Raw genomic sequence first — 71,010 nt, forward strand, 5'->3', positions numbered from 1 at the left:
ATCAGGGGTGGAGATTTCCAGATCTATAAAACCATCTTCTTTTGTAAGGAGCCTGATAGTTTTCGTCCAAGCCTTCAAAGAAAGCAGTGTCAAGATGCTGTCAGTGAATAGGAACATGAATCTATTAGGTCTGTATTATGCAAATCCACACTTGAGCAGTGTGCTAGATAAGATAAACGGCAGAGAAGAGCCAGCTTTGAAGATTATCAGCCAGTTTTTTGTGTGCGACGCCTCTCCAAGACTCGGTGCTGGATCCAGTGCTGGGGGGACGGCACCAGGGCCGGCTTGAGGGGCAACTATTGAGGCAGGGTGCAGGTTAGCCGCTTGCAAACATGTTAAATTCCCCAAGCTTGCTGACAATGAATTATCAACATAGAAACCACGGCGCAGATAAGCCCAGGGACATCAGTATTGTATACAAATACACAGCCCGACCCTCGTGGCTCACGTGAGGTGGCAGGAGGACTGTATGGGACCTCTTCCCTGGAGCATCCCCTCCATGGATGCATGGAGCTGGCCTGCATGGAGCTGGGCAAGACCAGACCATCATGGGGAACAGAGCCCCAGTATTGCTCCATGGAGGTCCACCTGCCCACCAAGGTCCATCTGCTCGGCCCACACTCCTGAACTTGAAGGTTCTGCCAAAAGCTATTGGGTGGCCCATAGAATGGCTTGGTCTAGATCTGGAATATATACATATATATATTCCACACATATATGTTTATATATATTTCTTTCTCTCTTTTCATTTGGATGGTGAGCACTTTCAACCATGTTATTTCAATAGTTTTCAACCAGAAATCAGTTCGGGCCAAAAACTAGAGGCATTCCTATTTACAGTATAAACCACAACCATTTGCATCCTGGCACAAACATCTGGGAAGTGTCCAGACGAGACATTACAAACGTGTTAACTACCCCGAGTTAACTGGTAATCAATTCGAGGTGAAAAAACCTGAGCGCAGACCTTTCCTCTGAGACTGCTGTTTATAACGGGGCTTTCATTTAAATCCTGACCTATAAGCATAATTAAAACATGTCACATTCTTGACTTTCAAGCAAGCTTCTGGAAGGAGGCCAGGGCAGAGCACAGACTCGGGATTTACTGGGGTTTAAGCCGCTGGCCGATGTGCCACCTCTTTCATTAGCTGCTGTTGACTGTGAAAACGCTTGCCCGGGATGAAGTGCACAGAAGGGGGAATTATACACAAGGCTCTTGAAGACTGCGCTAATAAACACATGAAAGGATTTGAGGGAAATGTATGAAAATGCTGTTATACCGAAACCCTCTCTAAAGCAACCAGTGCAGGAGAATGCATGTTATTCAGGGGCGCAATTTTTCATGATTAACCTCCGTGCTGTGCAGTTAGGCTGCTGCTGCCTTTTGCTTTGCAGCCCGTTGCTCCAGCGGCTCCATCATCGCTGCATCGGGCCATCTTACGGTCCATTGATGGGGCTGTGGGAAGCGAGAGCCATGGCCCATTGAAACCATTTCAAGGAATTGAGGTTTTTGCTGTTTTCCCAGCAAATTCCAGGCATGGGCAGTAGATGGTGCTCTTATTCTCTTTTTGGAGCAGGACTTGCTACCAGTGCACACGCTGCGTTACCAATCCCAAGTGGCCAGGGATCGTAAATCAAGCTCCTTTGGATCATGGGATTTGGCCTTTGGAAAATCTTCAGATTAAATGAAAAGTCTCTCTCTTCTACAATAGCTGCATTTTGATCTTTCAGATTAGAGTGCGAGGATCACATTTTCAAGTTTTTTTTTTTTCCTTCATAACCACGACATGCATTTTTTTTCTCTTTCCTTTTTAATAATTCCAAGTGAAATGCTGTACCTGGATAATTTCAGAAGCTGGCAAGACGTATTTTTAGATTACTAAATTAATGAGGAACACCAGAATTGTGCCCGCATCCCGTGGATGCCCATGTCCCACTGACCTGCTTTTTCCAGTGAAGAGCACCTGGATGTTGTGAAAATCTCCTCCAGTTTCCTTGCTCCAAAGGGAACGATGTCAGGCACCAAGCACGGCTACGGGGACCCTGTAAGTGCCGCCTTTTAGGCCTGTCCCGAAGCTATAAATCTACAAGGTGCAGCATCTAATTCCTGGCCACCTCCCTACTGCAGGAGTAATCTTAAAAACAGCTCATTCACTAACCATGCAAATGGGTAAAACCCAGTGGCTTTTTCAATATTGTGGTGTTCTGAAATGCTACTGTTCACAGGCAGGTCTAAATGTGGGCAATATCAATTTTTACTGCAGAGCGAATGTGCCTTCATATAGATGATAACCTCAGTGCTGCATCCCCTGTTCACCAAGGGCCTGGTCTCACCTACACCAAAAGTCAGCAAAAATCTTGGGTGAGCAGGAGTAGATCTCCAAAAAGTTACGGGAAAAATCACTGCTACTGTAAACTCAGTTACTCCAGTAAATCTGTATCAAGAAATTCAGTCTGTTCTGGGAATTTAGGTTATGGATGAAGAACTGAACTCTGAAAAGATAGCTGCATACCATATTCAATAGTTGCATTTATGAGTAAACAGTTAATCTGGTTATTACAGCGAAATGTCTTGCAGATTATTGACAAAGGCACAGAAGCTACTTTCGGCACTGGTGACAGTGCACACTTAGGAGTGGCCATTCCCTTAAGAAATAACCCAAGACAGTGAACTATCCGTGTGCCGTTGCATGCGTCACTTAGTGGTGCCATCAATTTGTTAGGAGAACATAAGCAGTAGGAGCCAGAGGGTCTCGCAAACGGAAATATAAAACTTTTTAATTTCAACAATTTAATTTCAACAACCATGGGCTTGTTCGGTTCCTGGTGGGTTCATGGCACTATTCCCACTTAGCTCCTGCTCTGGGAGGGAAATAATTCCCACATGAGGATTCTTTCCACCAGCTCTGGGCATTTGAGGAGTCTAAATTATGCACAGGTGCTGCTGCCGCAATGGGTGGGAAGAGCAGGAGCTCCTGTGGAGCGAGCTCCAGGGGCCGGCCAGATCCACCAAATTGGTGCCAGGATGGTGCAGGCTGCTCCTCGGCACAGGGTTTGCCCCAGTGCTGCAGAGACGAAAAGTCGAGGTTAGATACAAAGCACAAATAAATAAATAAATAAATAAAGTGGTTAGATGTCATCCCAAGCAGTATCCTTTTTAACCGCACATTCATTTCCACCGCTTTCCCTGGTTTCCCCACCTGCAGTTCAGAGCTGTTGAAGTTGCAATCCAGCTATCTTAGGAAGTGTTTTTTTTCTACTTCCCTGGCCATCTTTAGTGAGGTCCAAAGGCAGATGAGCAAACACAGTGGCCCAGGGCGTGCTCCAAGCCTGCCCTCGCCGGATGCCCCATGCTTTCCTGATCCCAGTTTCATCAACACAATGTTCTTATGCCCTTCTGTAGTGGTGACCAGCCGGGTGGGCAACCTGCTTCCCAGGCCCTGCTCCCTTAGGTCCAGAGTGGGTGCTCCCTTTTGGCCCAAGGGAGATCCGTGAGCACTGGGCTGGTGTCTCTCAGCACAGAGGTGGTGGGCAGGGAGCAATAAAAGAAAAAAAAATAAGGAGGAAAAATCTTAAAGTCATTTGTCACCAGATTTCTCCGCTTTGCACCGTCACCACCTTTGGAAAGTCCTCCAGCATTGCAAACGCTGCTTGTTTTGCTTTCCCCACTCCCAATTCGCCCAGGCTACTTTTCTGTTTGGTTTGTGGACGCTAGAGGCTCCCTCCTTCCTTCTGCTTTGCGAAAAAACTTTAGTTCCTGGCTTTTTTTTTTTTTTCTAACTTCCCGCAGGAAAAAAAATGTGGACTTAATTATCTATGTAAAATGTCAGATGCAGGAAAGGGGCTGTGCTTACTTGCTTGCATATCCCATCCGAAGCGAAGTGACTGATTTTTTTTTTTCTCTCTCCCCCCCACCTCCTCTTTTTTTTTTTTTTTTTTTCCTCTTTCCTAAGGGGTGGAAAGGAACTCGCGAAATAAAAGTGCAGAGTCGAGCCGGTGGCTCCCAGAGCGGCCGGGGCGGGCGCGGCGGGAGCCCCCAGCGCGGAGCGGAGCGCGGATCCCACCTGCCCCCCGAGAGCCACCGCCGCCCCCGACACCTTCCCCCCGCGCGCACACACTCCTGAATATAGATAGTTTTATATATATCGATATCGTTTTTTTTTTTTTTTTCCTGCCTCTCCCCGACTTTTCCTCCAGGACTTTTCCACCGCCTTGGGACACCCGCAAACTTCTCCCTTTCCCCCCCGCCCCCCACAGCCGTGCTGGTGGTTTGGGGGTTTGTTTGGTTGCTTTTTGTTTTGATTTTTTTTTAGTGTGTGCGCTTGCTTTCTTTTTTCTTTTTTTTTTTGGCTTTCTTCTCCCTTCGGAAGACCCGCCTGCGTCTGGCCGGGAGAGGCCGGGAGCGGCGCGGGCAGCACCTCCCGGCACAGCCGCGCGTGGGAGCCCCGCGGCTCTGCGCGGCCCTGCGCGGCCCTGCGCGGCTCTGCGCGGCTCTGCGCTCGCCGCCGACCATGCAGAGCTACAAGTACGACAAGGCGATCGCGCCGGAGAGCAAGAATGGGGGCAGCCCGGCGCTGAACAACAACCCGGCCAAGGGCAGCAGCAGGAAGGCGCTGCTCGTCTGCCTCGATTGCCTCTGCCTCGTCATGGGTGAGCGCCCGCGGGCCTTGCGCGGGGCTTGCGCGGGGGCTGCGCGCGGCGGCGGCGCCGAGACAAAGCGGCGCGGAGCCGAGCGCGGGGGGCTGCGCGGCCGCGGGGCAAGCGCGACCGACCCACCGCCCTTTGTACTTTCATCCCCCTTTTACTCCTCCTTTAATTTCTTTGCTTTTTTAATTCTTATTTTTTTATTGTTTATTGAATTTCCGCCCCAAACGGCGGTGCCCGGCCCCGTGTTGCGGAGCGGAAGGGCAGGGCGGAGCGGGGCCCCCCTCTCCGGGCCGCGGCGGGGTACGGAGCGCTCCCCCCGGCCCCGGACGCCCGGGCCCCCTTCCTGCTTCGTGGCCATTGCCCGGGCTCACCTTGGCGAGCCCCAGGTCCAGCTCCAGAGGGGGGTAGTGCTCTACCCGCCAGCAAACCCGGAGCACGGCGGGCAGCTCGATTTTTATTCATTTCTTTTTTTCTTTTTCTTTTTCTTTTTTTTTTTTTTTTTTTTAAGGGGGGAAAGAGTTGGGTATTTGAGAAACGAGCTCTTGCCACTACTGCTTTTTTTGCTTGGCTGAAGTTTTTCGCTCTCTCTTCCTTCTCCTCCCTTCTTGCACCAAGTACAGGCACCTCGCTGCATTAATTTCTTCCTTAATAAAAAAAAAAATCGCTTTGAAGTGTTTTCAGGCATTTTGTAGTCCCTGGCAGATTCCTAAGTTGCTAGCCCGCTTGGCTTTGGGAAATGGTGTGGTATGCAAAGAAACTGTCAACAGGCTGCCTCCAAAAAGCCTTTGCATGCCAAAACATTGACCGTTCAATTATGGATGCAATGGCGAATATTTAATTGACAGATGCAGGCAGGAGAAACCAGCTCACTCCAACAAAGAGATTAATAACGCAGCAGCACGTGAGTTTAATACTCCAGACACCACAGTCTTTAAAACAATTGTTTCTGCTTAGAGCACATTTTTTAAAGACTGTCAGTTTGATTTAATTTTTATGCAGTTTATTGATCATCTGGTGTATATTACGAGGCACTAATATATTAAGAAGTGAGGCATGGTTTTCTCTTCATAGTCCCACAAGAGTAGGGGCCAGTGCAGAAAGTTTCATCTTCTTGTATCTGGAAAAAATAAAAATACTTGATAGCCAATATATGAAGCTGATATAAGTAGAAACATAACTAGCCTGACTTACCTCCCTTATTTAACCAGAAGGTTACATTCCTAGTGAAATGGCTCCTAGGAATTAGAACTTTTAAACCTTTATTTACAAAAGTTTTCTTGGCTTTAGGCATTCCTGGCACGAGTAAGTGCTATTTGAATGGATAAAGTGTTTTTTTTTTTTTTCCTCTCTAACTAAGGGTCCTAAATGAAAAAGCAATTAGTGGCCATATGTTATACTACTTGTGATAGTTTTTGTTTACCAAAAACTTATCAAACATCACTGGGATGTATTGTTGCTGGTGAATAATGCAATCAAGTAAATGCCATGATTGTGGCTTTGTTTCTGATGATTGCAGGTGGAAATCAGAAAGTAAACAAGAGTTGGATGTTGTTTTTTTATTATGAGGAAAGTGTAAAAGTATGAACATGAATTAAACAGCTGAAGGAAAGAGGTTAGATCTGGCAGATCATATGAAGAGTGAGCTGGTGGTATATAGCAAGGAAGTGTATATTCGCTGATGAGGTGTGTTCATGGAAGGGCTCTCCAAGCATATCCAGAGCAGTCACGTCGAACCCATTGGTGGGTAGCTCTGCATCAGCTGTCATGAAAATTGGCTGGCCCACGGATGGATTGGGTCTGCCCTTAACTGTGCCTTTTGCTGGGGAAGATTGGAGTTTCTAAGCACTTGATTGTTCTTTTTCTTCCTTCCTGAGCTAGTTACAAAACAAAAATCTTGGAAGTGAGGGTAGAAAAGAAGGTGCTCCAGCTGAAGTAGGAGAGTGTTGGACAGATGAAGGGAGATGAATATTTACGCGTTCAACAAAAGAAGTGAGTCTTGTGTTGGAATCAAATGCCTGAATTGGATCAAATGACTCCTTAAGGTGAATGTCCTCAGTAGAGGTTTCTGGTTGGTGCACGTGGGCTTTGCCAATAGCCTTCAGTGCAGCTGAGCTGCGTCATGCCTCTCGTGTCCCAACACTCCGTCATGCCCAAACACTCCGGGAGTAGTGGGAGGACACAAGGCCAACGGGAGGGCAGAAGGCCGCAAGCACTTCCCTTCTGAAGACCACTTTAGGGAAATGCTAAAACCTGTCGTGTGACTTGCAGAAGTCGATGCTGCAGCATCGACTTCTGCTTTTGGTGGTGCTGCCCTTCTGTTCATATCTCAGTTGGGAAAAGAAAAATGCAAAGAATATGACTGACATTTCTTTTAGAAATGACACATGCCACCTTCCTGTGAGGCAGTTGGTATCTCTAAAACCTTCCTTGTTTGCATACAAATCCAAACAGATTACTCAGAAGACAATTATTGTAAGCATAGAGGAAGATGAGAACAAGTAAAGCAGTGCTATGGGGAGCTTCGTCCAGTTTTAGTTTGGAGTGAGTAGTCAAAGGATCCACTGGGTCTTTCATCATGAAGCACAAGGCTTATCGAGTAAATGTATGAGAGGAAGATTCGGATCTTTGTGACTTGGGGATCACAGGGAACTAATTACTGAGCTGTTGGTGCAAACCAAGTCTCTTCACTTGCCATCAGAGCTTGCAGGCAGCATAGGTTGAATGAAGACCTGCTCAAGGGTCCCCCTCACTTCTGCTGCTCTTCTGCATGTGTCATTCCTGGGGTCAGGGAGCTAAATCTGTCCAAACGCCCGAAGTCCTCATGAAAGAGGAGCACCCCTTGTATGAGAGTATCTGCAACACCCACACTGCCAAAGTCCACGTTGGTAACATGAGCAGCATGAGTTTGCTCGCCGATCATGTGAACTTCCTGCAAATTTTGTGTTTCACTTGCGAAAGAGAAGCAGGATAGAGCAGAGTGTGCATCTCAACTGGGTCATCGAGGGGGAAAAGTAACTTTCTCCATCTGCTTCCTCCCCTTTGGAGGGCTCTGTTTGGAGAACTAGGAGATACTTCCTGAAATTGTTAGGGCTGCCGGCAAGCCGCTCGGCATGGAGGTGTGCGCGCTGCCCCGTGTCTGCCTTCCCATGCGTGGGCGGCTGGCCACCAGCACATCCAAAAAGCTGATGGGGGAGACCAGCTGGCCAGGGAGTTTCTCCCTGGCCACTCAACACCCCTCCACCTTCATCTCATCATCTCCTACTCCATGGAGTAGGCTGTATCCATGAAGGCTATAGGGGTAAATTTGCTCCTCTGGGGCCTGCTGTTTTGGCTTGGCGGGGGCTCCCTGCACTAGGAAAACTGTAAGCAGCCACCTGTGTGTTGTTGACAGGTGCTAAGTTGAGCATTTAATCTCCAAAACGAGGAAGGCTGTGTCAGCAGGGCTTATAGGGCAGATTAGGGTCTCCAGTAGCTTCTGTTTTTGCAGCTTATGCAGGTAGGACGGCTTTCCTAAGTCCTGGTTGTGCTATAAAATAGAGGGATTTTGTATGGCATACCTGGTTTCAGAGCTTGTGGAAATTAGGTTTATGCAGGCATGTGTTTAAGGCTGATTGGATGAAAATTGTGCTTAATGCACTGCATTCTACCTCTAATTTCTTTCCCTTCCATCAATCCCATATAATCTGTGTAAGTTTTACTGTCTTTAGGAGACTTGGAAGCAATACATTGATAGTTCTTTTAAGACCTTAATGTCTCTTTAGTTATCTCACACATTTGGCATAGCTTCTTCTGTAGTGAGCTTGATGCTAAAATGAACGTGAAAAGTAAATTAAATATTTATGCTAGCAAGACCTTGAAATGTTTATGTAAGCAGGGATATAATCTTGTAATTTAGGCAAACAATTTAGATTAGTTTAACTTTCCTCTTATGTGTAAAGAAAATAAGTTTGGGCTTCCGCTTTTGGAAGCAGAAAGTTCTTGAGATCTGCATGAGACCCTGTCACTCTGTTCTGAAAATTGCTGTGAACAGGACTGGGGTTGTCACTTAATTGTAAGGAGTGGGAGGAATTAAAGACTAGGGATGAGGTTAGAGTTATTTGGATGCTGCAAAGTAGAATTGGATGAGCTCAGCAACTTTGCTTTGTTTTGGTTGTTCTTTTTTCTTGTTGTTTTAAGAGTATCCTGCTGTGTAGGCCTCATCCGACATGTAGGTAGCATCGCTCCTTACACTCCTTGAGAAAGTGCTGACCCAGTCGATTTTTATGTTCGTCAAGGGACAATCATGAAGGCTCTAAACTGACTAAATGCCTCAGTGTCGTGTTCTCCTCCTAGGCAGATGCAGGTCTCTATTGATGAGTTAATGCATGCTGGGTGGGTGGAGAGGCATCATCACAGTGCGGGTGTTGCTAGATCAGGTTTGGTTGTTCATATTTATGCATTGCTTATTTTAATACCTGGAGGATATTTTCCTGGCGGTGTATTGCCTGGGCAGTAGCAGAGTCTGTCGCTGGCTTCTTCATGGTGAGTTTGGAAGAGCTTGCAGAGGTGACGTCCTGGCATCAGGTCGCGTGTCTTGGCAGGTTGTCTCCAGCCTTGCCTTCAGAGCTTTTTCAAGCCTGGAAGTGCTTCATATTAAATCAGCGATTGGCATCCAAGTGTGACATCCTTAGTTCTGCCCTCTTGAAGGACAAAAGCGGCTGCAGGTGATTGACAAAAGCCCTTGAGATGGATGTGTTGTGGTGCTCTTTGCCTATCAAGAAGCAGGGATTGGTGACAATTATACTCGAGGTGTTACCTGCTGTGAACTGCATGTCAAGGAGGTGCTGTGCCTAGGGCAGACCCAGGCATAGGGAAATATGGTGCTTGCTTCACTGTGGAGCAAGGCAGCATGAGGATCCAGCTGGAGAAACGTGGCTCCATGGCCAGGTGGGTTTGAATTCGGCATACCTGCTGCTGACACAAGATGTGATCTAGGCGATGACATTTATTATTATTTTCCTTAATCACACATGTTTATAGTGAGTGCAGACGTTGGCGTAAACATCGCTCCCAGATCAAACAGATTATTTTTATACCCTCCGAATCTCCATTTAATATGCATGCCTTTCGGAGGCTATTTCGGGCTCGCGTTGTTTGTCTGGATACAGGCTCACGGTGTGCTCGCCCGCCGCAGGCCGCCCGGGAATGGTTTGTGTGCTGAGCTTTGGGCACCACTCGGCGTGGGCATCGCCCTTGTCAGCCCGGGCTCCTCTCTAGTGTCTGCATCGGAGCTCCAGGAGGTGTTTATGCATCTTCACCTCCTGCCGAAACTCCTTGGGCTCTCCATTTGTTGGGGTTGGCTTGTGGTGACTTTGGGAAAAAAAATAAGGAAAAATAAAAGGGAATAAAAAAGGAAAAATAAAGGAGAAATCTAAAAAACAGCCCAAACGATGCTCTGTAGCTTTCCCTAGCCGAGTGCTCGGGCCTCTGCGTTTCATTCGTACAATGCTCCTGCTTCATGGGTTTTAATCCAGAGGGGACCGTTGTGGTCATCCAGGCTGCCTTCCAGCGCAACAACAGGCTGCCTGTTGAAGGCAGCAGCCCCCCCAGCCCTTATATCTTAACGTAAACACAGCCCTGGCCGAGATGCGCGTCGCCCGGGCCGCGTGCTGGGAACGGAGAGCGGGGACCCCCGCCCCGGATGCTGCGCGGCGCAGGATGATGTGCGGTGCTTCGCTAGGAGCTTTTTTCCCTTCCTTAGGGGCCCTGCAGCTGTGGGTTTTGTTTTTTCTTTTTTTTTTTTTTTTTTTTTTTTTTTAATCAGCTTTCATGTTTCATCAAAAAGCGTAAAAGGGAGGGGAAACATTTTGCAGTGGTTACAGAGCAGAGCTCGAAAGTGAGACTTGAGTGAGTGATAAAGCCTGAAAGGAAAAAGAAAAAGAGGTAAGTTTAAAATAATCCAACGCTTGCTGTAATAATCACGCGAAAGCATCTTGCTGTGTAACTGCGGCTGTGGCCTTGCCTGGGGGGCCTGATCAGTGTTGGCAGCTCCCAGGTGAGGCCCCGTACAGGTAGAGGGGTTCATGGCATCTTCCTTCAACTTTTAATGCACACTATTTGCAAAGCAGCCTTAAATAGTAAATTTGTTACCCAGGCAATGTGTTGGAAAAGCTTGGAGATGAGGTTTGGCCTGGAGGGTTGGCAAGTATCAGAAATGCCTGTAAACTGTCAGTTTGTTAGGTCTTTGGGCACTCTGGAGACAGAAGGTTGGAAATGGCCTCTCCAAACAGAGCATGTAACTGAACTCCAAAGCTCGTGACGCATTTGCTTCTGGAAATGCACGTGCTCTTTATCATCACATGTACTCATATTCCAGTGGTGTCTCTAGCTCATGTCCTTATATGAAGTTGTCTTGCTGGAGCACACGGTGCTTTCAATCATGGTGGCTGACCTGGGGCTGCTAGCCAAAATTAAAATGTGGCTTCGGTTGGTCTGCCATGCTGGGTACCCTCTGAATCATCAGCGGATGTTCAGAATCTTCTATAATTACTTCTTCATATTATTTACTCCCTCATAATTTACTTCCTCATAATGTTCCCTCCTTTGGTCCCAAACACATGGTGGCTAGGGTGTCCTTAGCACTGAAAACCTGAGGAGATGCCTTCACTGTTTCTAATAGCAGCAGGTTTAGGGTGCTGGAGTCTGGATTGGCAGTGCACTAGCTCAGATTAGGCCAAACCAGGTACCAAGACCTTGTCCTAAACATCTAAGGTAGCTACAGCATGAGGAAGACTCTTGTCCCCTTTGGGGAGATTCTGTTGCTGCACAACCTTGCAACTAACTCCACTGAAGTTCACTGTCTGTTTTGGGTTCTGAGCTTGGCTTTAAGGTTAAGCAGAGGCCTGAGTAAACTCATGCAAACTGAAGGGATTAGATGCATGGCTCCGAGCACGCAGTGTTTGCAGGTGGGAGGCTGCACCTTGGGGACATTTCTGCTTTGCCGGCTGGTGGAACCGAGCGCGATGCGGTTATTCCTTCCACGGGGCTGAGCAGCAAAAGTGAAAGTTGCTGGTTAGTGGTTTTGGGCAGACATCCCTCTTGAAACAACTGATGCTGCCTGTGAGAGTTGCCTTCTCCCAGCACTGTCATGGTTGTAGGCAGTGAGGAGGAAGTGACAAATTGCATGGCGCTCCTTGTAATTAGCTCTCAAATGGTTTTACTGTAAATGAGTGAGGACGGCCGTCATTTTTGAAGCTTTTATAGCGTGCCCTTGGGTCTGATCATACATGTGTTGGAGGCAGGCACCACAAGCAGATATTAATTCCATTGCCATTAATTCACCACGTGCTCGCTGAAAACATCCTCACATGCCTTCGGATGTGTTTGTCCAACCACTTAATTTGAAAGCAAATGTGACAAACGGGTTTTGTGCTGCTTGTCTCCTTGACGCGCGGGAGGTTATTTACGACCTCCGTTCTGGCCTGGTTTGATGTGCTTTCCTCCAAGCTCCCTCGGGAGGTTCGGTTCGCGCTGCGGAGAAGGAGCAGCGATCCCGGCTCCGGGTTCTTTCCCACCGGGATTGGCAGCGAAGCCTTGGCCGCTGTCTTTGTGCAGAAGCAGCGGTCATGGCAACGAGCCCCGCACCCCGAGCATTTCGGAGCCGGAGGGTTTGAAGGCTTCCAGGGCTTTTTGTAAAGAAAATACCTTAGCCTGGGCCTTCCGCTTGAAGTGACAGCTTCATAAGGGAGGGTGGAAACTATCTCACGGTGGCAAGGGCTGGTGAGTGGGTTTCGAGGGCTCTTTAGTGAGCGTTGGCTGAATTTGTTGTCTGAATGCTCTGAGGCTCGTGCACTGATTTGAGATGGATGGTTAGGGGATGGCAGGCAATGCAACTCCTCTGAAGTCAAGAGTTTGGGTATCAGTTTGGTCTATCTGCTTCCCTGAGCGGCTCTTTGACCATCTACTAGGTGGACCTTGCTCTTTGGGAGTTGCTTTTCCCTCTGGTGACTTATTTGCGGTCTACCAAGGAACCTAAACGCTAAAAGAAAGGGGAGTCCTGCGCCGAGACTGGAGCCCTGCTGCCCTTGGTGCTGCCAAGACACGTTGTGAGAGGAGGTTTCTGCCTCTGGGAATTTCTAATTGAACTGGACGGGGGGAACCAGAGCGTGAAGGCAGACCCAGCGCCTGAGCGGAGTGTGGGGGCTCAGGCCAGCGCTCCTGCCACCGGGGATGTGCGGGTGCCGGCGGGGGTGCCTCAGATCCCTAATAACGTCACGGAGGCTGGGAATGTAATTGCATCTGCAAATACCACCGGCCCAAACGCCCTTCTCCAGGTGCATCTTTCCTGCACGCATGTCTATCCGTGTCCCTAGGACATGTGTGCACCTGTCCCACACATCAGGACCTCACTAGCTGTTCCTGTGACAGCTCAGCAGCTAAAATGGCCTTATTTACATGTTCCCTTGTTTGCCAGAGAAAGGAAATGGCCTTGGGTTACCCAGTGCATCTGGAACTGGGGCATCTGTTGCAGCAATAAAAGAGCTGATTGATATATGTGTGTTTTTTTTCTGGTTAAAGAGGTGTTGGGAAAGGTGTACTGAACATCTGCTAGACAGTTGTACGCAATGCAAGTGGCTAATTCGCAAAAGAAGGGCTGGGACAGCATTTCAGCCTCCTTGTAATTGCTAAGCTCAGAAAAGTTTCCTTTTGCTGCCTGACCACAAGAGGCTAGGTCTGCAGCAAGGCCTTTTTATTTTTTTTTCCCCTTCTCCTCTTACGAAAGTTTGCCTCTTTGGTGACTTTATCTCATGAAATAAAGTCCATCTTTTTTGTTTGTTTGTTTGTTTTGTTTTCCCCTCTAATCTGACATGGATATTTCTTAGTTTAGCATTCCCACTTTCTTGAGCTGCCTAGTAGCTTTAGCATGCGAGGGGCATCCCCCCGCAGAGCAGTTCAAAACCAAGGTAACAGCAACATTTGGAGCAAAGGGGATGAAATGTGGGGTAGGTTCAGCGTATTTCTTTGTCATTGTGGGAGCCCTATTCAGTGCAGGGCTGAATAGGGGGTGATTAGCATGTGGAAGCATTTCTAAAGCGTTGGTCTGGGAGGGTTTTTTTGTTTTGCCTTTGTTTTTTTTTCCTTAAAGGAGAAGTTTTGTGGCGGGTGTTTTTCAGCAGGAGCTGGCATGAACCTCTGTGAAATGAAAACCCGCGGAAAAGTGTTTTAGGGAAAGCCTTTTGGATGAACTCACTGCAAAGAAGCTTTGCGGCACCGGGAAAGCTGCGGCTGGGTCTTTGCGTGCGGCATTTGGGGACCTCTGCTCCCACTTGCAGAACTCGGTGTGGCCTGGAGAGCGGTGGATTGTCCCCCCTGCCCCCAGATGCCCCTGTGGAAGCACTTGGCAGCATCCTGCCTCTGAGCAGCATCCCGCTGCCCTTGGAGAAGGGGCTTCCCCTGCCTGGATACTGTATGTGTCAGCAATCAGGCTTGGTCCCATCATCCGTTACCCCTACTCTTGTACTTCTGTTGGAAACAAGGGAGAGCTTGTTGTTGTTTTTCTTTTTTAAATAATTATTTTCCCTTTATATTTTTATGTATTATGTGTGTTGTAAGGGCATCCAGAGGTGCCACCACGCTCTCGAGATGCAGCAGGGAGGAGGTGCTACCACCATCCTAACCAGCTCCTTGCTGGTGTTTTTTCTTTTTATTTTTTTCCCCTTTTATTTTTTTTATGGGCTCCAGATGGTTTTAATAGAGCAAAGCTGAACTTCTTATGACCCTTCCCTACAGACACTGTTTGTTGTTTTGTAATTGCGGCCAGGACAAAACCATGTCCCAAAACCTGTGAGTGAGAGCGAGAGCTTCGTGTTTTGGTACCGTCCACCATCCTTGCTGGGCAGCCCCCCTGCCAACCTCTCCTGCTCCTCCTTTCTTTGGCATTCCCCTAAATTATCCAGGGGAGGCTCCTTGGCATGAAAGACTTGAGGCTTTCAACCAGTGCCGGTTAAACGGATTAGCAAGAGTACAAATTGGAGGAAACCAAACCATCCAGAAGTAAAGCACGGGGAAGCAATAAATGTTGGGTTGTGTTTTTCTGTCTGTTTTATTAAAAATTCTCATGATAAGCAAGCAAGCATTTGTGCCTCAACAAGACCTGTGTCCTGACCCATGCATTGAAAGGTTTATTGGGAGGAAATTGGGCTGCAGGAGGTGGTTGCACCAGTAACCTGCTGGCAGCAGAGGTTCCTCTTCCAGGAGTTATTCCGGCAGGGACAGAGCCATTTCTGAAAACTCGGTTTCATTTCTGCCCAGGAACATCAGGCTTGCAGTAAATCTAAAATGTGGATTCCTGGAATTCCCAGCTAGCCAGGAACCGCAGAGACGAGCCCTTATTCCTGCTACCTTTCATTTCTTCTCCAATAATGTTTGCTTCTTTAGCAACACATAGGAAAAAACGTCTTTGTGCATATGCTGAAAAATTCCATGAATGGCAAACCAGTTTCTGAGTTGAAAGCAAATATCTTAGAGGTCCCAACTACTTTGTTCATTACTCATTGTAGGTTTAACATAGCACCTGGTGACACCAATGGCAACCTGTCATTGACCTTGCTTATCTTTGGAGAAGTTGCAGTAGAGCAGGATTGGCTCTTTTGTGGGTTTGAAGACAGAAGGAGATGTTTTTGTGCGCTCAGGAGGGCCAGGGCTCTATCATTCAGACTCAGACTGGCCATGGGGCCGATGTGTTTGACCTGGAATTGCTGTCAATCACTTCTTTCACCGTTGGTGGTGTCCTCATGGTTGCCTTCACTCTGGGTAGTCCTAGAGGAGTGGTGTGATGGGACATGTCTTTAGTGACTTGCATTTGGGGTGGTGGGACACGTGGCCATGGCGGGTTGCATTTGAGTGGACATAAGGGCCGTGGAGGGGTTACGCTGGAGGCACAACTGATCTCACCCATGAGCAGCCTGTTTGCAGGAAACCTGGGTCCAAATAGGCACAGTTTCCTTGCCAGAACCTTATTCATATACCAACTGGAGAGGAAAAAATGGGGAAAAAAATGGGGAAAAAATCCTCTAAAATATGCATATTGTGTGGCACGTAGGTTGTATTAAATCTTGACCATGTGGCCGCCTGTTAATTGGTGTCCTGGATGGAGCGGGCTCTGGCACAGGCCCTGCGCAGGGGGATGCACAGGAGGTGGCTTGGCAGCTCCTGCCAAAATCCCTCTGCCCTCCGAAGGCTTTTGAAGTCGGGCTGCCCTTGGAGCGCTTTGTATAGGAAGCCCTGAAAGGCCTCGAGTCGGTCCTTTGACAGGGCTTTAGAAAGGGGCTAGTTTATTGAATAATCGCGTCTCTGCAAAACTCCCATGCCTGAGAACTGGAGCAGCCAGAGGCGGCTTTCCCAGCGGAGTGGGAAAGGGGCTGGGAGCAGAGGACACCCTCCTGGAGCTCCTGCCTCGGAGACCTGCTCCCCTTGCCATGCGGGGCTGCGAGCAAAGCAGCGCTTTTTCCTTTGCAAAACCTGAAAAGCAAATGCACCACTAGGATTGAAAACAAAAAGAGAAAGACAGAAAAAATAGCAAAAAAAAAAAAAAGAAATTAAAAAAAACAGAAAGTGTCTAAAATAGATTCAAAATAGATTCAGTAGCAAAGTGGTCCGCGGGTCTGGGGTAGCAGGGGAACGGGGCTCGCTCTGGGCACTCGTGATGTGGCTTTCCCGGCAGCACGGGGCTTTGCTCCCATGGTCGGATTTCAGACAGAGAGCTTCTCGCTTCTCCTCCCCGCCTCGATTCCCCTTTCACAAAGGGGGGTTGTTGTGCAGGGGAGAAAAAACAGTTTCCATGAAAACCTGCATTTTTTTTTTTTTCCTCCAAGTAAACATACCGGGCAGATTTCATGGCAATACCATGGTGAGGAGGAATAATGCAACTTGGCACGAAGCCTTGCAAAAAAAAATAAAAAGAAAGAAAAAGAGAAAGAAGGGAAAAAAGTGAGGAGAACAGTGGAGCCTTTGTCAAAATTTACCGCAATAAAGAAAAAAGAGCCTGCTATTCCCTTGGGCTCCCTTAACCTTTTTTCCCCAATTTATTCACACATTGCGTGACAGCAGGGCATGGCATGGTTGAGCGGGGCTTAAAAGGGAAGTTGGGAGTTATCCCTTTTCCTTTTTAAGAGAAAACTCTCTGCATTGCATCCCGTAAGTCTGAGTGAGCCGTGGGTCCTGTTGCCTTTTGCATGCGTATCCAAAGGGTCTTTGGTGTCTCATGGGCCCCGACTCAAGGAAGCCACCACTAAGGACTATTTTGAGCCCTTGCCTTGGCCAAAGCATTTCCTTGAGTGCAATTTGCCCATAATGTGAAGCTATTTCAGTGAAAAGCGAGTTTTTTTCTCTTTCCCTAAAGAGCACCAGTGCAATCTAAGTCATATCATGTATTCCCATCCCTTGACTTGCTTCCAGCATTGAGTTATACTCCCATATATATATAATGTATATGTAACTGTGTGTTATAGCTTGGAAACAATCCCCAATCTTGACTACCGGGAGGGAAAAGTTTCATTTCCAGTTAATCAAGGGAACTGTGTAATACTGTTTTCTCCTGGGGAACTTCCAGAAAAAGAAAGCAGAAAGGGGAGAAAGGTATTATATAGGGCAAGCATATTAAGAGGAAATAAATTATGAATTAAAAGTGATTAGTGAACTTTTAAGGAGGAGGTCAAAAGCACATTTTGGACTACAAACTTTTTAAGCTTTCACTGCTTGTATTCGGTTACCAAGTTATAACCCTGCACTATTTGTGCAGGTGGCGGCTGCTTCGCATCCGAAGTGGTGGCGTGTCACTACAATAGTGACAGTGACAGAAATGGGTCACCCAGCACTGCGAGACTCTGGCTCTGCCTTCTCCTGCCAATGGGCGATTGCTCCAAAAAAAACAGGCTCCATTTTCGCATTTTTAATCTCTTCTGTGGTCGCCCTCTCCCACTTCTGCTGGTGGGCCAGCCTGACTTAAATTGCTTCTACCCCATGAATGCAGAATTTCACATGTGTCTAGATATTGTGGCTTGGATAAGACCTCTTCTTCTTGTTAATGCATTTTTTGGGGTATTAAAAGTACTATAACGCTCCTTTAACACATTGGTTCCTGCCAAACTCCCGGGAGGAAGAACTTAACCTGCTTCTTAGTATTCCCTTCTCATCTTTCTTCCTTTGTGTGTGTTGTTTACTTCTGGAAGTAGGTAACAGGTTCTTTCTAAAGGAGTGGTATTTCTCCCAGCAAAACCGGTGGCAGCCCTCCCATTAATCTGGAACATGTGGAAAAGGGGAAGAAAGGCTCTGGCACGTTACGGCTCCAGATGTATAAAGGAGCATTTCCTGCCCAAGTTTTGAATCCAAAAGAAATGTGCAGTTCATGAGAATAAGTTGACATTTGGTTTAGAATATCTGTGATCAAGATCTTTTCTATAATATTCTCCCAGAACAGCTTGCTCAATCGTTGTTGTCCAGATTACGGTCTCAGATTTCCTGCAGAAGGTTGGTGTGTCCTTGCCACTTTCCTGTATGGTGGCTGTGGCCAGCTGGTGAAGGTAGCCATCAGTCACCCTATGGTGGTCCCTCCGCTGCTTCAGGTTCCTTCCAGAGGCTCTTCTCAAACACATGCACCATTTTGGGTCATAAATAGTATAGGATTTTTCATACAGAGAATGAGTGTTTATTGCTTTCTTCTGGAGTGCCATTGCATTGGCAGGATCTTGTGAAAAGGCAAGAAAGGCATCTTGTCCAGCATTATGATAAAACTCAAATTTTCTTCAGCTTCCATTTTTTTAATAAGAACTCAGAAAATTTGATCATCTGGCTCAAAATGCATCTTTTTCATCCCATCAGGAAGTCAACGGGACTTTCTAGCTGGTGAATCTGAGAATTGAGGAACTGGCTGTAATGCCAATAATAATAGAGCAAAGTGTCACCCTCTTGATGGAGAGGAAGGACACCAGACATAGGCCAAAGTAAAGGTCAGTGTGACTTACGTGGGAAAACCTGCAGTGAGTTAAAAATGAGCTAATACTTTTTGTTTTGGTGGAAATCAACCCATCGGGTCCTAGGACTTTTCTGAATGGGTCAAATCAGTGAAATGCAAAATATATTGAACTTTCTTGTAGATTCTTTGGTGGTCTAAGACAGGTACGTGGTCTCCAGTAAAGTCTAGGGTTTGTTTGTGTGTTTAGATAATTTTCCATCTTGGTGCATTTCTGGGTAGCTGAGAGTAGTAGAGTTGAACGGGAATCTGTTTTGAAAACAAAGACATTAGATGTGTTTCCAAAATACAGGCAGACGCGAAGAGAGGTCTTCTGGCCTGCTGGAACCAAGATGAAGAACAACTAAGACTGAGCAGCTAATAAAATACGGAGCTGAAGATGTTCTGAGTTTCTGATACTAGCCTTGGGGGTCTCTTGTTACAGCAGGGGCATCAGGTGCTGCTGGAAAACACTGGGAAAGAGGCACATCACTGAGGTTCTCCCAACTGCAGAAAATCCCAGCGTAATAGTGTATTCCAGTGAGAAACATGGGAAGGTTTTTCCTCTTTGTGTCATTTTTAGATGCCTACATTCATGTAGTTGTATAGCAACCAGCCTCGGCTGTTCACTCTTGCAGCAGCTGCTGGGCCTGATGGATTTTTTTTTTTTTTTTTTTTGGTCTGCAATGGTGCAGTTATTCTCTACACGTTTTGGAAGCCCCAGTAAAAGCCCACCTTAGCCTAACCTAATTCCTGTGCATTTTAAAATATATACCAAAACTGTATACCAAATAAGTTTATATGTCTGAAGATTACTCACTGATTCCTTCAAATAGAAAGCCCTTGCTGGAACCCAAATATTTACACAGTGCACCTTGAATGAGGAAAAAGATGCCCCACTCCACCCCATCAAATTACTTAATGATCTTTTTCACTTATTAAGATAGACCTCTAAGCTACCGAAACCTTCAGAAGACGCCCAGGGCCTGGACACTGGAAGCCAAACACATCACAGCGTGCTTGCTTGCAAGTGCCATTACTTTGGTGAGAAAGCCAAGCAGCATCCCACTGACCTGCAACGTTGCAATGCGAGAGATTCTCAGAAAGATTTACTTAAAACAAAACACTCCATTAAAATCCTAACATGAAAAAAAGAAAAAAGGCAGTGGTTAATTGAGTGCGAAGGTGAAGCTTGGGCTGGAAGATGAGAGCTGCACGGGTGGCTCACGGCAGGAGCAGTTCTTCCCTCCTGCTCCCTCCATGACTTTACCAAGGGGTGGTCAATCAAAGGTTATCTTGTTTTTTTTTTTTCTCCTTTTTTTTCCTTTCCTTCCCAAACCTGCGCAACCTTTAGCTTCTCAAAGACACCAGGATTCAAAGTGTTGTATCTATTACAGAGCCCTTTCTTCTGCCTTTTGGAATTTTGTGCACGTTTCAAGCTGGTTGCAGAGTATGCTGGGGTTCTTCACTTTTGGGGGGTTGTTTTTGCTTGGTGTGGGGCATGCTTGGCACTTCCCTGCATGCTGCCCACCTTCCCAGGCACCAGTGCCTGTTAATCACTTGATAAAAGCGCAAAATGAGGAAAGGAGCTTTTTTTTTCTTTTGCCTGGTGCTTAGATCCCCAAACTTGATTGCCTTTATTAAATGGAAAGACAAATAAATTGAAAGCTCTCGCTGCAATGCCCTGGCGTAGAACCCCAGCGGCTACAGGTCAGCAAGTCACTTCAGCTTCCTCCTAAAGAGCAGCATCGTTTTTCACTGCACACACAGTGTGCAGCGTCCCGTGGTGCTTGCAGTGGGTTCATGTATTGAGTGTGTGTGTTGGGATATGGTCCGTGGGCTCTGGCGCAGCATCCCAGCATGGAAGTATCTCTGTTAAGGAGGATGCAAATCCTGCAGCCAGGGATACCTGATGCGAGGGACCCATTGAGCCCCACTTTGAGATACCTTTGCCACTAGCAAATATCCTGGTGTTTTGCCACATCCACATCTCTGTGGTGTTTTGCTCAGGGATCCCAAAGGCATCTTTCTCCACGATTAATTTACTGTGTTCCTCCAGACATCCCTCTGGAGCATCTTTGACAAAACCCATTCTCTGCATGCCTTTTGGCACCAGCACAGCCTTTGCTGTGCTGTAGGCCTTGTTGCCAAAAAAACATGTGGGTGGCCATCTAGTCACTTAGACAACCTGTGGACCAAGAAGTCATCCCTAGGAAGGAAGGGCATCTTGAGCTCAGTCTACGGTTTGGGGTGGACCTGGACCTTCCATCGTGCGGGTAATTGCAGCTGGAAGAGGAGCCTCTCGCCCAGGCCTCAGAGTCAGGGGTATGTTATGTCTCCTAAGTAATATCCGCTCAGCTATGGAGAGTATGTTTATGTTTCTCATGTTTAAAAAAGGGAGAGGGAGGAAGAAGAAGGGGGGAAAAAAGGGAATCTGAGGTTACTGTTTTGCTGGAAAAATGTCAAGACTCGATTGGCAATATCCCACTAAACCACAAGTTTGTAGGAGAGAAGACAAAACCATTGGATTTTCTAAGCAATGCCTATGTGCACTTTAAGAAAAAAAACACCATCTAGGTCAGTTGCACTCTTATTATAGCTGTGGCAATCATACATATAATTGAAACGCGGAAATACTACCCCATGCTGCTCAATGAGTGAAGGGAAAACACATCTTTATTATTCCTGCGTTCGCATAATATATAGGAACACTATTGTCTTTTTTATTTATTTTTATTTTTTCTCAAGCCCATTTTAGCTTTCAGATGTGTTTTATTGTCTGTGGGAACATGTGTTTTACAGACCTGTCATGTGAAAGCTATTAACAAGAGGAACTGGAGAAATAACAATAAGCCACGTAACCGTGGCGTGTCTGCTCCCCAAGTTCAACCGTTACGCTGCCGCCTCAAGTGGATGTGAAATTGGATCGCGCCGAGCAGCCCTAGCTTTTCTACTGCAATTTTTCACTGGAAAGCTAAGGATTTTTTAAGTGGCCTATTAATATCATATTGCTGGCATGAGAGGCACTTTTCAGGGCCAAACTGGCTTTGTATCAAAACGGTTAAATGGTGGAATGAAGATCGACTGGATTCACATGAGATGTCTGATTTTATTTGCAAGAATCTGAGCGGAGCAGGCAGCTCTGAAACCTCTGTTCGGTGTGTTGGGAACTAAACTGCCCCTCTGAACGGGCTCAGAATTAGCCCCTTGCCAGGGTCCTTACGGAGATATTGCCAATGGATTAGATACCAAGCGAGGGGAGGGTTCAACCCTGCGTGGGGCAGATCTGCTCCTGTCAAGGGGGAGTGGACAACAGGGCCTGTCTTAGGCCAACAGCCCTATCAATCCTGGATTAGAAAATCCTATTAAAAGTGCATCGAAAGAAGCCAAAATGGCTTGCATGAAGTAAAATGCAAGTTTGCATGCTGAAGGGGGATGTTGTTTTGATGACACTCAGTGTTGTAACTCTCTGGAGGATGATGCCTTTGCTAATTGCCTATAGAGCCCAACGCTGCCTGTGTGACTTTAAAGGAGAAAAGCTCTGATCTGCCAGTGCTCTGAATGTGTAAACAAAAACACCAATGCTCAAGCCAGTTAGTGGTCTACAAATACTCCCTAACACTTTGGGTAAGATCTGGGTGTGAGACCTGTTGTTTTGGCCAGATGACAGCGTGAGCCACTGTTTTGCTCACCTAAATGAGATTCCTTGTATCTTCCAGCCAACGCGGCTTATGTTTTTTGTGTTGTGTTTGGTGAGCTTGTTTGTCCTTTCCTTGTGCGAGTGGGAGGAGAGTTTCCTCTACATCGTGGCTTGGGTTGAGTTTCAGAGGGTTTGGGGGTGTTGCTTTGGAGGAACGTGCTGCTCGTTTTGGCCGTGGCAGCAAAGATGGATGAGGAAACTGAGGCACATGCATGTGTCTAGTGCAAGGGAACAACATGCAGAAGAATATCTCAGTGCTGCTCCTCTACGTTGAAGGCGATGCTGTGTTTCTCCAAAAGATAACAGGGAGCACCCCTTCCATAGTGGATCCCAACTGTTGGCCACTTGTTTTTGAGCATCTCTGCTCAGTGTGAGGTGCAAAGCTTCTTTTCTCCCTTCATTTTCCCCCTGGAAATGAATATTTCTGCACAAGGTTTGCACGCAGTGTACCCAGCTCATGCTCCAGAAGTGCCGTATTTGTTTTCGTGGCTTTTTGCAGAGGGACTGCTTTTGATGCCCGGTCCTGTAAGTCAATATATGCAGCGCACGAGGCTTAACTCAAACCAGGCAGCACAGACATGTGATAACCATAACAGAAGAGATACATTTTCCCCTGCAAGAGAAGCTTGGAAAAACAAATTCCAAAGCTATTCTCTTTGGAAAAATATCAATATGAAAAGAAAAGCATGAAGAATGGTGCTGTCTTGTTTGCGAGGGTCTTTGCAAGGGTTAGCTTTTTTTTTTTCTTTTTTTCTTTTTTCTGCTGGAGAGAGTTTGTATTTGTTTGTGCCTGATCAGTTTTGTTCTTATCTTCTCTTTTTTTGTAGCTGGGCTGCCCTTTCTGATCATCGAAACAAGCACAATCCAACCCTACCAGCGGGGCTTTTACTGTGATGATGACAGTATCAAGTACCCTCAGAAAAAGATTGAGACGATCAACGATGCGGTGCTGTGTGCTGCGGGCATCCTCATTACCATCCTCGCCGTAAGTACTGCCTCCGAAAATACCTTGCTTGGCCATCCTCAGTGTCTTCTTGTCAGCTTCCTAAGCCGATAGTATCAACGTGGGCTTTCACAGAAACATGGGCGCATGGTGACCTGTACCAAAGCTCTATATTTGAAATGTTCTTCTCCAAAGGCTCTGTTAGGACTGTGCTTTGAACAACAAAAAATGCTTGTATCAAGCTCCAGGGAAGGATGAAGGGTGACTTGTGGGTCTATCCTAAGGCATGGGACTTTTCACCTTTAGCTCAGTTAGTCAGGTCAGTAGCCAGTGGTGGTTCCAAAGCTGTTTGATGTCTGCGAGATGAGCTGATGATGAGGAGCTCATTGCAGTGCAGGGTGGCTGTTCACCCCAATCACTACAGGAGACTTCCCTAGCTTGGAGGCCACAGTAGAGCTAGGTACAGTCCCATACCTGGGTAGTCAAAGGAGAAATGCTAAAAGGCCTGTATAGCTTTTAGCTCCTCTTAAAGTCAAGGCTTTCACTGGTGAAAGTAGAGTGGGATGGTGGAGTGGTCTGTTTTCTATCAGACTGTTGGCATGGGGAGTTGAACCGCCTGGCTCACATGTCCGCCTTTGGAGGTGTATGTCTGCTGGGCTATTATCTGACTTCCGCCTAGTCACAAGCTGTAAACATCTGCTAATGAGAGCTTGCAATGGGAGGAATGAAGCTACATGCACAGGCCAAAGCTCTTGGGGCAAGTCTGGGAACTGCACGATGCGTTGGCCTTTTCACCTTCCAGGAGTCATTCAGCACAGAAGCAGAAAGGCTTGAGCATCAGTGTAGACTTGGCATGGTTTGGCCCTATTCAAATAACTCCTGATATCTGTCTTATCTTGCAAAGTTTAAAAAAGTCAACTGATGCATGCTCTGATCTGTGGTGGGTGGAAGATCTGCAGCCCCAAGTTGGGTTTTCAAGAGGTGGCTTTGCACTAGCATCCATCCCACATTCAGGCAGAATGAAAGACCTGTTTTTGAGCGTTGTTTAGATACTTCCATCAACAGATGAAATTCCCCAGGTTGCTCTGTGAAAAGTACCTACGTTCCCCTTCCATCCGGCTGCCAGCGCAGCCCAGATCTTTGCCAAAAGACACTGTCAAAGCTACCTTCTTCTTGCTCCTGCTAGACACAGTGGTCTAGGGCACTTCTTTTCCCCTCTGTGTTTTCATCCTTGCTTACAGAAGCAATGCCATGCCCAAAACTAGCTAGGCACGGCACGGTGTCTGCATTAGCAGTACCTGTCATAGGGTCCCGTGTTGCTCTGCTCGTGAGGAGCCGCAGCGCAAAAGCGATCCCCGACGCCTCCTTGTTCTTATTCCCCTCCATCCTCCAAACAAACCCCAGCAAATGACAACCCCCCCCCCCCCCCAAATCTATAAACAGAAGAATTTTTACCCTGCAGGTGAATTACCCTTGAGTGTGGAAAAGCCATAAAAGCAAAATGAAAAAGCCTCTCATTTTCGCATTACTGCCTGACCTGTCGTCATTGCGGCTCCATGCAGAGTGGGCTTCTGATCAGTAATGAGGCAGTGGCAAATACAGGAGTTGGAACCGAAGCTGGAAACATAATCAGCTGCCTCTTGGATCCATCAGCTTTCTACCATGAAATAGCAGGTCAATTAAAAAGGAAAAGAAAATCCCCCAAAGAATTAGATGTTTCTGCACTGGTTTCGCTGTGCCCACAACAAATGTAACTTAATAAGGTAAATTCACAAGCTCAGTTATTTGCTGTTGAGTGATACAAATAGCTAACGAGGCAGTGAAGGAGCTGATTTCTTTGCCATGGCAGGGTATATGGAAAATTCAAGTCAGTCTGACCTCTTTTTCAAGATGTAACCCAGATACCAGAATTATTGTAGCATAAGAAGAATTCCTTCCAAATCCACAAAGCTCTGATTCCTCTCCTTTCACTCAAAGCATTTGCCTTCCAAAGGCAGGACAGCAGTACGAGGACTTCCAGGGAGACAGGATTTTGGTCAGTAATGCCAAAATTTCACACCCATGCTTTGAGTGGCATCATTGGCATTCTAGGCCGGAGCCAAAGGTTCAGGTCATGTTTGAAATGGCTCGAAGACACCCAGAGTTCTGTTAAATAAATGTCAGAGACTAAGACTTTTTCCTTCTGGCAGGGCATAAGAGGATATGCATTTGTTTTTAAAACCTACATATTTACTGATTTAAGGCAAGTTTCCCTGTTTGCCGTCATGCACGCAGATGACCCTTGAGAAGCTCTCTCTTCTGCCCTTCATGAGGCCTCTTCATTGGTGTTGCTACTGCTCAGCCCTAGCTCTGTGTCTTGGGCACATTGTGAAATTTTCTTGCGAAAAATACCCAAGCAAATTAATTTCCTGGATGATTGAAGTTGCATAACTGGATTAGCTTAATGCTGTACAGTTGAAGGCGATACACTTCAATGTGATTAGGCTCGCCAAACAGTACACAAGAGACCTAACTGATTAGAAAGATTCACAAAATAATTGCAGGCTAATTGCATCACTGATGATGACTTAGGAGAATGAAGGAACAGGCACGAGAAGCACAAATCTGCAACAGGCAGGCATCAGCAGAGAGAAGTTTGGTGTTGACTTCTCACTAATGACCATCTTTAAGTGTTTCTGACAGTTCCCTCTGGGAGTGACACACTCCATATAGGCACTGTGTACATCCCCGGCAAACGACTTGCCAGAGACACAAGGCAGAAGAAGAGCTTAATATCTCTGAGACTTGTTTTTGCAGGGTGCCTTTTTAGCTTGTGCCCATCTGTGCCGCATTAGTTTTTCCCTGCCATGTTTTATCAGGGATAGTATTGCCAAACCCCAATTTACCCAATTTTAGCTTCTCATTAAGGCTGAGCCATGGTTATAGCTGAGCAGGGAGGCCTCATGGCTGCCCAGCATCGTGTTAGCGAGGGAATGGAGTCTCCAATTTACAATCTGCTACATGTGTGCAATTACCAAGACCACCAACAGGGAGAAAAAAGTACTAATCCCTAGACTTCTGTCGGTCTCTTTTTAAAATGGTCCCGTCTTTCACCACCAAAAGCTTTGGGTTTAAGTGCATCTGTTTGGGAACTCTGAATAACATGGGCAGATTTCCAATGCCATCCTTGATTCAGTTTGTTTCTTACCCGTCTGCAAAAGCAACGCATTAGGGGCTGGGCAGCTCTCTCCCATGTGAATTTAGGTGTCTGAGCTTTCGGGAGGCTGCGATGGGTGGCTGTGCACCCTTCTAGGTGTGCGTGGCGGTGGTCCACAGGGATGCTCGCACCACATCGGATACACCAGCAAGTCCCATGAGATGCAAGAGCAGCAGCTGGGTGGGATGATCAGCCTCTCACCCAAATATATCACCTGACTGCCAGCTTGCATTTGAAGATAGTGCAGAATGGAGATCAATCATCTTCTACACAACCTTTGGAACTTGCAAGGATTAAAAACGCTCCTTGTCGGGATAGCTGCATGTCCCCAGATGATGCTTGGCTCAGGCCAGACTCTCTTGAGGAGCAGATCTTAGCTGGGACTTGCAAACCTTGGGTGGCAGTGCAGTCGCCAAGCAATTTCTGTGCAAAACATGCTGATGGAAGCTCCGGTTGGGCTTTATTTTTTATTATTGCAGTTGTGTGTCCCTCTGATAAAGCCCACCACGCTGTCAGTTCAGCTGCTTTGGGTCGACCTTTTGTTTTTTCGAGCCGCGGTGCTGCAGAGTTCAAACAACGATACGGTTTCATCTCCCCTTGGTCTTAATTGCCCTGCTTTTCCACTTTATGGCTTTCCAAAGGCTGTGCCAAGCCTTTAAAAAAGGTAGGCAGGGGAGCCGCGGCTCCTGCCTGCAGCTGGCGGGCTGTGCGGGAGGGATATTGCTGCCTGCTCCGGAGGGGCTTAGCATGAAGGCATTTTTCCTGACAGTTAAATTTCATATCACAGCGGCCAAGGGGGCAGGGGAAAAAAGAAAAAAGAAAAAAAAAAAAAAAACGCACACTTTTATTGCTCAGGTATAAAAACATTTCAAGTAATGAATGAAATCCTAAAGCTGTAAATCGGGAGCTCAAGAAGTAGGTGCGGAAGGCGACCGAGAACAATTTAAGCCTTTGCCTCTTAGGGAGAGGTGAGACATTTGGACTTCATTTCATAGGCTGATTTTCATTAAACGGCCTTTTAAGGGGTGGGATTACAAGGAGCCGGGCCCTTGGGTTCGCAGCAGAGATTTATGGCACCCTTGTTAGGACCCAACACCCCCAAAGGGGCACAAGAAATACAGGATTTGTTGTGGAGCAGAGGTGAGACCCATCAAAATTCCCAGCGATGCCGAGTCTTTCTGAAGTTGTTTGATTTATTTTTCTTCCCCCGCCTCCCCCCCCAAAAAATTGCCATGGTGGCAATTTCTCAAGCAAACACCAATTCTTTACGTATTTTAAGAGAAATTTGTATTTCTCTTGCACCGCTATAAATCCAGGGCACCCCTCTGGTTCTTCTGTGTGAAATAGGCTGTTGATGTGGGATACTCTTGCATCCCTTGCTGCTGGGGAAGGACAAGCAGCAAGTGGTTAGGAAAGGAGACCGCTTTCCTGTCCTGTCATCGTGCATGCATGATGGATGCATGGAGTAGTGCTGGGAAGAGCAGCCGTGTCCAAGGTCTCTTGCAGGGCCATCTTGCTGGGATCATCTTCTTTGATGGTCTTCTCCATTCTTCTGCCTTCTGTAAGAGCCACAATTCTGGCTTTTGGCCAACAAGTCTTTAATCATCTTAAACAGCCATTAAACAGCTTAAACCACCCTGAGCTGGGGATCTTGCTCAGTGGCAGATGCTTGTCCTCGTGTTGTAGCTGGACGCATGTCCCTGGGGAAGTGGTCATGCGGGGCATTTTCCCAGCTTCCTGACCCTCTTCCCCATCTCTCTGGTGTTTCCCCGGCAGATTATAACGGGCGAGCTCTACCGGATCCACTACCTGAAAGAGAAGTCGCGCTCTTTCATCCAGAACCCCTACGTGGCGGCGCTCTACAAGCAAGTGGGCTGCTTCGTTTTCGGCTGCGCCATCAGCCAGTCCTTCACAGACATTGCCAAAGTGTCCGTCGGGCGCTTGCGACCCCATTTCCTGGACGTTTGCAATCTCGATTTCTCGACAATCAACTGCGCCAAGGGAGTTTACATTCAGAACTATACTTGCCGGGGCAACGACAGCACAGTCCAGGAGGCCAGGTGAGAGCCCTTTTAGTTGTGTTAAATCTTGCCCTAAAAAGCAAAAGAAAAAAAGGGGAAAAAAAAAAAAATTTGCGGCTGCTGCCAAAATGGTGCATCACATCAAGTATTTCTCAGGATTTCTCTGCCAGCAGTAGATCATTTGAATGCTCCTTTCTCTGGGAAGGCTGTAACTTCATCCAGCAGTACTGGGCAGTTTCCCCCCAGAGTTCTGCTGAATAATCTTCTTTTCTGCCCCGTTACTCCCACGCTGTTGCTCCGCACGCCTTTGCTCCATGCGGGAATTGGCCAGGAGAGCCGATTTAGCGGCCTGTTCCTCCCCGTCCCATTAGCCGGTTGGGATCCTGTGCTGTGCCTGCCGAAGGGCCAGCGTTTTATTCCTGTCCGATTTCCCGGCCGGCCGGTGAGTTATTGCCGGGCGGTGCTGGAAGCAGCGGCGCTGTCCCACGGCTGGGCCAGGAAGGCAGGAACAATGCCCGCATCCTGCCCGCCCGCATCCGGGATCCGCGGCCCCGGCGGCAACGCTCCCGCACTCTAATGCGCCTCCTTTGTCTTGCAGGAAGTCCTTCTTCTCGGGCCACGCGTCCTTCTCCCTCTACACCATGCTCTACTTGGTGGTAAGTAACCTCCATATTACTTGAGACCTGTCTGATCCACTCTGCCTTTTTCCCAAAGGCTCCCCAACGTTCTGCAGAAAAGAGAGGAATAAAAGCCGGTGCTAGCCCATGGTGGCTGGAGCTCAGGGGAATGCTCCAGAACCCCAGGGGATGCTCTGGAGCTCCAGGAGATGCTCCAGAGCTCAGGGGGATGCTCCAGGGGATGCTCCGAAGTTCCGGCGAATGCTCTGGAGCACGATTTGGGATTTTCAGCTGAGCTTATTGCTACTTGCGGCTGCTCTGCGGGCCCTGTCCTGGGGCAGGTGAAGCAACCCGGGGCTGGATGCGATCCGGGGCCGGGCGCGCTTCCCTCCGTCAGCGGGAAGGGCTCTGCCCTTCCTGCGCCGGGGCTGGGAATAGCGCCGCGTGCCAAGGTGCTTCCTGCCCCGGCTGTGGGAGGAGGCACGCTCCGGGGGCGCCTCCGGGCGGACCTCCGCGGGAAAGGCTGTCCGGGTAGGGATCAGTCCAAAAAAAAAAAGGAAAAAGGAAAAAAGATCAAGTGCTTTTAAAGATTTGTGTCCTGCTCCCTGTATCTCATATAAGCGCAGCCTGGAAAGCAAAGGGAGAGCAGCGCCCTTGCACAAATATTAAAGGCGAACTTGTATTTATCTGTGCACAGTACGGCCTCCTCCCTTGTGTCTTTACTCTGCCCTCTGGAAAGATAAATGACCACTGCTCCCTCCTGGCCTTTAATCCCAGAATTTCTCCCACTCTGGGCTGAAAGCAGCTTCTGCAATTTAATTCCCAAGTTTTTCAGGCTGCTTGGTAGCGGGAGGAGGGTGTTTTTTCACCAAACGAGTCACTGCTTGCACCAAATCACCTCCTCAGGAAGCGGCGAGGGCTGCTGGCGATGCTCGGGTTATCCTTTGGGACACGATATCCCCGGGGCGATTTTTAAGTGATGCTGCTCCAAGCCCCTCTTTGGGAAGCAGAGCGGGATACCCAGCAGGTCATTTTCCAACACTCTTTTGCACCACTGCCCACAGACAGGTTTTCTCTGGGTTTGCCCAGTGCTTTAAGCATGGCTTTTCGGCAGTGCTGGGAGTTTTTGCCCTCGGCTCCAGCCCTCACAAGGGCTACCCCTCGCCTCACGGAACCATGTGATTTCTACAGAAATTCCATGATATTACAGCAGAAATTCAGCTCATCTCTAAGTCCAGCGTCTTCCTAGAGTCCATACTAAACAATACAAATTTTTAGAGGCAAAGTCACTTCCTCTTTCCCTGGCGCTCCCTCACATTAATCCCTCGGCGCATTTAGGATTATGGCAGTTAGGAGCGGAGCTGGCAGGTCCATTTGAGTGTAGGTCACTAAAGCTGCTCCGGTACCGGTTTCGGTTTGGCCACAGACTCCCACTGGGAAATGAGCACCGGAGTGCCCTAGGCAAGAGCTTGCACAGAAAGGCACTTACAGCCCAGTAAAAACTCCTGGGATTTAATTATAAATGCTAGGACTCTGGGGCTGCATTTTTTTCCTGCCGTCTTCTTGTCACCAGCAACACCCAATTAACATCAGGCCTTTTGTATAAAAATTTAAAAAGGGAAATTACACTTGGGTAATCCTCTCTGTCTTAGTTTTTCCATGCTCTGCAGCTCTTTGGCCGAGCACACCCGCAATGCGTATTTATATTGGGCTACAGAAGGAGGGGACAGGCAAGTGGGAGGTCTTCAGGCCACCATGGTGGGCGTCCTGTGCTCCAGCCAAGCCTACAAGACCCCAGTACTGATGTTTTACAGCACTCACTGCCCTGAAATCACAGATAATGCACAGAAGAGACATCATCCCAAAAGGGTCATCCATGCCCTTACCAACGCTGGTGAAATTGGGATAAAATGAGAGTGAAGTAAGATGGCTTGTGGATTTAGGGTGGGTTGGTGGATGAGGTTGGAGTCTTCAGATCAGAGTTGGGTTTGGTGTGTTCTGCTGGTTTGTGTAAGGAGTGACACTTGGTCTTGTGCCTTTTGGTGAAGGTGAGGTTTTTGTGCCAGGGTTTCCTCCTGAAGCCGAGGGAGAGGGGTGAACTTCTGAGGAGCAGCGAGGTCCTAGGAATGATGGATTATGAGGTGCCTGAAGCAAAGGAAGCTCTTTGGTGTTCATGGTTCAATGCAGACTCCACTGGGAAGCCTGGGATTTCAGTGGGATGTGGGCTGGCCTACTGGCCCCTGCTTAAACGTCACTTGTTTGGTTTGAGATGAGATGAGCAAAGGGAAGGGACAAGCAAACAGTGTGTCCTTATGTTGTGAGGAGGTTCTTGGTCTTCTCTGTCCTTGCCAGCCCAACACTAAGAGCTAAATCCTACTGATATGCTCAGCCCACTCAGGTTCTTATGCAAGGGATCAGTTTGGGTTGGAGGAATTTTGTTGTGTTTTTACCCTGTGGACCACTGCACTTGCAGACAGAGGTGGAGAAGGGGGAAAGCTCAGGTCAAGTCCAGATCTTACAGCCAGAGAAGCGCGCTAAAGCCAACCATTTCCAAGAAGCAGATACTAGCAGTGAGCAAAGGATGTGGTTGCGGGAGGTCAGCCCTGTGATGGGCAGGGCAAGAGGTAGGATGGGTCCGTGGGTGGCAGAAAACCCCTTGGAGGCCCCCCTGATGCCGCGGAAATCCCCTGGCAGGAGAAGGGCCGCGTAGTGTCCCTCACGCCACGGGAGGGGTAATGCGCTCCTGCATTTCGCTCCATCTGTGGTTCAGCAGGCAGCTGCCACCCGGCGTTCCCGGCTTTTGGTGGCTGTGGGATGTTGCATAGTAGGGACAATGCGGGTTGTGGTCGCACTGGTGCTGCTGGCTCCAGGGAGGACTCTGTCCGTCCCAGATCCCTGTGAAAACTCAACAGGGCTGTAGGCATCGCCTGAGATTCCCTCCAGCCGCTTCCAGGGGCAGGTTTGCAGACAGGCCACCAGGAACTGCCCATTTCACAGCCCTAGCCCTAATTCCTGGAAAATCCTGGCCTTGCCAGTTCCCCGCCCCCTGCCTTTTTTTTGTGCTTTGATCTCCCCTCATTGGCTAAGTTTTTCTTTCACACCAAGGGCAAACACAAAGTTTGGAGCGCCCCGAGTTAAGCCTTTAAGTACCGATGGGCTCCTCAGCATCCGGGCTTTGGAGCAGCATCTCACCTATGTTCTTTATCCTCCCAGTGAGCTTGTGAAATATGGACCTGTTTTTTTGTTGTTCTGAATGGCTGGAGAGCTAAAGAACAACTTCTGCAAGAGGCTGTTACTGTGGCAGTAGAAGGGGATTCAGTGGCGAATTCTTACATTTATAGTGCAGCGTCTGCCTTATTGCATCTTCAGTTCAGTGTTGGTGATTTATTGCTAATTTTGACTTAATGCATGGCTCTGTCACCCTGACTCGCCTGTTCAGTCCCGGCTTGGAGGACACAAGGATCTGAGGCCCAGCTCCACACGCCTTTGATTTGCGGGCAGGAGGTTCCTGCTTTCCTGTGCTCTCTTCCCTCTCACGTTCCCTGGTTCCCACAGGAACCTGGGAAGCGGGTTGCGCCCGCAGCGTGCAGCGGAAGCTGGCCCCAGATAACCACTGGGGGGGACAATATCCACTTGACGTCACGGTCACTTCGACTTCTTCTTCCTCACACTGGGTCCTTGTCTTTTCCCCTTGCCATGGTCCCGGGCTTTGCTCCACACCCCGGCAAGTGCTGGGAATGAACTAGAGAGCCCATAGCAGATTAAATAAGACTGCAGGATCACTCCTGCACTACGGGGAAGGAAGGAGAGTGCTTCCCTGGTGCTCCCTGTGCTTCCCGGGAACGCTGCAGAACAGCATCTTTTTGGTCCACATTATCAGTGGTCTTGGCCGTACGGAGGGAGCTGCAGCTGGCAGGGCTCAGGGTGGCTCTTTTAGATGCCACGTGCTACATTTCTTGCTCACTTGCGTCCCGTGTTGCTCCTGGTCCATCCTTTCTATCTGGACCCTCCTCCCCTTGAACAGTGGGTGCATTTGGGGGGCCGCTCAGAGCCTCACCGTAACTCCTCTTTCCCTCTTCCCCGCAGTTTTATCTGCAGGCCAGATTCACGTGGAAGGGAGCCCGGCTGCTTCGCCCCCTCCTGCAGTTCACGCTCATCATGATGGCGTTTTACACGGGGCTGTCCCGCGTCTCCGACCACAAGCACCACCCCACCGACGTGCTGGCGGGGTTTGCCCAGGGAGCCCTGGTGGCTTACTGCGTGGTAAGTACGGGCTCGTTTTTTTCTTAATGCAGCAAAACATGAGAAAACGCCTAAGAAAAGACGTGTTTGCTGCCCGCTGTGTTCTCATGCAGTTTGCTTCCAACAGGGTGACCTGATTGCACAGGCCCCTAACTCGAAGTGACACTTTAGATGCTCAGTGTCAGCGGGCGGCGGGTACTGGCTCCACGGAGGGATGTGGTGCCCTGCACTGGGACTGCTGTGCCCCGAAACAAAATTAAGCTCCAATGGTCTATTTTGCAAGAAAAGAGATTATTTGGGTACTCACAGATAATTTTCTAAAAGCATCAGTTAGATGTTTCTCTATGGTCTTGTTACCCAACATGTGTTAGTGGCTGTGTTTTGCCCATGTCCCATTAAGGCACAGCGGGCCAGCGCATTCCAAGTGAGGGAAACCTAAAGAAATAAGTATATGTTAGTGCATGTAGAGATGTGTGCTTTTTCTCCTTGTCCTTGCTGTTTTAGTGCCTGCTAGTAGCAGCATTGCTGTGGTTCCTCTGTCTTTTATCCCAGTAGCGTGTGGGCATCTCTTGGCACTCTAGAAACCTTTTGGAGAGTAGTGTGGTGCTTATTGCTTGATCCAGGTGCCTGAATTTTTGTCACATAGATTTATCTAGGCACCAGTTGCCCCTCAGTGTCCTTTTCAGGCATGGTTTAGTGGCTGGAAAGTCTCATACAACAGTGAAAGGTGGGAGCTTGAGTCTGGGGAGCAGCTTTAAACCCTAACCCGGTCCCCTTTCATCTGCTTGCAAAGAATGTGCCAGGTGGTCCTGTTGTCCCGAGTCCAGAGGGCTCAGACCTGGCAGCTGGGAGTGACGCTGCACCATGACACAGAAACCCTTGGGATTTTACTCTCGTGATATCCAAGGGCCATTAAATTGCAGTAGTTATCAGACCGTAGCTTTGGGTGGAAGCCCACCACGGGATTCTTCTCCAAGGCTTGCCAGAGCTCAGATCCAAGTTGTGTTGCAGGCGGCATGTTTGTCCTTCCCTGCCTGAAATAACAAGCACAAGACATCAGTGTCAAGCACTTCCAGCTGATGAAACATTTCTATGTGGTTCTAAGGTGAAATATGATGAGAATTGGTTAAATGGAAATAGTTTTTTTTTTTTTTTTTTTTTTTTTTGTGCAGGGTAGGCAGCCTGCTATGTGTCCTGTAGTTTATGTCTCTTCTGATGGAGAGGAAAACAGGGATATTGCTGAGGAAAGAGGCATATTCCTTTTGGTGTTGCTCTTATTAACTTGGATTAGGGTTTTTAACCTTCAGGGATTTCTTCAGTACAGCAAAGAGGGATTGTTAAGTGGCAATGTAAGATATTGCCTTTCTTGTGCAGCACATTCTTGGTCTTTGGCTGTCAAGTTTTCTTTATGGGTGGAGAGCACCTTCTACAGGAAATGGAGCTAATCCAAGTGCAAAACTTTGCACGTTTATTAGTCCTTTTTTTGTGTTAAACCGTTCAAGCATTAAGAGGATTTAACACAGTTTTAACCCTGGAAGATCATGTTTCATGATTCCTATAAGTGTTTATATAACCTCAAGCCACGTTAAAGTGAAATACAGTTTAAAGAGAGATTAAAACTCTTAACTGGTCTCCAAATTAAGGCCTCAAAAGCAGTGAGCAGCATAGTAGAGGCTGAAATACCCAGGGTGACACTCTGCAGTGACTTATTCCCCCAAATTCAGGCCAGGCTCAGTGCCGTCCCCATGTGCTTCTTGCACTGAGCCATCTTCTCATGCCAATTGATTTATTACAGCTATTTCAGGACAGAAATGGGACATCTTTTTGATTGAATCCACCCCTCCAAGGTGGGCAGGGTGGGAGAGCGCATCGGCTTTGCTCAAAACGAGCTGAACAGGGGGGTTATAGGAGGAGAGAAACCCTGCTGGAGCAGCAAGATACCTTGCCACGCAGATGCCATCAAGAGATGTTTTTTGCACAATGGGTCTTGCTTTTCCGCTGAGCAAGAAGAGCCGCGACACAACGTGTATCCACTTCCCAAATTCCCTATTACAACCGTGGACATAAATTGCCATTTATAGCAGGTTGGCTGGGCCGCTCGGCTCTTATCTGCCCGGCTCTGATAGCGACTCATGAAAGTTGCTCCCAAGGATGACTGGACCTGCTTGCGTAAGGCTCTGGATAGCGAGAAAACACGGAATGGCAGGAACAGCGAAAGGCCCCCCTTTCTTGTTACCCAACTCAAGCCAGAGCAGCCCTTTGCAGAGCGTCGTTGTGTCTGAATGCAGCCCGCGTTGTCATTTCCTGGCAGTTTTTAGCTACTTTGGTGGAGATTTGTGCATCGCATGCTGCGGTAGACGACACGGTTTTGTAGTGGAATTGGTGCTGAGTTTTGTGAGGTCTGAGCCCTGCTCCGTATCGTGCAGCAAGGTTGTAGCTAGGCGGATTTCACAGCATTTGGGTGTTTTCTGCGGGGGTTGATAGCACAAAAAAATATTCATATATATTCCATAAACCAAATAAACTATCTCCCAACATGTCTAAGTCGCATTTTCCAATTGCTCCCACAGGTGTTTTACGTCTCAGATCTCTTCAAACCCAAGACAAAGACTTGCCTGCCTCCGCCCCCCATCCGGAAGGAGATCCTTTCGCCTGTGGACATCATCGAACGGAATAACCATCACAACATGGTGTAGACCTCCGGAAAAAAAAAGAAATCCGACTTGTTTTTTTATTTTATTTTTTAATTTTTTTTTTTGCAAAAATGACTGCTGACAGCAACTACCTGCTGCTCTCAAATCTCATCAGACAGTAGAATGTAGGGAGAGACTTTTTTTGCCCAACCGGTAAAGTCTTACTCTGTGGTCTTTTCAACTTGCGACGTTTGGATGAAAAGGGGGGGTGGGTTGTTCAACTAAGTCAAAAGCACCAGCGAGAAGCAAAAAGTGAAACAAAACAGAACAGCAAAAACAAAAAGCGCCGAACAAACTGAGAGAGGTGCCGGAGTTCTGGATGTGCAATTGGTTTGAGTGTTCATGTTGTAGTGAACGCCAAATTGTTCATAGCGTAATGAACACTAAAATGGTTTTGTAAAGCTGTCCATCTTCATTTTTTTTTTTTATTACTATGAAGATTTCCAGTGCCTCTGCTGAAAGGAAAAAAAGCAAAAAAAAAAAAAAAAACCAACTCGCAGCTAAATTACAGAGCACTATGTACAAGAAGCAGCACTGAGTCAAGATTTGGGATTGGTTTATGAGTTGCCTTTTTTTTTTTTTTGAATCTTGGTTTATCATTTTCCTCCTCCGTTCCATACTGTGACTTAGTTTAGAAGAAGCTTGCCCGGTCCAAGGTCTCCAGAAGGTCCCTGTTCACACTACGACACAAGCAGCGATGGGGTGCTCGGAGAGGTGGACCAGGCGCAGCGTCTCCGGCCAGCCGGGAGGACTGGAGCATCCCCGCGCTTCCCGCCTCCGTCCCCTTTTCCAGCTCCCAGCAGGTTCCCGGCCCTGCCGCGGCCGTCCTCGGTCGCTCCGTTGCAGACGTGGTCGCACCACAAATTCGGGGCTGAGTCCCGGGGAAAACAGCGGATCCGGCGCTTTTGGGATGGCTGCTGGGCGGCACGTCCCAGCCGGGGGCAGCTCCGGGAAGAGGCACCGGCTCCAGCGCCCTGCGCGTGACACTGCTGGGAAACCAGGCACACGGATAGCAAAGGGTATTTTTTTTTTAATTCTATTTTTATTCTTTTGCCCAGCAACCACAGGGGGGGTGGTTTGCTGCTGGAAAAGCCACGGTGGGAGCTTGCAGAGCTCCTCGGAAAAGGGATCGCGCCAATCATGCAGAACGGCCATTTGCACATCCTTCTTACAGAATCCGTCCTATCATTTCAACTATAGCAAGCTATGACTTTTTTATATATAAATATTATATAAATAATGTATAAAACCTTAAAAATTAACTATGTAAAATATTATTTCTGAAACAATTTTAGATATATCCACTATGACTATAAACTGTGTCCTGACCTGTGTTATTTACATTTTGCTGCTTAAAAAAGCATTGAATTAATTTTTTTATAGTCGACTAAAATATTGTAGTTCTGTGGTAGTAATATTTTAATGAAAAATAACTACAATTAGAGACATTTGTATAAAAAAAAACATATTAAATTGTCTGTATTTTTGTAATGTTCCATTTTGTAAAGAGAAGAATATTCAAAGACTTTTGTAGAATACAAAATTAAAGTTTGTATCTGCGAAATTATTGCTGTATAAATGTGCTTTTTAAATAAAAGCTCATAACACAACTAAATACCCGGCTGTGACTTGTGTTGTGCTTTGGGGATGGACCTCCATGGGCCTAGTGTGGGTCTTGCTCTGCCTTGGGACATCACGTGTGGTCCCCACTCAGGAGTAGGAGTTGGGGCAGCTGTTCCGGGTTGATGAAGATGAAGGCAGCCTTATCTGGACTGATTCCGGATAAAAAGGCACCACTGTTCACGGGGGACCTGACGCCACTGTATATGGTCGGAGGAGAAGGCACCCGCCGAGGTCTCTGCAGCCGGTGATGGGTGTGAGGAGCACGGTCATGGTTTGGATTGAATCCTTCCTAGGTATGCCCGGATGTGATCACATCCCTTTCTATTTATCAGTATTTTATCTTAGATTGTATCAAAGAAGGCTAAAGCTATGGATATATTTTAAGGTATAGATGTATTTTGATTCCACATTCATTTCAGCCAGGCTGCTGTGTCTCTCACAGGTGTTACGTACAGTCCCTGCCTAGGAGGGCTTGCTATTTATATGGAGAAATTCATACAGGTAATTTATAATACGTGGACAGTGACACAGACACAGCAAGCAGTGCCAGGCAGCAGGTTTCCTCCACCGTGGACTGTAGCTAAAATTCATGCTTGATTTTTTAATTATTATTGTTATTTTAATTCCCTCTTGCAGCAGGTGAGAAGAAAACGAACTTCTTCGCGGTGACACGCTAGGTCAGGACGGCGTTTGGGCCACTCCTTGGGTGAACCGCGCCGGCAAGATAACGTGGCCCCAGAATAGCTTGTGAGAATGTGCGACGGGAAGTGGATCCCACATCAAACTCGGAATAAATAGCAGGTGGAAGCGAAGCAGGCAGCGCTCGCTATGATTATCCGAATGGTTATTAAGATTCTTAGGCGTGGAAAAAAAAAAAGGACACCTTGGTAAAGTTGCGTCTGCCCTAAATGCAAGGGAGAAGATAATTGGGATCTAGGTCCCACATCCAGTGCTGTGGCACCTTGCCTGATGGGCAGAGACCTTTCCAGGGGAATGGTGCATGCAGGAAGCGTTGGACGGATGCATGGATAATGAATGGATGGATAATGGATGGACAATGGATGGATGAACCTGAGTGAGGGGTGAAAGGCCCTGCTATGAGTGATGGACTGTGACCTGCGATGAAGCAGCTGGGGACATGGGGACACCCATGCGGTGCCCAGCTGCAGCAGGGCAGGGTAGAGGAGAGAACAGAGCAACCATGGGTGTTTCCGTAGGGGCAGGAAGGAAGTGAAAGAGAAATCGGAGGAACAGAAAAACAAAACCAAACCCCACGCACATGCATCTGCACATGCACATCCACAAACTGCAGCTGGCTGGGTCGGGCAGCTTTCATGCCACCTCGCAGGTACCCGCAGCTAACACAGCGAGGAGGGAATTGCATTACTAAATAAATAAATAATCGGATCTGTTTATGCGAAGAGGGAGCTTTGAGGTGCCTGGGGCTGGGTGCCAGCTGCGAGCCCGGGGCTCTGCCCGCCCGCCTTTGATGCTCGGGTCGTTCCTGCGCCCGGCGCCGTGCCGGTCGGACCTGTCTGCCCCGGCGCCCTGACAGGTTGAGCGTGTTTCCGCGCGCTGCGTTTGTGCGTGCACCTGACAGCCATGGGAGCAGCCCTGCGGTTGCAGGGCAAGGAGGGCTGAGGCGAGCGCTGCGCCCAGCGCTGTTTCGGTGCACCCAAAATAGCTGCTCTCAGCAAGAAGGCTCTGCCCCGCCGCCAGGCGCGCCGGCTGCTCACGCTCGCCCCGGCCGCTTTCGGATACGGAGCCCTCAGTCAAAACATGGGAAGGGAGGAGGTGGGCCCCACGAGCAGAGACCTGCTTGCTCCCGTGCTGAGTTTGGCCTCTTTTGGACATCCAAAAATGGCCTGGTGAGCTGCTCGCAGGCGCAGGTTGGTGCACGTCCCGTCCGCACGTCCCCACCTGGGTACCGCCGTGATCCCCTCCGTGGAAGGAAGCAAAGGCAGCTGGCAACCGCATCCTCAAGCAGCCAGCCCCCAAACCCAGGAGTTCTCAGTTGCCACCTCCACACGCCACCCCCTCGGGCAGCAGCCGTGTTGCCTGCATTGGCTTGCCCACGTTGGGATGTCCTCGGGGCACAGACTGCACTGCGGTGCCCGCTTGCATCGCAGCCGCCAGACTGGTTGCCCCATCCTATCTACAGCTGCCAGGGAGTGAAGTCACCCACGAGGGCGGCCGATGCCCCTTGTTTTCCTTCGAGAGTCGTCCTGAGAGTTCTTGCCCTGCCTCCTCCTTCGATGACTTCTGCTTTCCATGGATGGTGGGCCTGCCTCACCTAATACTTGGTTTCTGTCTTTAACACTCAAAACAACCATCAGCTTAGATTAATCTTTTTTTAAAATTATCTTTCCCTAACTGTTTTTTCCATGCCATGTCTTGGGATGCATTTCTCAGCTGGTAGCAGAGACGTTGTAACGTGGAGTCTTTGAAGGCACGAACTTTGCTGAGTTCCACCTCACTTTACACAAAGAGTTCATAATCAGCAGAAAGAAGAACCACCAAAACATGTTATGTGTGTATACACACACACACACACTCTTTCTCATGGAGATACTACAACTTGTTTGTAGAGGTGAGTATTCAGCCTGCTCCTCCTGATGGGAAACCTTTGAAGTCATTCAAATTAGGCCAAAACTTGAAATAATGATGTGACTTCTCTCATTAACCCGAATGAGCACAGCGAAGCAAAGCCATTGCTTGGTACGGATGGGGACCGGGGTGGCAGGCACCGTGTGCCAGCTGAGCCCATCTGCAGATGTGAGCGTGTGCCAGGTGAGGTCATGCTGAGATAACGTTAATGAGGGCGCCTTATGTTTGCGTTATGCTGATCTTTTCCCTAAAGAAATAACATAAATGGATCAGGAAGAACTGTGCTGTTTTAATAAAGAACACACCAATAAAACAAAATAAAAAAATAAAATAAAAGAAGCCTTCTCATCTGAAGGAGGGAGCACCCATCTTGGAGCTCCATTACTCGAGAAGGACCTCTCTGCTGCACAAGTGAGTAATTTGCTTCTTTTCAAGGGACTTTTAGTGCAAACGAGTAACATGGTTTCAGCCTCTTAGGGGCTTGTCTGAACAGGAAGAGCTGTTAAGGTTTAATGCGAGGCAAAATTTTAATCCATTTCATTACAGCGTGCAGATATTCTTAGTGCAGTTTTCAGCAGGATTAGTCCTGTTTACCTCAAGTCAAGTAAGCACAAGCATAATTCAACTGATACAAGCCTTGCTTAAATTAAAGCAATAAGGGCTTCCAAGGTTTAGGGGAAAAAAATCCTACTGAAACTTTTCTTTTGTTTTAAATAAAGATAGATTTTTGCTTTGATTTCTTTCCTTTTTTTTACAAGGGATTTCTCTCCAAGGGAGAGCTTACAAAAGCAACAAATAGTCTGCAAAAGTTTTGCTCGTAAATGAAGAGACAATTGGAGCTAAAACAACTCTGCTAAATTCAAAGGAGGTAATTCTTTTTAGCAGACATACCCTAATCGTCCTCCCTGCTACTGAATGGAAGCAGTGCAAGCCCAGGCCAGTTAGACCTGGGACTTTCAACTCACCGATTTCTACAAGTCAGCAAAACCAACAGTAAACACATTCATCAATGTCGAGAGCAGCAGGACACGGAGGCAGGAGCCTGGCTCAGAAGCCACACAGCAGTTCTTGCACCCAGCCTTAAAACTTAAGAGTAAGTTACTGCGTATCCTTCAGAAAGACATCCACGCTTGATGTAAAAGTGCCAGATTATGTAGGATTTACCACATCCCTTGGCCTGCTGTCCCGCTGGTTCTTTGACCTCACTGTTAAAAATGTGTTGTTAATAATTTCCTTGCTTTTCATTATTAACAGTCTCCATATTCCCATGCCCCATATCCCTTTTGCTTTTATTTTTTCAAAATAGCTTATTCTTATTAAATTATTCCATTTTTTTTCCATAACTTAGTCCCCTGGTAAGCCTTTCTTGGGATTTGCTCATAAATAATTCTTCTGAGTTTGAAGCGTGATGACTTTTTAAGTCCTTTTTTTGCTCCCTCCACAAGAATTTCAGAGAGGCTGCACACGATCAGTGGTGCAATGACTAGGTAGGGACCAATTTTTCTTTGTACAAGCCCTGTGCTTGTAGGTCAGATTTAATCTAGTGCTCTAGAGAAGGGAGGCTCCTTATCAGGTCTCAACCCCTCTGCCTGCCAGTCCCCAGGAGACTAGTGGCTCAGTAACCTTCTCCCTTCCTGATGCCTTCTTTAATCAGGCACCTTATCTAGGAGATCTCCGAGTCCTTCTGACAAGGAGGATGACCTTTTTTTTTTTTTCTGGGACTGTGTGTCCATGGCTTCATAAGAGGCCTCTTTTCAAGAGGAACATTAATGCCTGGCATCCTGTAAGGAGCATTTCTTCAAGCAGGGTCAATAGACAGGCAGCATTTCCAAGCTCAGGGTTGTTCTTCCTGATATCTTACTCACTCACAGTACAATTCAGGCGTGACTCTGTTAGTCATATTAGCTGGGCCACTGTGAGCTACTATGCACAAGATAAAAGACTTAGAGGCCTGGAGACCACTCCTTGGGTGTGATGCGCGAGCCAAGATGTCTTGGAAGTATTTTGGCCATGGACTGATGCCTGTAATCATTTCAGCTTTTCAAAGGAGCTACAGAGAAACTAGAGGTTATTTCCATGCTAAATTCTTGTAGCGCAGCTGATCTGCTACTACAATCAGAGCAAAGCTCAATGAAGACTTGACCTTGCTGGAAGCAAACAGGAGCAGGCAGAGTTGATAAAGGAAATTGCACAGACACCAGCTAATGTGAGCTGAACAAACGACTTCGTAAGACTTTCCACCCACCATGTGCTAAGAGACCAGAGGGGCCAAGGGGCAGATGGTTGCCTTTTCAGCCTTATTTATTAAGGACAAAACATTCAAATCACTTGCGTGCCTGCTCCTTGTCTGGACTGGCGCTGAAAATAGGAACACGATTGTATTTCTAAGTTCTTGCAGGGAGATTTGAATAACGAAGGCTTGAGGTATCCAGCCATGCATGTCTCATCCTGCAATGAACGGATTCGTTCCCTGTGGAAGCTGGCCAGGCTAGGCATCGAGCAGGTGGATTAACTGTTCAGAGGAAAGAGCATGAGAAGTCCTTTTCTTGCAGAGCAGGTCTCCATGCAAAGAAGTGCAAGGTAGCAGGAATTAATGCTTAAGGTAATGAACCACCTACCAGACTTCTCCAGGAGAAGCTATCAGCATGGGGCCTTCAACAAGCTGGCACCTCTGCAAGGAGTCAGAGGGTTCACCACACAGCAAACTGCCTATAGCCAGCCTACAAGTATTAATGTAAAACAACATCTTCTGCACTGGACCTGTAACGAGCCTTGAGTTTTCCTCAAAATGTTTTTTTCTCCCTACTCGCTTATATTTATGAGCAGCTATTTCCACTTACATATAGAGGAGAAGCACCGAATGGCTTCACCTCAACATGCTCTCCCGTGTCCCTGCCCACTCATGGGGTATCAGCATGGGTATGGGGAGAGCTTTCTGGGCAGTTTGTGTTCCTACATTGGTTTCTGTGCTTTACCTTTCCTCAGAGGGGGAAATACATATGATTTGCTACTAAGAGCTTGACAGTCAAGCGGTTTATTACCTCTTGAAGAATGGAGGGCAAGCAAAAACAGTCTCCATGTCCATGCGGCACCGTGCTGAGATAAGACAAGGATGCGGATCCATGTCTGGCTATAGCATATGGCCATCTGTTCGGCCCATGGCAAAGCATTTGTACTCTAGGAATCCCAGGAAACTGAAGTGGTTGTAAAGCATCCGAAAGGAAGTCCACCCACAAGGGATGCCTGTGGGGTATTTCCTCCTATCTACACTATCCCCTCAGGATAAGGTGAAGCAAGCAGGTTTGATGGTATTTCTAGTTACCAAAAATGCTGAGGGTTTCTCTGAGCCATTCTTCCCTGTATTAAGACAGCTCAGAATTTGGAATTCCTATCCCATAGGAAATTCTGATATTTCATTGTGTATTTTAATTCTGAATTGAGATTGAAAGCCAAACTATGAGCATTTTGTCAGAGAATGGGACATTCTAAACAATTCCCATTAGGAATATCAAATGTTTCTGTATGGGTATTCCTCTTTTCCTAACTAAGGTGCAGAATTCCGTGCCGCAGGCACCTAGAGTGTAGAGTGCTTAGCTGTAGGCATGAAACCCAGTAGAAGCCTCCCGGACCACAGAATCACTTACAGTCTGGGAGTGTTTCATGTTTAAAGAATATATTTTTTTCTTTCCTTTAGGGCCTCACAGGCAGCAAAAGTCAAGTTCTTGTTTGCTAAGGCAATTTCTGTGCAAGTACATTTGCCTACCAGCCCGTGTCTCCGCAGCAAGAAGCTGCCTGGGGCCTCATGGCTGAGTTGGCTGAAACCAGGGTCCCCGGCATCGCTGTTGGGTTCCTTAGCCCAGAGGTGCTCAGATCTTCTTGCCAAGCTCTGCAGTGTCCCCAGGCTAAAGGTCCCCGAGGGCATGGTAGAAGGTAGCAATGATGCACTAGCACAAGACTAGGACCTCTGGGGAAGGTGACATTAGTTGTAACAACCCCTTTCCTCTCCCTAGAGCAATGCAGGGAGTTGAAGAGGTTGTTAATATGCCAAGGATAGTGAACTGATTGCTAGAGTTAATACTTCTGTAGCAATAAAGGTAGTTGGGACATGGTTCCTGGTCCAGTTTGCTGTGTACCATGCACCAATCCATCGGTGAAGGACGCTGAAGGACAGGGTGGCTGGAGCCTCACAGCAGCCGTGTTTCCTAAGGACCGTACTAAGCACTTGTGAAAACCATGGCCTTGGGCACCTGGCAAGCATTGAAATGTCTCTGCAACTCTGCGTGTTACTCTGCAAAATTGCATAGGTGTCCTGTTCCCAAGGATTTTAATGAGGGCTGGTGCTAAGCAGGAGCAAAGGGACTAAATAAATAAGCTTTGCCATAAGGACCCTGGGTGCTGCGAGCGGGCCCAGCATGCTGCACCCACGCAGGCTCTGCTCGGCGTGACTCGTGCTTGCATAAATACCATAATTCATATAGCGCTTAATCTGGATAAGCCAATAATAATCAGATAAAAGTTGAATGAAACATCCTCTCTCTCTGTAAATAACTCGAGTCAGAGTCAAAATAAATGCCGGCAGAGAGAGCACAGGCAGAGCGTGTTCCTACACAAATGAGATTTCCAGGAATGTTGCTTTCCTTACTGAAAAATCCCTGTTGTCCGATGGTGCTTGGTGTTTGAACAAACACGGGAGAAGTCAAAGTGAGAACTAACTGCCGGGGCCCGACAACATGTGTTTTGCATTAAGAAGCTGTTTGAGGGGCCTATGCAGCTTAGATGATAAATCATCAGGTTTGTCCCCTTGCAGCTCATGAGTGCCGAACAGCCTGTGGTCCTCCAGGGAAAGAAAACAGCCTGAATTCAGCTTCTTCTTCCATGGTTCCCATCATATAGCTCGTGCTTCAGCATGGGCTGGGGGCTCCAAGCACAGGCACCCCAGCCTGGCATTTTGGGGGATGCAAGACATGGCTCTGCTGGACTTGAGTTTGCCCACAGCCATGGGTACAAGCAGGGTCTGATGGCCAAAACAAGGGAAAAATGATGAGAACAGTGATGGAATACTCGGCCGAGCACCTAGCACACAAATAGCCAAGGAAAGGAAGATTAATCCTAAAATATTCTTTAAATATCTGTGGAGGAAACTAGCAAGGAGCCAGTTTGGCTACAGGGAGATGGACTGGAAGCTAATGACCCATGATGCTGATATTACTAAGAGGCCAAGCAGGCTGCTGACCTCCATTTTTTTGCAAAAGAGGCAGAATGTCACATCCGAGAGCTGGAGTTCATTTTCTTGGGAGGAAAAGGACAGTTAAAAACTTTTAATAGCTTCTTTGGAGGCACTGATGATGATTAGGAGGTTGTGAGGAAGCAGGGCCTGATGTATTGCATGCCAGAGACTCGAACACAGTAAACATGGGCGGAAGGGTATTTGTTTTGTCAGCACCCGCGGTGCACAGGAAACATCAAGCGATTCGAGGAGAGCTGTGTACAGAAATTCCCAGTCCTATATTTAAGAGCAAATGAAACCAAGGGAGGACCCCGCAAATTCTAGATGTCTACATATAGTCACAGACCTTTTGTCTCGGCTGTGGGAAGATCCCGAGGATACTGATAACAGATGGAGTTGCACAATGGGGAAACGTGGGGACTCTTGGTGTGTCCACCTCGTCGAGGATCTTGGCTCTTACACTGGCCTCATGCCGCAGGGGAAGGCGGAGAGAGCCCAAAAGAGGGTAATTATGGAATAACCTGTCAATGGAGGAAGTGGCTTGCTAACCTCTCTTTACCTAGGGCTTGAGTTGTGCGTGAAAGCAGCAAGATTTATAGCCCTCCCAAGGTTGTGCTATTTTTTTTTCTAGACATATTTAATTTAATGAATGAAAGGTAGGAAAAACTGATGAACAGCAAAGCCCCTGCGGTGATGCCACGTTACATCATTAATTGAGGAGACTTTTTTAATCACAAGGAGATGTTTGGCTTATAATCATACCTAAACTCCCATTTGGAAAATGGCTTTCCCTCTATAGATGGCTCTCCTGTAATTTCAGCAGAATTCAAATCCTTATCCTATTTTAAAGGGCAGTGCAAACTGATTATATAAGACTAAATAGTTTTTCAGTCCAAAGGGACTCTCCATCGCTATATGACCCTCCTCTACCCAAAAGATCCTTCTGCAGTCAAATATTCCATAAAAATATTAAGTTGTTTCCAGGTCCTGAGATCTGCACAAAAAGCAGCAAGACTCAGGTTGAAATCTAAGCTGCAGAAGCGCTTGGGAATTCCCACATCCCAGCGCCGCCGGAGTGGCTGGAGCGCAGGGTGATATCAAAGGGACGGTGTTGCCGGATCCCGAAGCTTCACCGCCCTTGCAGTGTTTACTGTCCCCCAGGACGGGACGTATCGGGAACGCGATGGCAAGTCTCAACATGCTGCCTCATCGCCCTTCAGATCTAAACCAATTACGAATCTATAAACCAGCGTCGAAGTCGCAAGACAGCCTGGTTAGTGATAATAATAATTAGGCTCTTTGCATTTACACTGCATTTTTCATTTTGTAGATCATAGGATGCTTCATCAAAGCAGGCAGCTATCATTCCTTCCCATTATTACCATCAGGAAAAATGAGCTGCAGGGAAGTTAAGCATCTTGTTTGTCCACATTTGTTTTTTTTTTTTTTAATCTTTAAAAAGTCTTTCTTCAAAAATAAGCTTTTTGGGGGAACCAACTCTCTTTAACAATGCTTTCCTGAAGATCCTTGACAACATAATGTAGTCTGTGGTCAACAAGTGGGTGTATTTAGTCCAAAAGGTGCTCAGTGGGGATGTAAGAAGCCCAGGTATAAGTCCTGGCTGTGTCTGAGTCTAGTTTTTATAGCCAAGTCTTCCACAACCCCAGTGAACACTCTGGTGTCTTGGCAGGTACAGTGGGCCTGTGTTGCTCATCAGGACAAAGAGCATAGGACTGTTTCCCATATGGGGAGACTCCTTTAGATCACGAAATTTATCTTCAGGAAAAAAATATATATATATATTTTTATATAGGTCAAGAAATATTGTCCTCTTGAAAAAAAAACACTACTTCAGATCCTATTTGAACAGTTCTTCTAATATTTGAGCTGTGATGCTTTGTAATGCATAAAGGCATTTGTGCTTTGTATTCTGCAATGCTTTTGTCTTTGGCTCGTAGTTGAGCAAAATTTAATCAAAAATAACCTCGTAAGAATTATTTCTGTTCTTGATTCACATTTTGGTGTTAGAAAGGAACTAATATCTCCAAGACAGAAAGGAATTATTTATCATGTTTTTCTAAGCATGCATATTCATTTAATAGTTGTCCAAATGATCACTACGAAAGCCCTTGTTGCAGTTATTGTAATAGCTACTTATTCCTACCTCTTCACTAGAGCAGGCATACTCCCTAAAAATAAATAGCTTGTAAACTAGAGACAAAGGAAATACTGCTATTCCAGGCTCTTTTAAGCAAGAGAGTACATTTTGCAACTTCAGGGTTTTTTCTTTAGGCCGCTTTCTTTTCATTCAGTTTTGCATTTGAGGAGAGCCAGGTTCACTTCAATCCCACACAACAAAAGCCAAATTAACAGCCCTGTTGATCCCTGTGCTCTGTGCTGTTCTGTGAGAAGGCAGGATAACTATACATTTTTTTTTTCAAAACAGTTGGCCTACTGTGGGGCAAAGGGCTGTAGACTCACAAACTCAACCCAAAGCCCTGAAGTGGGGGTTGAAAAATCTTGTGTCCTGCAGAAGCAGCAGAGCATTTTATTGCAAGGAGTAAAAGCGATTATTTTAGGGAGCTGAGTTTGCTGGAAGCTTCAAGGACAGATTTATGTCTCCGAAATGTTTTGCATAAGCCTTGCCAGGCTTCACATCTCTGATGATCCTGCAGCACATGTCATCTTCTGCTCTACACAGTTCCCAAGGGCAGAGAGAGAAATTAATGCAGATATCAGCGAGGCTCCTTGCTCCTGTCATGCATGGAGGCACTCACATCCATGGTAAGACCATTCCGAGGGGAGGACCTTTCCTGATGGAGACCATCTCAATGGCGGTTCTCCAGGGCAGGACCATCTCAAGCCTGGCTCTCCATGGCCACACACTTGGACTAAATAGACTAACAAAGCAAAGGACCTTCCCATGCTTCCCATCTCCATCTTCTAGGCGATGGGCTCAGGGACCAGGGTGGGATCTTCATCCCGCTATTCCAGGGAGCCCAAAAGTGAGCTGGACACCCACATCATGCTGCAAATCATCTTCCAAGTGCTTGACCATGCTGTCTAGAGACATACAAGGGAAGAGAAGCCCAGTTTCTGCAGGCTATGGGTAGGAGGGTATCACTGACATGGGGCCATGCTGCAATGCTCGGGAGCCATCACCACCCAGCAGCACCATAAATGCTCTGCAAATTCCAGGCAGATAAAACAAATCTGAGGACATTGTACATTTAAGCTGATTTAGATAGCACTTGTGTGCTGGGAGTTAAAGGTAATTTATTTCTCTTGGCTAACGATCCATTCTTTTTGAGGGCTGCATTTTCTGCTGGGCCACAACCTTTCTACCTCTGGCAGTTGTTGTTAGTTTAATATTAGGCTAAGAGCTAATATATTAGGATAATACGGTAGGCTACTGGCCTGTAGACTCTTTAGAGAGACTGTTTTGGTGACACATGGAGGAGATTTTACAGATAGGCTGCTCAAACCCAGATCAACCCTAGTCTGGCATTTAACCGCGGCTTACAGAATATAATGGCTGAATGCATTTAGCCTATGCCCACAATAACTCTCTTTGACTGCAAAAGAGATTCCAATAAACATGTCATTCAAATGCGAATGTATTCCAGCAAAAATTAGTGAGCCGATGCTATGAATAACCTGCGGAGCACTGGTACATTTTCGGTCGCCCTCCCATCAGACAGGCCCAGGATGATTAACACCAGATCCGCCATGATATTTATACTGTTCGGATCATGGTGTGTCATAAGCAAATGCAAAATTGCACACTGTATTGTAACAGCAGGGATGGGAAGAGCCACATAATGAGCTGGTTTTCCAGCGAAAAACAAATGGGATTGTAATCCAAGCCTGGAAATGAGGGACTATTTCCAAGAGGTGTAAGGGAAGAGGACGGCAGAGTGTGAGAGCTGCTCCGAGAAGGGTTCTCTGTTAAACGGAGTAATTTAGATAAACAGATCCTTTTCTTCTTTTTCCTTTCCCTTCCCCCACTTTTTTTTCTTTCTCCTTGCAACACATTTGAATAAATGCTGTGAACAACATGTCCTCTGGCTGGTTTGGGAAAACATTCCAAAAAAAGTACCTAGTTTTGTTTGCCCTGGCTATAGCAAACCGCTGCAAGTTTAAGAGCATTTCCATTTCCTTGCTGCTCAAATTCTCCCCTTCTTCCCTCTTTTATTAATAAGCCAGGGGGCCCTTCTGTGACTCCCCCCGCTAAGGGGGACACCCCCCTGACCCGCGGCCCCTCGCTCGAAGCGCCAGTTTGTCAGATCTCCAGTCCCCAGGGCTCGGCCAGGGCTTGCGTGTGTAATGTGAAACATGTGTCTCTCCCCGGCGCTTGCGATCCGGCCCCGGAGAGCTCCGGCGAGGCCTGAAACGGGAGAACCCTCGCCGAGGCCCATGGGGAAAGCTCCAAAGCCATCCAAAGACTTGGTGTCCTCCAGAAGGAGCTGGCACAGTGGGAATAGCAGCAAATGCCACTTCAGTGGCCCAGCGGAGTGATATTGGGCAAGAGGACTTGGCTCTGGTGACAGCAAGCCCAGACAAAAGGAAGATAGATGGCTTTCTAGAAGAAGGCAAAAGCAAAATGATGGGAAAACCACCTCCAGGCTGGAGTCACTACCCACCGCAGTTTTGTCCCCTTTCCTGAGCTGGAAGGAAAAGAAGCTGGAGAAGACGCAGAGATGTTTGGGGACCATCATTTTATTTCTCCACTTTTAATGGATTGTTGCTTAAAAAAAAAAAAGGGCATCATAATAAAATAAGTATGACATACAGTATTGTATCTAATGTATATATATATATAATACAACAAGCCTCATTCCCTAATGCTTTCCTTTCTGGATGCTTGAAGCTACAGCTTCCTGCTTGGAGGAGATGCCATAGAGCAGTCAGGGAACATGTAACGCATGGAAGTGCCGTGCCCAAAATCTTCATCCAAATGGAAGACACACTCAGGAGAAGTACAAGAACAGCAGCAGCCGTGTGTGACAGCAGAGAACTGCCTGCCTCGATTTTGAGTTTTTTTTCCCTATATCTTGAAGCTAGTAACACAGCACAGAGTAATGAGACAATAGCACTGTCTAAAATGCAAGTGTAAATTGCTCTCATCTGGGATTAGATGTCGAAATAACATAGTACTCTGGATCTGGCCAGGATCTAACAGCCCGTGCTGCTGAGTTTCCAACAGCCAGCTTCATTTCAAGACAGAAAAAAAAAATAAAGGAAATAAAAGTAAAATCAGGCTTCGGCGGAGTCATGTTGTTGCCTCCTGAGATCCCTTGCAAAGGTCACTGCTCCTTTTCCCCTACCTGGTGACTCTCCCTGCAGCTCCCATGTTTTTGCAAGGCTTCAGGATTAAAGCCTCATTCCAGGGCCGCAGATGAGTTTTTCCCTGCCGTCTCTGCAGCCGCTCCAAGTGCCTTGCATTGATTCTTCCTGCCGGTGCAGATTTTTTGTCCTAGCCAACAGGAACTTGGTTGCATTAGCAGAACAGATTTATCATGATAAATTGCATGGGATTATATTGTTACAGGGAATTGCCATCACCTCGGCAATAAGAGAGGGGGGAGAATAAAGCTTGAAAAATAGACAAGTAACTGCAGGAGAGCTGGGAGTGCAGTGAGAGTAAAACCGTCCCCCTTAGGGAAGCGGATAGATGTCTTCCTCAGGTTTAAAGATCCTGTTACAGAGCCAGTGCTCTGGGAAGTGTTTGCACAAGTGAGTCAAGCCAAAGGAAAGCAGCTGCCTTGGGAGAAAAGGTGGATATTGCACAGCGCTGCTGGGGTTTAAGGTTTCTAGAACAGGCGTCCACTTGTCCTTGCAGCGAGGAGCACAGCATTTGATTTGCAGAATGATCTGTGGTGTCACCATTTGCGTGGTGGTTTCTGGTGTCCTAATCTCTCAGCAAGAGGAACCATGAAGGACATTGGCCATGGCAAGTCCCCCCGTTTGGAATGCCAGGCCCCTCACAAGCACCTCCGCTCTGACCCCTGGCAGCCCTGCATCACTTGGTGTTTCTGAAAACAGGCACCTGGTGGACTGAAGGCCTAGCAGGAGTGTTATCTTGCCTGGCCTCTTGCATCAGGGAAGCAGGATAATTAAATTTTATAATCTTCAATCTCAATATCAAACCTGAAATCCCTGACTGGGGACCAAGACCCTGTAGGGTCTGTTCTTACCCAAATTCAGCATCCTGGACGGTGCCTTTTGGCCAGACTATACAAGAATGCACCTTCAGAGACCCTTTCCCTCCTGTTTGGACCGTCGTGCTGGGTTAAGCCACCCCTCAACCTTCTCCTTGGGAGCAGAAGCTCCTCAGCTGTCAGTCCAAGCTCGCCTCTGCAGTCTGGAGCTCTCCAAAGCCTCGCTCATTCCTCAACCTCCTTCCCAAAGCCCAAGGAGATATTACTGCATGATTATACACATGCCAGAGGAACAGCGGTCTGTGCCAGGGGTACTTATATCCTGCAGCTCTTTCTCTGCGCCGTTCCCTTTGCATTTGCCATCCCGTGTTCACACGCTGCTGCTCCAGGGCTAGCCTGTATTTTGCTTTCCCCGTCCTAGCAGCTGCTCTTCTTCCCAGGGAAGTCTTGATTATACGTTGTGGCCCCAAGACTGAAATCGCAGAAAAATGAACACAGAGCAGCATTGCCTTGAGGTTGGGATGAAGTCAGAGCTCTCCGCTGCTGGGCACCTCCTCCCCTTGGCCCGATTCCATCTTGAGCTCAAGGCAACGCTGCTCTGCCTTCATCTGCCCCAGGTAAGCAGGGTGGAAATCACAGTTTTTTAAAGAAGGGCTGCAAACTCCAGGCCCCATCAAGATCCCTGCCTATTTCTAACACTGGGAAAATGCATGAGCAGGGAAGTAATATTTATATAAGTCAAGGAAACACCATTTCCTTCTTCAGCAGGAAACAGAAGTTATTCTCAGAACTTCAGCAAAAGAACACGAAATTAAATAAAGCCTTGGCAGCCTAAGCTTGTTTTATTCCTGCAGTTTTACAATCTCCAAGTCAAAATAAACACATTTTCCATCTCAAGAGAATTATTAGAGTAATAATGGAGGCGGGGGGAGTTATTTACAGGCTCCAATACAATGATTAAAATAATCATATGAACTAAAATAACATATACAGGGCAACAAAAATTCACATTTACGCAGATGCCTGGTGCTCTTCTGCTGGGTGCTGCAGGTCAGCAATACATGGCTGGGCGAATGCCTCGATGATCCCAGAGGGATATTTGCCAGAGAGAATTGCCATGACCAAAAGTAGAGCCCCCAGTTGCAGAGCCCTTGGGTGGATGCTGGTGGTGCTAATCTATGTCACCTTGTGACACCAAGGAGGCAATTTAAAGGCAAATGGGTGCTCACACCGACTTGTTCCCACCCAAAACGACTTAGTGTGCTGCCGGTCACCGAGTGAGCCAACATCTTTCAGTCTGTTGTGAAAAAAAAGTCTTTGCATCAAGTTTTCACTGTGAAACTCAATGCCATTGTAAAGACAGTTCTCTTCTAGTTGGATTCCTCTCTACCGCTTATTTCTGCATGCCAAAACCACCCAGTATAATTCAGTAGAAGTCCTTAGTGTTTTTTCCCGTTTGTTATTTGATGATTTGTAATACACAAAAAGTTAAATCAGGATCATGATGCCATCTCCAAGTATAGTAGTAAGAACCAGCTGTGCCATGAAGGTCCTTCTATCTGAGCTCCACGTCTGGCAAGTGCTTAAACCAGCCAGTGGCTTCCCTTACAAAAGCTGACTCATTTACTTCAATGAAGCTATTTATATAAATAAATCTTCCCAAGCGCATATTTTAAAGGACAGAGCTGCAGTCATTCTTGCCAGTGTTCAAGACGATGCCAACATCCTTCAGAGCTTCACAGCTTGACTTTAGGATCCAGCCTGTCCTGCTGAGACTCGTGAGAAACTTGCTGCCTTTATTACCAAGGTGTGCTGGAAAGGGTAACAACAGGGAGCACAAAGCACACACTGATTTAATGCATTTGCTAAGAATTATTAAAATATTGAAGCAGCATGGAGTGAAAGCGAAGCTCCTGTGGGTTGCTGTCTCAGGTATTTATTGGAGCAGGGTTAGCAGAACAGGGAACCATGAGCACACTGGGCACAAGAGGAGGAGCTGGTCCAGGAATGCCAAGGCAGATGGGGAAGATACCATGAGAATGAGCCTCAAAGCTCTTTGCAAAGTGCTTCCCTTTCACTATGATCCTGGGAGACAAAAGCAGATAGCAGAAGGGTGAGAAAATCTTGAATCGTGCATTCCCTTCAAAGCCAAAGCGCGCCAGAACATTGTGCCTCGTGCAAAGCTATTCCTAGAGTTAGGCTGGTGTTCAAAGGGTAGAGGTTAAACTCCGAAGAAAACATGTAATTTTTATAAACAAGGCTCATATTTCCCTTCTGGAAATATATATATGGAAACCCACGTACGCATGAAGCCCAAGCCATGCACGAGGAGATCACTGAAGCCTTGTTATCTTTGCTTTTGTTCTGCTTTCCTGATGCTTTTTTAATCCGCTTACCGGTACAGACTCGGAATTTACTCCCTTTTCCAGCAGAGACTTTTTCCTGGGGCCGAGGGCGCCTTTGTTCTGGCGGCTGCCCCGGCACGTTGTCGTCGTGCCGTCCCTGGGGTGTGCTTGTGCTCTCGGGGGGCCGCAGCGAGAGGAAGAGCCGGAGGATGTGAACTCCCCTGCGTGGACACAAAGACAGGGCATGAGGAGGACCCGCTCGCTCCCGCACGGAGCGCTCCAGGCAAAGAGTGAGCTCCCGGGTCACTGAATAAAATGGTAAAAGAAGGGTTGGGTAAAAGGGGATGCCTCAACACTGGGGCGGCAGCTATTGCGGAATTTGCCGTAGCTGCTGTTGTGGCAATAGCCCGGTGCATGGGAGTCCTGCTTTCCAGGTTAAAAAAACCTGCTCTGCATGCCGAGGCGAGGAATGTAAACACATGGGTGCCGAGGGCGTTTCGGGAGCCAACGCCACCATTCCCAGGCACGTCGGATGGGAAGGGAGCACCTACGTCACCGACAACGGCTGAGAGCTCCTCGCCAGTGCCCTGCGCACGCTGGTCCAGCCTCGTCTCTGGAGTTATCTCCAGGTGATCCTTGCAGCTGCTTCTCCTCCCTTACTAAAAATGCTGGTGTAGGTGCTAGACTAATTCAGTTCACCGTGCTTTTTTTTCCCAACAAAAGGCTCATTGGGCCCAAGAAACAAGCCAGGAAAGGCTGGTGATAGCAGGAGCATCCCAGCAGTCTCAATTGCTGCTTCCTCCTTAGCAGGTTACCGTGACACGAATGATTTGTTGTGATACGACATCAGCCTTAAACAATTTCTGCATCTTCACAACCCCTTCTGTCGTTCCCCTAAATTACACAGCGTTTACCACAACCTGTGCTACAAACCATAGTATTGGGAGAGGGAGGGTTATTTTTCATTTGGGACATTCCTCCTTAGCCCCACACACACTGGTAAACCTAGGGCTAGGAGCTGGGAAAGGGCAGGAAGGAGCTGCCTAATGTGTTTTTTTACAGCAGAACCTCCTTGCCATGAAACCATAGCCAGAATTCAGTGCTGATCTAGGAGCAGAGAAGCATTTCAGAGGCATGTTGTGAAGCTGATGCAGGTGCAGCTGAAGGAAAGATCATGTTTGAGGGGCTTTATAGAGCGGTAGCGCCCTCCTAGAGACTACCCTGGGGTAGTTTCCCTTTACTCCTATCCTGGGCACCCTCATGATCACCACATTTTGGATTTTGCCCCGATGAAACTGGAGCAAAACCTCCATTTAGAGCGGATTAGATGCAAATACTGCAGAAGAGCCACCACATGAGGACTCAGCCCCATCTCGTGCCTTGTGGGAACCTGCTGGCGTGGCCACACTCACAGCAAGCGGGGGCAGCAGCTGCATCTCAAGGTCACGCGTGCAGGAAGCGAGCAGGGGTTGGCGAGCGGGGCTATCAGCGAGCTCCAGGTCAGCGCAGACACGCAGGGAGGTGCCTGACTGCAGGAAGAAGTGAAAACAGTGCCTAAAATCCTCTCAAGGAGGTTCAAAGTCCAGCCAGGGAGCTTGACCCTTGCTGGCACAGAAAGATCTGGGTCCATGCCCAAGCTCAGCCTCCTACCAACCTTCAGGCTCCACTGATGTCTCTAAAACGACACTTGGGCTACCCCACATGCCCTTACACCCCTCCAAGGCCTTTGGCCGTCCAGGTCTGAACGACGCTTGCAATGCTTCAGTTTTCATACAAAAATAACTAAGGAGAGACCTGTAATTACAGTGGACCGTGGATGATTTTTGGCCAGCATTTTGCACGGGTGTTCCTACCACTAGGATTCACCCTGTTGAGGCTGAAATGATAAAAAGCCTTTGCGGTCTTCTGGCTTTTGCATTTCTGTGTTTCATCATACACGAGCATCCTGATCCATAGAAGAGCTCATAGTAAATAAATGACAGCAGCTGAAATAAAATAACCACCAGCATCTGGATCCTCTTGGCGGTGAAAAGCACTGATGATGTGACTGCACAGCTGTAAAATCAACGGCAGCTTTCCAGCAAATGCCAGAGGACAGCAACTTTGAGCACCAGCCATCGCAAATATCTTCAAGGGTTAAAGTAGCGAGCTGACAAAAGCCCTAATGTTTTTACAGCACACACATGTAACATACAATACAGGACAATTTGTTCTACTGATGTCTAAAAGAGCTTAATGGAGAAACAGGCTGTTAAAATACAGGATACTTTATAGGTTAGCTCTTCTCCATACCTCATCATCAGGGCATTTGCCAAGTTAGAAAAGCATCAGACTCCAAGTCAGATTTAGGCTTCTTGAGAGCAGTTTTTCCACTGAAAGCTTAGCTAAAAGACACACATATTAATGAAAAGGAGTCATTCATTCTTGTCACACAATTTGTCCTCAGAACAGTTGCAAATACTGCATATGATTTTTTTCTCTAATCAAGGGGAAATAAAACAGCTTTTATATAGTTACACAATTGTCCACAGTCTTTTGCAAGAATAGAAAATGCACTAAAAATGGAAAGCAGGTGGGTTCTCCCCTCAAAATTCCTTCTTCTGCACACGAGAAAATAAGCTACATCCTTGTTTGCTGTTCAAAAAAGCTGTAATCAGTGTGCACTTCTGCTCACTTAAAGGGTTCTGCAAACTAGAAGTCTGTTAGAATTGCTCTTTGTGCCTGTATTAAACGTGAATACTTAGTTTCTTAGTGGATTTAAAAATAAATAAATAAATAAGACTTTTCCTACAGTATAGCAGAACACTTGGCATCCCACCTTTCATTTCCATTTCTCCTCACTTGCAAAGTTCTGAACATTTCTTTCATGTTGCTGTTGGCTTGAGAGTGCCAAAGGAGAAGAAAACAGAGAGGAAGCCTCAAAAATACTGATGGGGATGTGATGGGGAAAGACAGATTTGTCCCCTCTTAGGTGGCCGAGAGGAGCCACCTAAGAAGTGCAGAACGTAAGAGAAGAAATTAAAAGAACACACACAATATCCCTGCTTTGGGACTCTGCTCTGAAACTCCTTGACATTTCCATGAGAGTTTGTAGTGCAGTGGGTAAAACGTGGTGCAAAATGAGTAATTCTGGCACGTACTTTTAAATGTTGGTGGATCCCAGCCAGGCACATAATCACACCATCACTTTAGACAGGGGTTATCAGTAACGCACACAAAGCTGCAGGGTTAGGGCGGCAGCTTACAGGAGAAATGATGCTGATAAACCTGGAAATCCTCTTGGACCTCCCGTGGCACAGGAACAGCGAGGAACAGCTAAGCTACTGTTGAAGTCAAACCCTTGACCTGAACAATTGTGAACTTCGGAGACACGTAAAACAATCTCAGTCCGAACTCCAAGGCTCAGCCCCATGCACAGACAGGAGAACAAGTTGGGCTGACATCAGTGAGACCTCAGACAGGTCTGGGTGTGGCTCAGGGTCAGATGTGGGGGCCCTGCCGAGTTTCTGGACGTCTTTTGGAAGCGCTCTCCTTGCCTCCACGAACACCAGGTTTAAGCCACTGTGGGGCTTCACAAACCATCACTGGCCAGGACACAGCTTGGCAGGGAGGGCAGCTGCATGAGAACCACAGTAGCTGAATGGTTTTAATCCCCTGGGTGCTGCAATCAGCTGGCACCACTGTTGAGTCACCCACCGGAGGTGGCAGCTATCAAAAATTCTGGAGAATTTTAGTGTTTGCAGAAGGAAAGTGCTCTGGCAGGCTGGACTTGGGTCTGGCACCCAATCCACCTTAGTTCAGCTGGTGACTCGTTGCTGTATCACTCCCTCCTGATTAATTTCCCATTAAGTTTAAATTAATAATATATCTTTAGTGGAATAAGAAACTTCTGGGAAAAAAATGGCTCATGGTAAACTATGGGCCATCTCAGAAGCACAGAGCAAAATGGCGCTATGACCATGCTTTTCTTCTGCTGTAATGTGGGCCTCATCCTTGCATTCACTACAACCACAAGAAACAGATTTGTAGTGTAACTAAGACCCTTTCTATGGCTATGGCAATGCGAAGACTGGACAATGAACATAAATTATTATGTGTGAACTATAACGTGCAGAAGCATCCAAATCTTTCAGCAGACAATTTCTCAAGAGAGCTTGATCAGAACAACCTGTGCATTCCTGTCCAAGATCTGTGGTCTAGCATTTTTCCCCAGCTATCTGATCCTTTTTTCTTTATCTGCCTGCTTGCCGTTCTACACAAAAGCCAAATCAATGAACAGCAGAAGAGGCCACCAGATATTTTTGCACCCCTGCCAAACCAACCTTGAAGGAGGAAAAAGCAGAGATGGGATCCAGTGTCATGGATGTAAGCCATAAAGGTATGAATTCATCTTTACAACCAAGGTCCACCCCCACACCTGTGGACCAGCACACACTACTGCATCAGGAAGAAGAGATATACTAATAACGGCTCTTATAGGCTCATGTGTCTTCTCCTTTGGATCCTACAGATCATTGACCACTAAGGAAGGACACCAATTTGTGTCAAGTCCAATGATCAGCTAGTTTTAGCAGTGAAATGGAAGAGAAAATCCTAGAAACTTTCACTTGTGGTCAACTTGAAATCTTCTACTAAGCATAAGATGTTATGCTTTGCTCCTTTATATAATTCTATTGGTTAGACTTCTCCTTCAAGTTAAGCTGGTTTTGAAACCAAAACACTATGAAAAAAAGATTTGAAAAATGTGAACATTCACAAAACAAAAGGAAACATTTTGGTATTTCCATAGCCAATCTTTAAACTTATACTGATAGAAAAGCAGGGCAAGGGCCAACATTCCCTTTTTTAGCAGAACCTACTCACCACTATTTTCCCTCTCCAAAACCCCATTCTGAGGGGCAAACTTTTGAACAATATTTGATCTCATTTCCTGTCTCTGAACTGCTATGATCTGCCCCAGGCAGGGAGCAGATGTGGCTAAGTCATGTAGGGCAGCCCTATGGCCTCTCTGTAAACCAAAGAAGCAGTCAAAAATCAGTGTAAAACTTGAATGGATCAGGTTGAATCATTAGGAATTGCTACTGTGCAACACCAGTAAAACTAACCTGAGGAGCAGCCTGATCTGGAGAAGCTCCTGCTCCAGCCAGCACAGCTGGATCACTAATGGGCATCCCAGCATCACCTCCCAAAACCACAATGCTGCTTACGTGCAGCTTTCACTGCATGCTTCCTCCATCTGTATGCCTAGCAAGGACACGAACAGGCCCCGTGATGATTTGGCTCAGACTATTAGAATCGGTATCAGTTAGATTATTAGCATTTGGGAAGCTTTCTTTTATTCACCAGGTCCTGGGAAATGCTACCTGCAGGGCTGATAACACACAGTGGGGGCAGAGGGTAGGAGGAGCTGGACTATTAATCTTGTGTAATCTAGCTGGAATTAAGTGACAGTGATTAAGTGCTTTGTAATGGACTTCCTGAATCCTCACACAAATGCAGGAAGTGACCACCCTCAACCAGATTTCTGCTCATTTTCCTCGCTTCCCTGCCTGCATTACATATTTTTCCCCTTTTGCAATCAGCTTTGACCCCATTTCAGTGGGATAGATGACTTCGAGTGGAGCCAGCCTGGGGGAACAGCAGTGTTGAGGGGATGGTGTGTGACCCAGGGAGGATTTCCTAGAACATCTTGAGGCAGAAACACTCAGAACAGAGAGGCTTTCCATGCATGGGAAAGGCAGCTCTGGGGCTGCCCAGTACCACAAGCATCACCAGCAGGGATGTTGCTTTTGAGAGCTGCTGTCGTAGCCAAGGAGCTGGAGCCCTTCAAGTCTAGTACCTTGGGGCCTTGCTCATGAGAGATGCTTTATTTTCAGAAGGCCACAATGGAGCTCTATTGTCCCTGCGTATCCATGCTACAAAAACATTTTGGGGAGCCGTCCCTGCCTCGTGACAGGCTTACATAACTCTGCAGGAGCAGTTGTGTTGAGAAGGGAACACGACCTCTCTTTTGTGGAGCAACAGCCGGGAGCTCTGGCAGACGGGCCCCTGCGAGCTCCTGAACTCGCTGCCTCCCACCCAACGAGCTGGCCATGAACAAGCCCCCAAGGCTCACGCTGGAGAGCCAGTGGAGAACAAAAGAGAGACCACAGATTATGGCCCGTGGGAACTCCAAACCACGCCAAAGGCGAGCGCCAGTGGACACTGTGGCCATAGAAGGGCATGTTCAGCGCTGTTCCCAGAATCCCAACCTTGCTCTCAAAGGCTGGCTCCAGAGATGCCGTCTGGCAGCCTGTGTGGCCTGTGCCTCTGGCGTGGGGCTTGGCAGGAGCAGGCAAATGTGAGAGAAACGCACTTCCCAGCAGTCCCACTGCAAGTCTGGCACTGGGAGATTTGCAAGCACAGTGCTCAGAGACCCAGCTGCAACAGGGCTGCTGCAGGGACAGGGCAAGGAGACCCCATGGGAACACTGATGGGAATGAGGGAAGGGAGCTAAGCTGGTCAGCTAGGGAACTGAGACCTACCTGGCTCCAGTGCAACCAACCTCCTAGCTGCAGATGTTCCTGAACACCAGCTTGAAAACATTTGCATGACACCAGGGCCTGAAGAGACTCCTTTAGCTGAAGGCAGCTAGGATTAAAGCCTGTGGTCACAAAAGTCTATGGTTCTGGGACAACCAAAGGGCCCTTCAGCAGCAGGTCCTAACCCACCTTCTCCCATAGGCAGCCCTGGGCTCTCCCTCAGGCCAGTCCTTATTAATCTCATTAGTGAGGGCAAGGACTAGCCAGCCAGACTCAGCCCAGGTGTTGCCTTTGGTTATTTAGCCTTGACTCTCACCTCCAGGCTCACTGAGCAGAGGTGGGGTATTTGAGAGGGGTGGGCCTATGTGCATCATCTGACTTTGCCCTGGGCTATTTTGAAATGAAAATCACATTGGTGGTTGTTTTTTGTACTCTTCTATATTAGCTTCTGGTGCATGCCTGGGGCCTGCTCTGAGCTTTACCCCTGCAAACTCTGGGGAGGGTCACACTCAGGCACATTGCTTCAGGTTACCTGATGGCCCTTTAATAGGGATGCATTTTAAATTCATCTTATTTTGGTCTTCAGCCTGTTAAACTCCCACTTGGTTGTACCTGAATCAGGAAGGCTAAATGGCTTAGCAGAGAGTTCAGGCTACAGCTCAGTGTCTTCTGTCCCTTATGTGGCTAAAGGCTGCAAAACAGGGGGGGACGAGGGGGAGCCTTGGTGGCATTAGGTGTTATTTTTCCAAACATTCCCCCTCAGCAAGCCGGCGGTCTCGTTGTGCTGCACGGTCCCCCAGAGCTCTTTAAATCGTATTTCTAGGGTTTCGCTAAAGCAGGGGCCTCAAGCTTTTAAACACAAAGGGAGCTGGGGAATGGTTTCTTTAGCAAGAGATTTGAGCAAATCAGTGTTTTTTGTCTCTCTCTCTTTTTTTTTTTAAATGGACATCTGCTAGGGTTTGTATTTTTTGAGTCACGGGGGTGAAGGGGGTAGAGGGGGAAAGAGAGGTTTGCAGACAGGGTGAGCACAACTTATTCTGGAAAAAATCCCGGATGCTATAAATGGGAGCCCCCTAACAGTGCAGCTCATCTGAAGCAAAATGAAAATATCAGGCATCCAAGAAACATATGTGCAGATGGCTTAGAGCCCAGTCTCCTTACTAGGGCTCTGCATTAAATAAAATGCACTGGGTCATGTTGCTACAGATATAAGAGATTACTAGGTGCAATGTGCACCTCTCCACGAAACTGCAGGTTTTTAAACAATTGGAAATGCAGACCTTGTTTATGGATCAAGCAAATGACTTCAGTCAAGCAGAACAGCTTTTTCTTTTTCCTAAGGCTGGGATCAGAAGGCTCCTATGAGGTTGGTGAGACTTTTCTGCAGGCTCTCCTTGCAAAAGGGAACAGTCCAAACACCAACGTCAAAAGCAGCGTCCAAGAGGGCCAAGGATGATGACCTCCGTTTCTGAAGGACAATGTGAATCAATTCTGAACTTTGGCAAGACCTCGCGGTTGGGGCTTGCGCTTTCAGCCAATGTCAATTATGTCATTACTGAGCCTGCAGAAGCTATTACTAATGTTACTTTTACAGTTCACTGCCGACCAGAGAAAAGAGTTTTTCACACTGTTGTCGTTTTGTTGGAGCAGGACTATACGGCTTGCAGATGGCTTCCTTGCCAGATGTAGCCTTGCAGGACGGCAGCTTGGGGTTTACAAGAGGTTTAATGAAAACCTGGCGCTTTCCCAACTTTAGGCAAATCCTCTTGGGCTGTCAACTCGCGCAAGCAAACGGAGCCCCTGAAAATGTCTAATGACTTGGTCTTGCTGAGCAGGGAGGTGAAAAATTTCACCTGAGACACGCAACGCAAGTGAGTAAACTGATGTGTGCTCATGCTGGGCCTGAGCTCACCAGCACTGACGCTATTGGGAGGCTCTGCCTGAGCACTGGATCTGTTCCCAACCCTTCGTTATTGCTTTTGAGAGGTCCCACATATTGCAGCTGACAGGGTACATTGAACATGAGCATGTGAGCAAGGGGAGTGACACTCAGGTGTGTCAAAAATCACCTCGTCCTGGTTTTGATGTCCATTGCCCCTTCTCTCAGTTATAATTTCCCTGTTTTGTCTTGGACCAAGAGTTCTCTTTCCGGCCTTTGCGCCCAATTTTTCTTTTTTTTTTTTTCCCCCAACAGTAGGAGCAGTTCATTAAAATTGTTTTAGTAGACATTGCTGAGTGTGTGCTTTCGGGTGGGTGACATCTTCTGTGCTTAATGACATGTCCAAATGGCACAGAACAAACCGGTGTCCCCAGCAGCGAGCTGGAAACTCCTCGTATTATTTGTGTTTTCAAGCATATTATTTCCTCTTTCATGGATATTTGTGATCAGCCAGACTCGACGTAGCATGATATTATTTACTGCATAACTCTTCTCAGTCTAGCAGTCTCCCTGTTCTCCGTTCATACCACCCTCGAGTGACATTCATCTTAGTAGAAACTCCTAAATGGAGTCAGCTGCAGTGATTAGGCCACGAAGCTCCTTTAATTCTGGTTTGGAAGAGAAATAATTTTCTCGGTCCCAGTAGCCTCCAAGTCCTGCCTCACATGTGGGAAGAAAAATGCTAGGAGCTCTCCCAGCAAGACAGGTCTACATGCATGTGGGATGCTTGTTTTGGGGTCAATATTAAGAACACCATCACAAAGAAGCCCTGAAATGTTATTTGCAGTGTGGATCAAGGTAATGATGCCTGTCTTTAACCCTCCTCTTCCTGAGCCTCACTTGAAGAGTGCAGGAGTTTTTTTCAACATTGGTGCTCAGAACAGATGAAAGGAACCTCCGGAGAGAGGAGCATTTTGCATCCAGGTGGCAAAGGGATTAACTCCCTGGCCAGGGAAATATCAGCATGGAGATGTCTTGCTATGGTGCTGGTGTGATTGAGATGCAGATTGCCCTGGGGAGCTGTAGTGGACTAATTCCCTCGCTCTCCACCCCAAACTACAAGTGTCAGTCTTCCTCAAATTAGCTTTTTAAAAGGCTTCAGTTTTATAGATGGATCTTGGGTAACAGCAGAAGAAATCAGCTCTTTTATGATAATCAGGTTTTAAAAAGTCTCAAGTCTCTTTATATAAAACATTAACTTGCTGATCCGGCAAGCCTATTGCTAATTAAACTCTTCTGAGCTGCATAATATTCCTTGCTTTTATGTAACAGAAGACATTTATCTTAGGGTATTAGTAGATCTAATAATAATTATCCCCACAGTGTGTTCAAATTGCAATTATCTTTTCTTGGACAGCTATTTTTTTTCTCCAGTGATGCCTTGAACACCTTAATTCCTGTAATGCATAACACCACAGTCCCTGTTCTGCAATTTTGTCACTGCAGACCTTGCTCAGACCTTGCTGGGAGTCCCATGGCCGGGACCCTGGTCGCTCCCGAGCTGGAAGCCGCTGCACCTGATAGAGCTGCCCTAAGGGCTGAGACTGGACAGCAAGGGAAGAGCTTAAATGAGCTAGCAAGGAGGTCAGGGTAAATACCTGCATTCAAAAGCCCAGTGCAGCTAATGTATAGTGTTCCCTAGTAAAATAACAGTGTTATTAATTTTGCTGACTTTTATACCTCTGAAATGGTAAAAGCAAGAGGAGAAATCTGGCCCCGTGATCTATCATCCCTGGCCCTGAAACAGAGCCAACTTTGGGGAAATTTGAGCGAACACAAGGAGGGCTAAAGCAACAAGTGTGTTTTACCGAGCTATATCACCTGACATTTGTTTTGGAGCTGGAGGGAACTGCTTATCGGGTGCGTAGGCAAGGGGAAAGGCACTGAAAAGCACACCAATATATTCAAATATCCAATGTTACCTCAGGAAGCAACTTTAAGTCCGAGGGTATTCCTGTGGTGAGTTCAAAAGTCTCAAAGTTTAAAACAAAAAGAGAAATAAAGGACAGACATGAAAAGTACTGTTGCCATACTGGATTCGAGCGGGAGCTTGTTGATAGGAACCAGGAGGGTCAGTGAACGCGTGATAGCGAGCGTTGCCCTCTTGCATTTCCTTTCTATCAGTGCACAGAGTCTTGCAGGAAACCACTTTTCTCCCCTTTGCCCCATTTAGGTCACGTATGCTTGGAGAGAGGTGTTAAATCTGCTCTTGAGATGGGAAAAAAAAGAGCAAATTGAGAGAAAGGCTCAGGATGCTGCCATGGCAGCTTTCACAGTACATCGGACAAGAGCTCGCTGGGTTTATGACTTGATTTAATAGCTACCCTTGCGCCCCAGGACTAAGCGGGTGCAATTAGGTGTTGTTATGCAGTGTCATTGGATGGAAAATGCAGAAAAGACCCCTGACAATCAGAAGGTTAAGGCCAGAAGGAAGCAACATGACCCTCGGTGTGGCCGTTTGGCTTTGCTCAGCACTGTCAGCATCATGCCCATAGCTCTGGATACAGCAAGCATCTCGTTTTGGTCAAATGCAGAAAAGTTTGGCTTCATCCCCTGCTTTAGAAAATCATGCCTGATGCTTCTTTCTGCATCATAGTTTTAAAATAACAAAGCGAAATTGCTCAGCAGGGCCAACTTTCGGCCTAACCGTAAGCACAGGCCTGGCTGGAGGGAGCCATGGCCTGGGAGCCTCCACAAGCCAATAAATTGCAAGGAAAACCCATTGCCAAGCCCCTTCTTCTGCTCCGGGCTGCTCCTTCCACCATCAGCATTCAAACTGCCAAGGCCCATCCAGTCTTCTACATGTGAGGGGGGGAACAGAGGAGAATTTTCTACAAGATGTCCCTGGTCCCAATCACATTGCTGTAATCAAAGCCAGCTGCGTTATCTATCATTGCTCAAAGCCAAGTGGAGACGGCTCGAGGCAGACGTGACGGGGTCATCAAGCAGGCTCGTCACAGCAGACGAGCACATGTTGGAGTCGCTAAGTGCAGCGCTGCCCTTTGCACGCCACCCAGGTGCCACCGGCCCAGCGTTAAGGACGCCCGGCGCGCAACCTGCCATGGGGAACATCTGTGTTTAACTGCTTCGTAGGCATGGCCCATCAATGGAGAAAGTGCAGCATGAGCAAAGAAGAAAATCCCAAAGGAAGCAAAGAAGATGGGATCTTCCCTGTTTAACATGATGCATGCATAAAGAGCAGCATCCAAGCTGGCATGGGTTTGGTACCTCAGGCATGGTGCCTCCTTCCCTACCTCATCCTCTGACCATGAAGGGCTGAAAGGAGGCAGGAGTTTCCCCAGGGCCCCAAATACAAGGCCTGCAGTGTCAATGCTCTTGGGGCTGCTGGAGCAGAGCCCTACCAAGTCTTTCCAGCATGCACAGTTTGCAGAATAACATATTTTTCGTCTCTCTCGCTCCTTCCACCAGTCTCTTGCCTCCCGGAGCATAGTGCATGCATTTTGCAGCCCCTGAAAAATATAAATAAAGCGACGTTTTGCTGGGTCAGCCTCTGTGCATTTGTTGGCGGAGGCTGCAATCCTGCTTAAAGTGACCGTTTCGCCTTGGCAGGGACCACACGCTTATTCCCTGGCTCCTCGGTGCGGTGACTCGGTGCCAAAGCACAGCGTTCCTCCTCAATTGCTCTTGGCTTTGGCTTGGAGAAATGAGTGCTGTGCTGTGGGACAGCCTGTGCCATGAAAAACGTGAAAAGGGGAAAAAAATCACGCCTGCCATCATCCAAGAGAAAACAGGAGACCGTATCAGGTCCTGTTCACCCAGGGTGCAGAGGAAGCATTGCCGTGATTCTGCTGGCCACAAGCTGGACTCCCCTCTGCAAGGAGCAAAATTCCTACGGGATGTTGAAGAAGGATGCCCCAAACATCCCAATTTTGTAAACAGGAAGTCACAATGTCCGGAGAGGCTATTTTCCCCCTCCGATAGCTGCGTGCAGCACTTTTACACACCGTCTTTTTGCAACGTTTCAGGACTGAAAAGCTCATTTCCCCCTCCTGGGTGTGCAGGAGAAGGCAGCTGCCACCCAGACGTCCTTTAAGCGGGACCACATGCAAGCCACTTCGGCTCCAAAAATGAAAGCAAAACACAGCGCTGTCATCGCCGCACGGCACCGTCAATCAGGGCTTTCCATAACGCGCTGCACCATGCGCCCCTCGTGCCGTGTTTATTATAAGCTTAGCCTAACCCGTAATAGCGAAGCCGAACGTTACCCCCGACAGGAGCTTCGGATTAGTAAATGAGGGCAAAGTGGAAATTAAGTTCAGATCCAGTTTCTCGCGGGTTAGCGTTAGGACTTCCTCTGAAACATTCAGCAAAGTCGAAAAGCAGAAGGAAATTACCAAAATATACCTGGTCCTTTGGAAAAGACCTAACACGCTAATCTCAGAGTGAGGAGGTCTGTGTCATTTAGCTCGTGCTTTTTACCACGTATTTTACACGGGTAACATGCCAGTCTGGGAATGACCAGCATCTGGTACTGTAACATGTGACTCAAGCTTCCCTTTTTGCAAAGGTGTTTCTCCTTCAGGGATACAAAAAAAAAAAAAAAAAAAGAGAGAGAATGAGAGGAAAATGAGGCCACAAAAATGGCTTAAATACATCCGAAAGGCCTGGGCCTGATTCTGGCTGCACTTACTCAGTTTTACTGCTGCTACGAAAGGGCAGATCTTTCTGTCTGCATTTGGTTTGCAGTCAGCTAGGTTGCACTGTGATGCTTGCTGCAAGTTTGTTTAATCTCGTTAGAACTAACTTAATTAAGGCAACTGCTTATAGACATAAACTACGTGTATTATTAAATACCAAGTATGAAGGGGGGATTTAATGACAAGGGATTTTTCAGAAGGAAAACTGCCATCTGTGGGCAGAAGAAAACCGCCCATTTCAAAAGTCCATTTGTTCAATGACACAGAATTCACAGCAATTTTGCACTATTTGACTTCTGTCGAGTTTCTGCATGTCAATGCCACCGAGAAAGTAATTTCAACAAATATCCATCATTATTTCATTATGGTATTTTCAACTAAAGAACAACTTGCATCCTGCTGCAGCTGAAGGCCATGGAAAACATCCCATCGCCTCCAGCAGTAGGCAGGAGAGTTGGGAAAATGCAGGATTTTGCTCGTTAAGGTAAATGCTACAAACATTTAAAATCAAGTCAAAAAAGCTAAGAGAAGGTGGGGAATTGATATGGAAGAGTCCGGGTGCATTGATGTCCCACACCAAAGTCAGCATGTCTGGGTTCAGGCTGGATTCCCCTAGCAGATGGGAGCACATCATTGGAAAGCGTGGCACGCTCACGGGTCCTGCAAAGCCCTCCCCATGTCATTAATGTTCATTATAACCCTCTATTATAACTCCATTAAATAATAACTCTCATAAAAAGCACTTTGAGCATTTTTTTTGTGCTGAAGGTGAAGTACCGAGGGCATGGCCATACACGGTGGCATTCTCATCCAAGACGTTTGGCTGCATCCAAATTACAGGGAGGACTGAAACCCAGGGTGGAAAATCTTCGGTTCATCATCGTGCTGAGGGCCAGGTGGAGGTGAATATTTGTGGTCCGACCCTGCCGTTGCTGAAATAAATGGCAGGTTTGAGGCTCGCACTGCGAGGCAGGCTTGGAATTAGAGTGTTGCCGCACGGCATTAATTACAGGGTAGTTAGTGGAAAAGCGAATCCCCGGCGGTGGAGCAATGTGGGCTTTCTGGGATTGGGCTGCCCTCATCCAGCGCTCGGCCCTGGCTGCCCAAAAATGTTTTTCTCCGGTGGAAGAAGACGGCACGCGAACACGTTCCTGATGAATGCGCTGTGGTCGGCCTCATGCATCAGCCCGAGAGGGGATTTTTCAAGCATGGTGACAGGGGAAAAAAAGGCTCGCGTACTCCACAGATGTATCTTTGAAGACAGAACAAGGGTCATGTCTAGGAATTTAGGGACTGTCATATGGGAACAGTTTACAGGGCTTTAAGAGTTTCTCTGCTGCAGCGTTTCGCAGCAAGATAAATTCTCATCTGCTACCTATCACACATACCTAATTGTGCAGCAGTATACCACGGGGAGATGCGTTTCCCTTGGTCTTGGCTCTTTGCCTTGCATTTTTCTCCTACCTGATACAATCGCAGGTATATTCCTACACATGCTACACATGTGCATCAGTTTTTCATGTAGAGCACGTCACCCTAAAAGCACCTCACCTTGACAAATCCCCAAACATGTCAAAAAATGCCTACCTCCTAGCATTTGCATTTGCCTGGGGTTTTGTATTAAACTTGGCTTCTGTTCCTGTTTGGAGCAGGTTGCCTAGTCCACCCAGGGAGGAGGCCAAGCACCTATCACGGCATTGCCGAGATGAATGTCCCTGCAGATAGGCACATGGAGTTCATTAATTCAATGAAGCTTTTTAATTAATTATTTTATTTTTTTTCCTGGAAACAAACGTTGCTTTTAGCTCTGGGATATACTATTACAGCACAAAGGGAGGAAAAATAAAATTGCAAGGCTGAACTTCTCAGGGGTTGTAAAGACTGCAGCTTTCAAAGCGCATTAGTACTAGTGCTGGGTGGTAAGAAACATGAGACTCATCCCAGGTCATGCAGAAGTTCACTTGGCTTTGCAAATCAGGCAGAACTGGGTTATGGCCACACGTCAAAACCATGGCAAGCTCTTGCTAGGCTTGGGCCTGCTCCAATATCCACCAAGAGAAGCAGGACGGCTTGACGAGGACCTGCCCCATTTTGGGTTAATAACACCCTCGTGACCTGTCTTAAGAAGCAGTGGAAATGATGCTATTTGGAGACTTTCTTTCTTTTAAATGCAATATGGCATTACATATGTGTTTACCTCTCTGTAGTTATATTTGGGCGAATTAATGTAGCAGAGTCCAAGGGCTCTATCATACTATTTGCTTTTTTCTTGTTAAAGTGCCATGGTGCAATTAAAAACCAGAAGCTAAGTCAGTGGCTATTTCAGTGGTCTTATTTTAATTTCCAGGCACCTACATATTTACTGATGGGGATGCAGATCCCCTTGCAATGGGTTTAAGCCTAGCGGTGATGGGCTTTTTTTATTTATGTTTTGCAGACCTTTTGGAAGTAGCCCACGGACCTGTATAGACCTGTGGGCCACACGTTGAAAACCAGCAATTAATTTATGTGTGAAACACTACCCTCCAATGAACGGGATCCCAACTGCTCAGTGGGGTTTCTTGCACCTTTTCTTCAGTCACGGCGGTGAACGGGGTGGTGTGTTGGGGTCCTGTGTCCCGTTGTTGTGCACTGCTCTCTCATGCAACCCCTTCAATAGCTGTGCTGTTGCTATTAAAGCATTGCCTTGCAGGTGCAGCAAGTATCCCACTAAACTTCAATCCTGGTTCCCACATTACACCAGTATTAAGTTCAGCTCAGCACAGCACTTTTCTTAAATAACAGCAAACAAATAGATTTGGGCAGTATCAAAATGAGGCTGAAGCCAAGTCCAAGATAATGTGTCCAATTCTTGTCAGAACTGTCCAAAATCTGGGGAAGAATGTGGAAAAAAATGACCTACTATAAATACAGTCCTTCCACTGTTTCCATCAAACATAGCCAAAAACTAGAGCAGCCAGATAAGTCTTGAGAAAACCTCCTCTTGTCACTCGTCAGCATTCAGCACTTGGGGTGATCTGGAAAGCCTGCAGGTGTTTGTTTGGGGTCTTCCTCTGCTGACTTTTTAAAAACACATTTTACCTTGAACCTGGAATAATTGCAAGCAACATTAAGAAGATGATGACAGAAAAAGAGGGGTCATAAAGGTTTTCATGGACAAGATGAGAATTGAAAATTATCTTGACAAAATGAGGCGCCACCTGAAACATGTAGGATGCAATACGATGAAGACGAATCGCGGCACTAACACGGGGCTCCAGGAACCAGGAGCCAACCTCTGTAATCCCGACTTTAAAGAAGAACTGGAGAGACCTCAGCCACCATTGATGAGAGGTCTAGAAAACGTGATCTCTGCAGAAGGACTGAAAGAACTAAGAATGTTCAGCCCTGGGGAAACTCCAGTATTCAATGAAGCAAAGAGGGGTGTAATACACTCTTTCTACACCCACTTGGGAGAAGTGCAAGAGGTCATGGGCTTAAGATGTAGCAAAAGAGCTTTAGGTTAAAGCTAGCAGTGTTCTGGCATGGATTTTGGGGAGGGCTGAGGAATTGCCATCATTGCTTTGTGAGAAAGTGGCTGCACAGAGCACCTCTCGGGAGAGGTTTTGATAGCGCTTGGCACGTGCCCTTGTGAGCTCCCTTCCAGCTCCCTTTTCTGTGATTCCATAATAATGGCAAAATTACACGCTGACAACATAAGAGCTGGGATTATATGTTTTAGGATTAATATAATTAGGCTAAGTATGAATCAGACGTTTTAAACTACCTGCAATTAGGATGGGTAGGGGAGCACCTCCTCTTTGCTCTGCACAGTGAATAAAACCGAGGGAGATGTCACCGTGCTGGGTCCAAACCCTGGCAGCACAGACAGCGATGCGGAGAG

The 71,010-nt window shown here is 47.3% G+C and overlaps 1 protein-coding gene across 1 annotated transcript; it reads left to right on the forward strand.

Moving 5' to 3' along the window:
• Positions 1–4,312: 4,312 nt before the first annotated feature.
• Positions 4,313–36,213, forward strand: PLPP3 (phospholipid phosphatase 3). Its single transcript, XM_088522468.1, has 6 exons — positions 4,313–4,650; positions 23,162–23,319; positions 28,250–28,533; positions 29,093–29,150; positions 33,198–33,374; positions 35,924–36,213. Exons 1-6 carry the CDS (start codon positions 4,512–4,514, stop codon positions 36,047–36,049), a joined length of 942 nt encoding a protein of 313 aa, XP_088378594.1. The 5' UTR covers positions 4,313–4,511; the 3' UTR covers positions 36,050–36,213.
• The last annotated feature ends 34,797 nt before the right edge of the window (positions 36,214–71,010 follow it).

The sequence above is a fragment of the Tinamus guttatus genome, unplaced genomic scaffold, assembly GCF_059628265.1.
Source record: "Tinamus guttatus ecotype Peru unplaced genomic scaffold, ASM5962826v1 Tinamus_guttatus_pri_ptg000153l, whole genome shotgun sequence".
Taxonomy (NCBI): Eukaryota; Metazoa; Chordata; class Aves; order Tinamiformes; family Tinamidae; genus Tinamus; species Tinamus guttatus.

What these genes read in the sequence shown, in the direction of transcription:
- PLPP3 (XM_088522468.1), top strand. Translation starts at nt 4,512, where the DNA reads ATGCAGAGCTACAAGTACGACAAGGCGATCGCGCCGGAGAGCAAGAAT. An exon ending in TCCTCATTACCATCCTCGCC is followed by an intron (nt 23,320 to 28,249) that starts GTAAGTACTGCC and finishes TTTCCCCGGCAG; the next exon opens with ATTATAACGGGCGAGCTCTA. An exon ending in ACACCATGCTCTACTTGGTG is followed by an intron (nt 29,151 to 33,197) that starts GTAAGTAACCTC and finishes TCTTCCCCGCAG; the next exon opens with TTTTATCTGCAGGCCAGATT.